General features: G+C 40.1%; 3 protein-coding genes and 1 pseudogene across 3 annotated transcripts in view; 3 read left to right on the forward strand and 1 right to left on the reverse strand.

The window, feature by feature from the left end:
- ercc2 (excision repair cross-complementation group 2) overlaps positions 1 to 9,526 on the forward strand; it is a 19,988-nt gene extending 10,462 nt beyond the window's left edge. Inside the window, exons 11-23 of the mRNA XM_030066479.1 lie at positions 1 to 121; positions 626 to 744; positions 1,172 to 1,241; positions 2,259 to 2,328; positions 2,540 to 2,641; positions 2,962 to 3,025; positions 3,304 to 3,425; positions 3,750 to 3,842; positions 4,716 to 4,788; positions 6,168 to 6,238; positions 6,736 to 6,879; positions 7,514 to 7,657; positions 8,078 to 9,526. The exon at positions 1 to 121 is cut by the window's left edge and continues 48 nt beyond it. Coding sequence (XP_029922339.1) covers positions 1 to 121; positions 626 to 744; positions 1,172 to 1,241; positions 2,259 to 2,328; positions 2,540 to 2,641; positions 2,962 to 3,025; positions 3,304 to 3,425; positions 3,750 to 3,842; positions 4,716 to 4,788; positions 6,168 to 6,238; positions 6,736 to 6,879; positions 7,514 to 7,657; positions 8,078 to 8,170 — 1,286 coding nt within the window. The 3' untranslated portion in view covers positions 8,171 to 9,526. The remainder of the gene's footprint in view (positions 122 to 625; positions 745 to 1,171; positions 1,242 to 2,258; positions 2,329 to 2,539; positions 2,642 to 2,961; positions 3,026 to 3,303; positions 3,426 to 3,749; positions 3,843 to 4,715; positions 4,789 to 6,167; positions 6,239 to 6,735; positions 6,880 to 7,513; positions 7,658 to 8,077) is intronic.
- A 4,804-nt stretch (positions 9,527 to 14,330) lies between these two features.
- On the reverse strand, positions 14,331 to 39,894 carry klc3 (kinesin light chain 3). The gene is made up of 14 exons (XM_030066898.1): positions 39,664 to 39,894; positions 26,997 to 27,242; positions 25,671 to 25,736; positions 24,920 to 25,084; positions 24,739 to 24,814; positions 23,787 to 23,932; positions 22,614 to 22,696; positions 21,940 to 22,027; positions 21,392 to 21,493; positions 16,959 to 17,132; positions 16,235 to 16,334; positions 15,926 to 16,106; positions 15,010 to 15,076; positions 14,331 to 14,879 (listed from the first exon to the last, which is right to left on the reverse strand). The coding sequence occupies exons 2-14, from the start codon at positions 27,204 to 27,206 to the stop codon at positions 14,793 to 14,795; spliced, it is 1,545 nt and encodes a 514-aa protein (XP_029922758.1). The 5' UTR covers positions 27,207 to 27,242; positions 39,664 to 39,894; the 3' UTR covers positions 14,331 to 14,792.
- LOC115370460 (uncharacterized) lies at positions 27,205 to 50,502 on the forward strand (annotated as a pseudogene).
- A 12,663-nt stretch (positions 50,503 to 63,165) lies between these two features.
- Positions 63,166 to 72,089, forward strand: part of ckmb (creatine kinase, muscle b) — a 9,133-nt gene continuing 209 nt past the window's right edge. The window contains exons 1-9 of the mRNA XM_030066307.1: positions 63,166 to 63,249; positions 64,959 to 65,071; positions 65,715 to 65,811; positions 66,435 to 66,589; positions 67,367 to 67,499; positions 67,859 to 68,030; positions 69,339 to 69,462; positions 70,507 to 70,696; positions 71,949 to 72,089. The exon at positions 71,949 to 72,089 is cut by the window's right edge and continues 209 nt beyond it. Of these exons, the coding sequence (XP_029922167.1) occupies positions 64,979 to 65,071; positions 65,715 to 65,811; positions 66,435 to 66,589; positions 67,367 to 67,499; positions 67,859 to 68,030; positions 69,339 to 69,462; positions 70,507 to 70,696; positions 71,949 to 72,089 (1,105 nt within the window). The 5' untranslated portion in view covers positions 63,166 to 63,249; positions 64,959 to 64,978. The remainder of the gene's footprint in view (positions 63,250 to 64,958; positions 65,072 to 65,714; positions 65,812 to 66,434; positions 66,590 to 67,366; positions 67,500 to 67,858; positions 68,031 to 69,338; positions 69,463 to 70,506; positions 70,697 to 71,948) is intronic.

The following is a 72,089-nucleotide window of genomic DNA, read 5'->3' on the forward strand; positions in this document are numbered from 1 at the left end:
TGAGGCGTTTCCTTGAATACCTGAAGGCCCGTCTGAGGGTCCACCATGTTGTGCAGGAGAGTGCCCCTCAGTTCCTCAAAGACGTCTTTGACAAGGTCTGCATCGACCGTAAGCCTCTGAGGTCAGTGTGGCCTCTGGCTGCTGATAAAACCACCACTGATTAGAAATGAGTCATGTCCATCACTGTAAGACGTACAGGAGGGCAGATAGAAGGTCATTGTTATCATACTGTCAGCTGTTTTAATGTTTAATTTTTATTGCCGTAGCTATATGTGTACATATCTTGTGTTATGTTGTGCTTTTCTACTGGTTTGTTTCAGTGTTTTTTTTTTTTTTCGTAGCACAGTTTAGAGAGCAAAAGTCTGTGGTTGAAATCTTAAGAGTCCCAATAAGATGTTAATTTTTTTTTTTTTTTTTTTTTTTTTGAGATGATGTGTGAGACTACTCGCTCAATCAGTTCTTTGCCCCCTCCCTCATTTGCTTATTTTTTTCTCACCTCCTCACTCGCACCCTTGCTCATCTCCTCATTCACTTCCACACTTACTTTATCACGTTCATGCTTTTTCATTCACTCCCATCCTCTCACCTTGACTTCTCCTCCTCCCCTCTGTTGGTGGATCTGCAGGTTTTGTGCAGAGCGTTTGCGCTCTTTGTTGCGGACTCTGGAGATTGCAGACATCACAGATTTCTCACCTGTTACTCTCATCTCCAATTTTGCCACCCTGGTCAGCACCTACAGCCAAGGTAGTGAACACACATCACGCATCTTTTACGCTTCTCTTTTTTCTGTAAGGGAGCAATTTTATCCATATTTAGTTGGCTAAGTTCAAATATTTCGATTTGGTTGAAGCACTTACAGTTGCTCCACATTTCCCTGTGACTCACTGATGTTCACTTCACATAAAATGCATATTCTTCATTCTGACTTCTGTATTCACACATATGTTATTAATTGTTCTCTATGCGCCTATAATTCGTTTTTTTCACAGTGCTACATCTTTAATTTCATCACATTTTTTGTCAAAGCTAAAACGTCCCCAGGGGACTTTTTTAAAGTTACACTTTTGGGGTTTGCTGTCAAATTAAATCCCAAGGTTATGCCAAAATTTGAGTTTTATTGTTTGATTTGACTGAGCTTTGTGTTTTGTTTCTCTTTCCCTGCCACATTAAGGTTTTACCATTATCATCGAGCCCTTTGAGGACCGAACTCCAACCATCGCTAACCCTGTGCTGCACTTCAGGTAGGCTCAAATGTATCATGGTTAAGTCCCAGATTTCATATGTTATGCTGTAAAAATTATTCTGTGTGCTTGTAGCCACGAGCAATCAACACGATTGACTTGAATGGAGGAGTCAGTGACTCAGAAAACACAGATCTTTCTTTTTTCAAAATATTTTCTTTGTTTTGTGCCTATAGTCAGTAGGAATGACTTTCGGTCCTGCTGATGATGTAACCGAGATTATGCAGTTGTTTGGTGGGCACTTTAATCTACAACACCACTCTGTACCATGAGGGCATGGACCTTTTCTTTATGTCGATCACAGGCTACCATAGCTCAGGAGGACCCACCAAATATGTGAAACCACATACAACTGAGCCAATTGTGACATTATATTACAGAGGTCGGGGGGGAGTGAATTCCAGAGTCGGGGGGCAGAGTGGCAGAAAGCTCTGCCTCCCACGGTAGTGAGGCAAGGAGAGGGAACAGTGAGGTTGATGGTGGAACCTGATCTAAGGGTGCGGGTGGGGAAGCTAATGGAGAGTAGATCAGAGAGGTATGGGGGGGCCAAGTTGTGGATGGTCTTGTATGTCAAAAGTAGGATCTTGTATTGGATGCGGTGAGTAATGGGGAGCCAATTTAGCTGTTGTAAGACAGGGGTGATGTGACAGGTAGATGGGGTCTGGGTAATGATGCGGGCGGCAGAGTTCTGAACCAGCTGAAGTTTATGGAGTGACTTATGAAGGAGACCAAACAGATGGGAGTTGCAGTAGTCAAGCCGGGAAGTGACTAGACTATGGACCAGAATTGCAGTGGTGTGTGGGGTGAGGGAGGCGCGGAGACGATTAATGTTGTGAAGGTGAAAGTAGGCAAATCGGGTGATGCTACTGATGTGGGCTTGGAAGGATAATGTGCTGTCGAGGATGATACCCAGACTCTTAACCTGGGGGGAGGGGGAAACAAATGATTGTCCATCCTGTAAATGAATATTGAAAAATTATTTGTCTGCTGCTCTGCCTCTTTTCTCTCCTGTCTCAGCTGTATGGATCCTTCCATCGCCATCAAGCCTGTATTTGAACGATTCCAGTCGGTCATTATTACCTCTGGGGTAATGTTAGTTAGTTCTTGTTTGTCTTGTTCATCTCATTCTTACCCTTTTAATACAGTGTTTTTCTCCAAATTAAAAAAAAAAATCCAGCTCCCTTCAATCTGAAACTCCACAACTCAAAAGTGTGATGTAATTTTTTTTTTTTTAACTTGTGGCACCTGTTTGAAGACCTGCCGTTGTTCTGACCCTCTGGTCTGGTTTCTCTCCTCAGACGCTCTCTCCACTCGACATCTATCCCAGAATACTGGACTTCCGCCCTGTTACCATGGCATCCTTCACCATGACGCTTGCACGGACTTGCCTCTGTCCCCTGGTGGGTAGCACTCACATACACGCATACACGCGCGCACACACACACACATTTGAATACATAGACCTAGCTCTGTTTGATAGTTGGGTATATTCTCAGGCGGGTTTAGATGGGGCAAGATGGATGAGTCATGCCCCTCCACCCCCGAAACAAAACAAAACAACAAAAAACATGGAAACCCCACATTTGACCAGCTGATCACTCTCAATCACATCTTACCCACACTTTGTTGCTGGATGTATTTGTTACTGAAGTCTGTTCAACTCATAAATGTATTACTTTCTTTTCTTCTCTTACTTCATCCATCCGTCCATGTCTTGTAGATTGTGGGTAGGGGAAATGACCAGGTGGCGCTGAGCTCAAAGTTTGAGACCAGAGAAGACTTTGGTCAGTAGGAATGTCTTCTACATCATTTATATTATATTATACATCATTTATTACTGTCACATTTGTGTTTGACATTCTGCTGATGCAAATGATTACAAAAATTAGAATCTATATGTTGAATGTTGCAACTCGACATAAGATGGTATTGCTATCAGTTATTTTTCAATACATAAAAATGATTGAAATGCAACTTAAAAGAAAATAACATTTAATTATAGAGATATTTCTTTCTTTTAAATACAACATATTACTTTCTGTCTTTTTCCTCTGATTTCCAGCTGTCATCCGCAACTATGGCAACCTGCTTCTTGAGATGTCTGCCATCGTTCCTGATGGCATTGTGGCATTTTTCACAAGCTATGTCTACATGGAGAACATAGTGGCATCCTGGTATGAACAGGTGAGAGTGATCATGAGGAAGAAGGTTGTTGATGACCTGGCAGTGATTGCCATGCACCAGCTCAGAATTTAAATATGGACAACAATTTATCAGATTTACCTGCTGCTTTCCTATATATTTTGGAGTGCACCATCAGCATTGTATAGTGTAATTGTCATGCACAGACTCTTTGCAACTCAGCAGATTTACACAAGCATATGCACATTAAAGGTTTTATGTCTGAATGCTATGTGACATGAAGGACAGAAGAAAAAAATCATTAATTTCAAATGCTCAATATCTCCTTCTCTGTGCTATTGTGTGCGCATGCTTGTTTGTGTGCAGGGCATCCTGGAGAACATCCAGAGGAACAAGCTGATCTTCATTGAGACTCCAGATGCTTCAGAGACCAGCATGGCCCTGGAGAAATACCAGGAGGTCAGAACGAAACCTTCATTTAAACAGCAGGCCAGGACAAAATAAGACATAAATAAATATCGCACAAAAAGAAAGCAAATTTGTGTTTGGTAGATTATTTCTTTGTTGTAACAATGCATTTTAGCAATAAATCTTACACCATTGGAAAGCTGTTGGAAACTGTTTATTTCCCTTTTAAATGGTGACACATTTGTAAGGAACATGCATTTGTGGGATGAGCAGCAGCAGAGCTGGTTGAAGAATGGGATGCCATCCCACAGCAGTGTGTGACCAGGCTGGTGACCAGCATGAGGAGGAGGTGCCAGGTTGTTGTGGCTGTGTATGGTTCCTCCACACGCTACTGAGGCTCCTGTTTGTTAAATGAATAAATTGTTAAATTGCCAATATGTCTGTTTTTTTCAAACTTCAATCATCCAATCCACCAAACACCAAACAAGAGTCAATTGCAGAATAAGCTTTTTGGCATTGGCAGAGAAGATTTGGCAAATTTTTCAGGGGCGCAACCCACATACTCAGCTTTGCTGCTCATCCCACAAATGCATGCTCCTTACAAATGTGTCACCATTTAAAAGGGAAATAAACAGGCTTTCCAACGGTATAAGATTTATTGCCGAGAAGCATTGTTACAACAAAGAAATAATCTACCAAACACAAATTTCCTTACTTTTTGTGTGATGTTTATAAAATAAAATAAATATCCCTTTAACTATAGGAACCCAGTGACTCCCAAGGTAGATGCTAATTATGGGTCATGTTGTAAACTTGATCTGGAAGACAGTGTGATTCCAACTCATTAACCATCAGGAGCTGGGCTGCTGTACGGAGTACATACTATGGGCTTGTGATGATATTTTGTCTGTCTGTTCTCCACAGGCTTGTGAGAATGGCAGAGGAGCCGTCCTTCTGTCTGTGGCCCGAGGAAAAGTGTCTGAAGGAATAGACTTTGGTAAATGATCATTGTATCAGTATCACTATCAGTCTGTTTATGATGGTGTGCTTCTCTGAATATTAACCCTCCCGCCCAGGCTCCATATCTTTCTTTCACCGTTGTCCTGTAGTTATGTGCCTGCTGCAGTGCAGAAATACACTGCTATTCTGCATACTTACTATTAAGTGCCTGCTGCTTAAGTGCCTTAATGTTAGTAATGTTAAAGCTCAGACAGAGCTTTTGACCTACGTCAAAAGGTGTGTCAATTTTCAAACCAATTGGACTTTGCGTTTTTTCGTAATTTACGTTTAAAATCGCGTTTTTGCCCTCATTGGAAAATAATGGGGAGCCAGCCGTCACCCAGGCATTTTCAAAGCCTCACAGCTCCCTCATTCTTTGGCCGACAAACTCAATTCAAAGCTTAAATTTTTCATGTCTGCTGTAGTTTGGTAGAAAACACATTTTAAGTTTGGAGCTTCTTTTGGCCCGACTGACTTTTGAATGAGTGTGTATTGTGTGAGCTAGAGTGAGTGACATGGCCACAATTTTCACTCCACATACATAACATTTTGGAAAGTAGTAGGAAAATTGGTTTTGTTTTGAAAAATCAAACTACAGAAGCACAGCAGCTTAAACTTTTTAAACGCTGACACTTAGGGCCTTCTCACATTGGCAAGTTTGTACTGTGCCCAAGCACGTTTGCCCCTAAAATCCAGATTCTTTGACCAGTGTGAGCGCTCCATTCTGTGCTTGAAAACAGTACACTTCCCCCGCTCTGGCACGGTTGAAGGGGGTGTGCTTCAGCACGGTATGGACGCATACACAAGCACATGCACGGTCACGCACGCAATGCGAACATGGATACGACGTAAATCATGCAACTTTCCTCCTGCCTCTGCAAAATTGTTTAATGCGCAGCGCGATTACTGGTGAATGGCCACATTGTGCAATCAATAATCAACCATGTTGTCTGTGTCATTGTCCGTTGTGCTGCTGCAACCGCATATAAACAAAAGTCAGTTTATAATGAAATCGACTGTGTGCACTGCGCATCTGTCAGGTCCGGCAGACCGGCCGCGGCACCTCAAAAGACCATGGCAACTGTCTAACAGCCACCCAGAACACCATAGTAGCCAGCTGCCAATGCTCTAGCAACAGTAACCATTTAGCAAAACAACTACAAATGAAATACAACCTACAAACAACATAGAGAAGGGAAAGGCGGTTTAGGACAAGGCCACGCGGTCGGCAACAGAAGGAAGCGCAGTTAAAGTTTCTTGAGAAATTTTAGCCAATTCAAGTTGTTTATTATTGGACAGTCTTCTCCAGATCTTTAAATTGCCGTTAAAGATGTGTAAACATAAAGATCATGAGCTTTCTTCCTCTTTCCCCCATAGTACACCACTTTGGTCGGGCAGTGATCATGTTTGGAGTGCCATATGTTTACACACAGAGCCGAATTCTCAAGGTCAGTGCTGCTGCTCTGTTGTTTGTGCTCATCACACCAGTTCACATCATACACAGGACTAGCAAAGGAATTTAAAATTTTACAGGTCCAGAAAAACTTGGGAATTGCATCAAAATGCTTGGTTTTAAGTTTCATGTTTAACTTTATTTAGAGCTAGAGGTCACAAGTTTACTAGAAACAAACCCCCTGACTTAATCATAGTGGACAAGAACACACACATAGACACACACACACACACACACAGATTTGTAATATTTCAAATTTTACAGTGTTATTGCCCAATCACTGTCAGCATACGTCAAACAAAATCTTCATATCCAGTTGAATGTTGATTTGTAAAAAGAACAGAATGTGTGAAACCTGTTGGCATTTTTAAATCTTGTCTCATGCCCCTCTGCTCAGTCTGGGCTGAGTCTTCCAATTCATTATAAATATTCTGACATATTTTCATATTTTTTTCTCTCTCTCTCTCTCTCTCTGACACACTCTTGCTGCAGGCCCGTCTGGAGTATCTTCGGGATCAATTCCAAATTAGAGAAAATGACTTCCTGACATTTGATGCCATGCGACATGCAGCCCAGTGTGTAGGCAGAGCCATCAGGGGCAAGACTGACTATGGGCTCATGATTTTCGCTGACAAGGTGTGTGCGTGTGTGTGCGTGTGTGTGTGTGTGTGTGAATCTTAATCACGTATGAATCTTAAGTTTGCATACACACCGTCATAGTAGTTTTGTATTTTCTGAGTTCACGCCATTAGAAACCTGCATGGTGTTAGTACAGTTGGACAAAATATCACTGTATCTTTGATCTCAACATCAATCTTGTGACACTGTTGTGCAGCCATTTGTAATGTGGATATGATGATGACAAATAGCAGAACAGCTACAGCAGTCTTAAAACGTTCAGGAAATTCCTTCCTTTTCCTGTGATGCAGCCTTTAAAACCACCAAAAGACAAGACTTACACTCTTTAACATTATACAAAGTCCAGCATTCAAGGCATTATCTTGTCATAATATCAATAAAATAGTGATACATTAGCAAACACTGGTGATTTTGGAGTGCATTGGTGTGAACTGGTTTAAAGCAAGAGATTGTTTTACAGACACAGCTACAACCCAGCGTTTCTCTTTACTTCCTCTTTAAAGTTTTGCTGAGTCTAGAGTACCACGTGTCAAAAAAAAAAAAAAAAAAAAAAAAAAAAAAGACTCCCATTCGCAGCACCAGCTCTACGTCGAGCAGCACAGGAGCTGTAATGACTCTGTCCTCCCCACAGCGTTATGCCAGGGCAGACAAGCGTGGCAAGCTGCCACGCTGGATTCAGGAACACATGAGCGACGGCAGCCTGAACCTCACTGTGGACGAGACTGTGCAGCTGGCCAAGCACTTCCTGCGGCAGATGGCTCAGCCTTTCAGACAGGTGGGAACAGTGTGCAACATCAAAAAGACCCAAGAGCTGGAAAACTTGGGCAGATCAGTCAGCTTACACTTAATGTTTGAACACATAGCAGGAGTGATACGATCTAAACCTGCCCTTGTCTCTGATGTTTCACCACACTACCTGATTCCTTACATGAAATACTATTGGAAATGGATAAGGCTTCTATTAGGGGTATAGCCGTTCAATAAACCCATGGTTCACTTTATATTTTAGGAGCTTTTTTTGCTATGGGAGTGAATGGAGAGATTAAAATACAGTATTATGGATTTGCAGGCCAGGGGAGCGCAGAGCAACTTATTTTCTACAGTTTACTCCTCAATCATAAATTATCTCCCTCCCTCTATCTCTCTCTGTCTCTCTCTCTATGTCCCTGTCTCTTTCTCTCTTGCCGCCCACAAGGAGGACCAGCTCGGTCTGTCTCTGCTGACCCTAGAGCAGCTGGAGTCTGAGGAGATCCTGCAGAAAATCACCCAGATTGCTCATCAGGCTTGAAGGTTACACACACAACATGATGCAGTCATCATGGCGCCATTTGAAGAGGCTGGTGGCCACTGCTGCTATGACATGACATGACATGACATGACATCATCATCACCGCTGAGGAGCTCAGTGACCAGAACCAGTCAGTCAGTGTTGTGTGGTGTCTGTTTTGACTTGCCTGGAGTCGAGGCTCAGAAAGAGTTTGGTGAACTGTCAGTCACAAAAACTACAATTAACTCTTCCACATACTCCTTAACTTTCTTACAGTCATTGTCCCATGTAAACTCCACCCATCTGGAACCAAAAGTAGGCTGACAGTGTTTCTGTGGCTAAAACAAACCATGACAAGTACTGATATTTAAAAAATATATTTTGGCCCAGATGTAGTAAGTTTCAGTTCTGATTTCTGACTGGATGATGACCAGCCAAGATTAAAATGTCTCTAAACCTGAGCCTCATTAAAGCTGTTCAACACTCATGTATTTCAAATAAGACATCCACACTGAGTTTACAGAATAATTAACACCACTGCTGCCTGCTCCTGTCTCTCTGTTCTTCAACATGTTATTTTTTCATTGACCAAACGTCGTTATTATGATTTGCTTTACATTATTTTCTTTATCATTCAGAGGGAAGTGAACATAATGTAAAGTACCATGAAAAATTATTTGTTGAATCATTGCTTTAAAAAAAAAAAAAGAGAAAGAGACTCCTCAAAATTCCATGACTTTCCAGATGTTACGTGACCTGTGGGAGCCCTGGTAGGTGTTGATGGAGATCAGTACAAAGTGTTTTTATACTAAAAAAAAAAAGGGGGGGGGGGGCATTCAGCTCAGTCATACAAAGATGGGCCTAATATTTTATATTCTCATTCTATTCAGTATTTCAAATCACTCAGACATTTACAAAGAGGGAATGTGACAGAAATATCAAGAAAAGGAATGACTGGATTCTGTTACTTTATGTTTTACTCCTCAGAAGGATTCACTGGTTTGGTTTGGGACAACTTAGATTAGTGTTATTTTTCAGTCCATTACATATGTCATTTTGTTAAAATGTTGCACTGAGAAGTAACGGAAACATTTTGTCCCAAAATGTCTTATTCTGAAAACATGCTTTGTTTTTTTGTTTGTTTTGTTTTTTTAAATAAAGAGAATCAGTTTGTCAGTTGCATTAAAACTGTCCTATCAGTGGTTGTTATTCAGTCCAAACCAGTCAATGTTGTGTCTGTCATACAGATATGTATCCATTGTTACTTGTTTGCTTTGCTACTGCAACTGTACATAGTCGCATTTTGTAATGAAATCTAATATTTGTATCTTTGTACCAACAAGGAGGCTGGGAAATAAATGCTTGTTTGTACTTTGACCTGTGTTGTTTTCTAATTTAAAATGTTTTCATTGTAATGGAATTTGCAAGAGTGGTCTGTGAAAGCAAAACAGAAAATATAATGATTGATAGGCTTAGACTAATATCAGTTTGCTCATGTATCAGGATGATAGTGTTTGAAAATCAGAGTGGCGTTAGGTGATTTTATTCAAAAGTTTCAGTCCATCTCTAAAACTTGAAATGAAATATGCCTCAGTTTGTCTTAAGGAGGTGCCAACCCTAAAATAAGTACAATAATTACAATAGTCTCAGTTACTAGTTTATCCCACTCTAGCAAGTCTAAATTTGTGGAAGAAATTCTAAATCTTTTTCTATTTGTAGAATTTGCTGGCATGAAAATGGTAAAAAATTATGTATACATAATACTGGCAGCTTCAATCCACTCTGAAAACAGTAAAACCCTAACAACAGCAAACAGCAATCAGTAATAAGAAACAGCATTCCCACATTCACAAAACAATTCAAAGCAGCACACTGATTTATAAAGAGTGGACTAATTTCCTTTCTCATGGTCCTTTTTATTTAAAATTTTAGCTCAAGTTTCCAGATATAAAATACAAACATTCATATTTTCCATAACAAACACAGCATCAGAAGAGATGACACTCAACATGTTTCTACATAAATAACAGGAACTTCTATGTGCTTTTCTGTTTCCAGCTGCTGGTGTATAACATCATCAGGAGGCTTTGCTATGCCAGTAACAGACTCTCATTTCAACAGTAGCTGCTATAGTGCCATACAACCCTTTCAACAAATTGCAGTAAATTATTCTACCACAGAAAATGTACAATCAGTAGTTGTCCATCATGTAAAAATATAAATCGTGATGAGTTTCACTTATTTACATTTACTGGGGAGCAGGGGTCCAGTGTCACACTTTGCCAAAAAATTCCTGGCAGTGCCACTGACAAGTTCTTTCATATTAATCAAAAGGTCCTGAGATTGAGAATCAAATTCATATAGAGAAATTAATAATATTTTTAGTGCTCAAATAGTGTCTGTGCATTGAAATAAAACTGAAGCAATGATGAGTTTTGTTCACTACACGATAGCTTAGTTTTCAGAATAGCTTAAAAAATAAAAAAGCTTATAAAATGCATAGATGCAACAGCTATGAATGGCTGGACTTGAAAAGTTTGCTGCATGTAGTGCATTGCGAATATTTCACAATATGAATGTACCATATCAGCAGGTTAGTATTTTTTTTTTCTTTAAGCATGAAGAGACATTTTTCCAGCCCAAAGCTGCTCCAAAAAAAATGGATTTCTGATATTAAATTTGTCAATTAATAAGAAAAAAACTCTGATCTCTGAGATTGAAGTGGTACATTTGTGAGACAAAACTCACTCAAAATTTGAGAAAAAAACATGAGAAAAAACTTGAAAATTATATATCACAAATTTGCAAGAAAAAAACCCAAAAGAATTCTGAGATTAAAGTGTTAAATTTGTAAACAAACAAACAAAAAAAACATTTATTTTATATGATTTATATGATTATAAAGTCACAAATTATGAAAAAAAAAAAAAAAAAAAACCTCACAGAAATCACAGAAATCCTGACTTTTAAGAGACATTGCTGTGAAGAAAACAATATTGTGACTGTGGGTTAAAATCACTAGGATTTCCTTGATACTAAATCCCATTGCAAAGTAGAATTTGATGTGGGACTGTGGTTTCATTGTGTCGAACAAGTCCAACTTTTTATTAAAAAGTACCATTGTTAAGTGCGTTTGTTTAGTAGAGTGTTATTATTTACCTTCACATGGTGAAATTTGGAGTCCGTGTTTAGACAGAGCAGCATTGAGCTTCTGTGATCTAGAAAGATGAAATCAGACTACGGTGCAAAACTGCTGAAGTAAACATGCTCGTCTCTTAAAGATGAAAAATAAAATAACGTACCACAGTGTAAAACCAAAATGCATGCATTCATCAGATTCATCAACATTTTTTGATTTTGACAACATTAACTAGACAGTTGACCTGTTTCCTCTTAAAACCAAATTTCACATACAGCCTATGTAAAATTTGATAAGGCAAGCACATTGGAGTAGAACAATTAAATGTTTTGCTTCCTGTGATGTCTCATAAATTCATAAAATTAGTGTAAAAATTACAATCTTCATTTTCAATGCGGCTGCAGTCATGCAATCTATAGAAAATAAATCACTTATTCAGGCATCTTTTCACCACCCAAGAAACGACTCAAAGCAGCCCAACGGTATAAGAAAAGGTAATAAAACTGGGAATCCACTGCATTAGGAATATTACTTTTAAACTGTTCATGTAATCCAATGACAGATCACTGCTAACTTGTAATCTGGCATTGCTAGCCCTAATGAAACATGTGAAGGTATATAACGTGATGTTGTCTGTTTATAATTAAGGTAATTCTCTTACTTGTAACCAGGGAAAGAAAGTGACTTATTTTTTTTTTTCCCTAAGTGAAGGTCCATCCTAAAATGCATCATCCAGTTTCACAGTTTTACAATCAAAATGCCATCTTCACACCAGAACTGGACCCTCAAACAGTGCCTGGTCACCTAAAGCAGGTAAAAACTCACCTGCCAGAGTCAAAATAGACAAGCGTTTGCTACTTTTTCAAAACCAGGAAGGAATGATATCAATTGTCGAGTGGATTAATAGTGCAAGAGAAGAGTTTAAACTACCCACATATTTCTGAACACTTTTTGTGGACATTTGTTATTACTGAAGACATATAGTGAGCTGAATAATGTAAGTGAATAAATCTGAACTCTACAGAGTTAGTAAAAGAAACACCATCTTTCTGTCCATCATTCTAGTGGCTAGCTACCCCGTTCACTAAAATACTTTGTAATATAATTTACTTTTATTATAAATCAGTGAAAACATACAGTTAGGTCCACAAGTATTTGGACCGTGACACAGTATTCATAATTTTGCCTCTGAAAATGGGGTGACAATGTATATAACTGGCTGTCCTAAAACAGTTAATGCCATATTTAGTTCAACCCCTTAAATTAAAGCTGAAAATCTGCACTTAAATCATGTCTTGATTACTCCACTGTGGTGGTATATGAGGGGAAAATTGTGAATATTAGGCGTTTCCACCAAAATGTTCCTGGTAGTATTTGGGGGGCAGGAGCTGCTACAGGAACGTCCTCTTGCTCGGCCCTCTCACCTGCCGTGTCTCCACTGAGAGGCCGAGTAGGAGGAAGGTTCCTGTAAAGTTACCGGGCGGTTACGCGACCATGACCGGGGCATCAAAATGTGCGTTGTTAAAAAAGCCTGTTGTTAGCGTTAGCTAACGTCGCTAAAGCTAACGTTAGCGCCCCTAAAAATGCCGGCTAAAAAGTGTGTTGTTAACGTTAGCTAACGTTAGCTAGCACGTTAGCTAGCACGTTAGCGTTAGCTTGGTGGTGTTGGCCGTGTTGCTAGGGACGCCTAACCTTAGCTAAAGCTAACGCTAGCGTCTAGCTATTTTGTTGCTTTCTGTTGACACCACATCGCGCCGTGAGTATATCCAATCAGCGCCAAGTAAACTCCAAGCCCCACCCAGGAGTTTTTCGGGGCCGCTCAGAGTCCCTACCCCGAGGCAGGGCCTTTTTTTTATCCCCTGTAAAAGTTCAGGAACTCTCTCCTTCGGGGTGGTTCCTGCGGTGGAGACGTGACAACGGCCCCAGCCCCGTGAAATTACCCCGAAGTTCCGGCGGTGGAAATGGTCCTATGGAGTCACTGTCTAAATACTTATGGACCTAACTGTATGTTGCAGGGCATATCACTGAGATTGAAAAAACAAACAAACAAACAAAAAAACAAAAAACAAAAAAAAAAACTAATTTTCATATTTATGAAAGGCAGAGGTAACACAACATATACTACTGTTGTTTGATTTTTTTTTCAGTGTTGATTATGAATTGACAAGTCAGAGCTGAGAATATCTCCAGATGTGACAGCTGTCGCTCCTTTTCTTGACAGAACACAAAGTGATCCACTTAGTGTGTATCAGAGCAGAAGGTTTGACACCTGCAACAGCAAATGTCTTGATTTCTGTCCATGTGTCTTTTAACAGATGTTCTGACCTCTGACCCCTCTGTGAAAAACATCTGGCTACATCATATGAGACAAATTCCTATTTACACTGGGCAGATTAGGAGTTTTGGTCATATAAACATTTTTCAGAGACCAAAAAAATCTCGCTGGATATTACACTGAATCCCAGAAAAAAGACAAGAAGCATGTTATTGTGCTCCTCTTTATCATTCAATCATTCTTTATCATTTATTAAGCTCCTCTTTATTGTTCAAGTTTACCAGTAAATGAAAACTCTGAAAAAGTTGTTTTTAGCTCCACCCACTGATGTTTAACTCAACCAGTAAGAAAAATGTTTGGATGACTCAAACTCCCATCTGCTTACACTGTGAGTAAAAAGGCGACTGAATTGCTTAAAAAATAATTATGATATGGCTGGATTTGGTAGAAGCGAAAGTAAGGGCTGGGCGATATATCCATATTATATCAACATCGTGATATGAGACTGCATCTGAGATTTTGCAGAGACTGCAATATTGTGATATGGCATAAATGATGGCTCGTCCTGGTTTGAAAGGCTGCATTACAGCAAAGGAATGCAATTTTTTCTCAACCCTTTCCTCAACCTGAGGTTTTTGGCTGTTGGGGGAGATTCTGGTCCATGGATTTCGCCAGTATGTGTAAGGTTTCTGTAAAGCGCCTTGAGATAACTTTTGTTATGATTTGACGCCATAAAAATAAAATTGAATTGAACTGAATTTTTAAAAAAAGTTACTGGACTTATTTTCCTCTATCTCCCCAGTCTTCATATCCACATTAGCTATGTTTTTTTTTTTTTAATCTAAAATCCCATTGTGAAACGTCTTATGAAAGCACCAATTGCCATTGCTACAATGTATTCTGTCAAAAATATTGTAATATTTGATTGTCCATATCGCCCAGCCTTAGGGAAAGCGGTGTTGCAGGATAACATCAATACAGCAGGACAGCTGATTGTCAATACACGGCTGGATTTATACAACAACAAATAATCTGGTTTTTACCTCTTTGTAGCACAAATCTGCTCTTCTCATGCCATGGCTCCAAAAAAATGTGACTTTGGCCTTTAGCAAGCCATGAGAACACAGCATCTGTGGCACAGAGGGCTTGAAAACCAGAATTTCCTGTGTACATAAGTGTGAAGAGTTGATGTGGGGTACTTCATGCAGAGTTGTGTGTCTGTGTGTGTGTTAGCTGGTCCCGCCAAGCGAGCCTCGTCTTGCCAGGCTCTGGGTGCTAGAGCTCAGGACTCGTGTTTCTGTCCAATGACTTGAAAGCTGGAAGAAAAAATTTAAAAAGTCATGATGGTCTTGGTGAGAAACATTTCACACAGCTGGATATGAAACTAAAGCAAAATGTTTTTGGCTGTGTGTTAGAGGTGATTTGATTTCGCAGACTCACTCTCACCTGGCCAGCTTGCTGACTCTCTCTGGCTCCCACGTTCAGCACGTTCAGAGAATTGGCTCTCTTCATTCTGGACAACAGGAGAAATGAACATCATTTTTCCTTAAATTCATTTGACTGTGCTTTGCAAGAAGAGAGAAAGGGGACACCAAGCCACAGGATAGGGGAAAATTATCCAAAATTATGAACCAGTTTGCTAGGTCAGCCATGGATTTGCAGGGGTGAAGGTTGAGTGTTTAGGTGCTAACAGGTATACATTTCACCCTCTAGTCCTTTGGGTATTTAAAGGTCTTTTAATTAATGAGGAATTTCATTTAAAAAAGCATCTGTCATTTTATCATTTAAATATGAAAGTCCCTACCAAATCATTTCAATAAAATTAAACTCATTACTGAATGTTATTTAATTTGCCCTTTTAATTTTCTGAGTTTTTAAAGCACTGCACAATGGTGTTAAGGGTAAGTTGGAAAAGAGGGTGAATATTTTAAGCATGCCCTTCCATCTTTCATTGTTTGACTCTTTGAAATCAATAAATTTATTCTAAAATACTAAATGATAAACATAAAATGGTGTTTGTTTCAAAATGGATATAAAGTGCACGGTTCCATATACAATGTTGCTAATTCAAAGCACTTCCATGACATAAAAATGTTATTCATTTGTTTGTTTTATTTGATGTTTTTTTCTGAAAAGATAAAGAGATTTCCACTCCACTTGGCCTGAAAACCACCAGCTAATGCACCAAGAGTGTGAAAGAAGCTGTAAAATAAAGTCTCATATTTTCTTGTACAGAGACACATTTGTAAAATTCACTGATATTCTGCGACTTCCCCAAAGAATTTTTTCTCTGACTTTCTCTGGTGCACATCTCTCAAGACTCCACGATGATCCAAGAATTACACGATCAACATAATATTACCCAGAATTCCTTGGGGCTTCTTCCTCCACTCCAACTCCTTTCAGCTTGCGGACGAGCTTCTCACTGCTTCGCCGTATCGACTCTCTGAGTTTGGTGAAGGAGCCGCTGCGCCTCAGGCTGCCGAGCCCGTCCTGCCTGGAGCTGCCGTCCTCTGCCCCGGACCAGCTGGGACGACCGTCACCTGGAGGACACACACATGCGGGTGCACACACACACAGATGATTGACAAACAGTGACAGATCTGTAGGTGAAACTCTCATCTCTTTACCTTTTCAAAACACTGAAAACAGATTTGTTCTTGTACTTTACCTTCTACAGATCCAAACTCCTTTTCATGAGCTCTAGTCAGGATCTCTTTGTAAAGAGCTTCGGCTTGTCTGTACTTCCCCTGTTTAAGGTAACACGATGCCTAAAGGAAGAGGAGGAGAGAAAACAAAAGTTTGAGGAAAAGGGAAATCCTTCCAGAGAAAAAATGTAAAATAGAAATACATAACTACTTCAAAGTGAGACACGAGAGAAAAACATGAACTTTAAAGGAATAACCCCAATGTTTTTGGCAAAATAGCCTTTTTCCGACTAACCCAGACTGAGACAACACCATTTTCATATCTGTATGTCAAGTTGTTTGGTTCCTATGTGTAGCATTTGTGTTAGCTTAGCATAAAAGACTTGAAGTCTATGGGAGTCACTGGCCTGGCTCCTGAAAAATATAAACCTTACAGCAACTTGGAAGCTGTCTTACACATGTCAGAGGTGAAAATGTTGTCCAAAACATTGGAGTATTCTTTTAAAATAAAAGCAATACTAATAATTGTTTTTCTTTTGCCACATCACTGTTGTTTGAAAAAATAAAATAATTTCAATGGCGAGTTTTTGATGTTATGCTGGGCGAGCTGTCTCTTTTGGGATGACAGCAGGTTACACTGTCGCTAAAATGGTGACTCATTTTTATACCCCATGATACATATCGCACTAGTTTTGCGTTGTGACACACTGAATTTCTCCCGGCCCAGTCACCCCGCTCTGAGCTCACCAGGTTGTTTTTGGTCTTGGCCACGTTGGCGTCATCGGGCCCCAGCCGGCTCTGGTAGATGTGCAGAGCTCGTTCGTAGTACTGCTCCACCTCCTGGTATTTCCCCTGGTTCTGACACAGCAGTGCCAGGTTGTTCAGCTGCTTGGCCACGTCTGGGTGGTCGGTGCCCAGGACCTGGAGGGGATACGTTAACAAAGAGACAAAATGATGGAGCTGAGCTAACAAAGCTGAAATGTCAGAGGGCAAGAAATTAATCTAAACACAGAGAGGCAGCTCTTAGTGTGTATGCACCAGATATCTGGAACAAACTCACAGAAAACTGCAGCTCTGCTGTTGCACCGCAACATTTTTTGTGGTGATTTTTTGATGCCCAATCTCTTTTTTTATTTACTTTATCTCTTCTGTCAGTGTCTATTGGACATAAAATATGTGGTGTTCAGGTCTGCTTTTATACAGATGGAAAGAGGAAAACTAATAAAACTATTGATTCCAAAACATGTTACACCGGCAGAAGTGATCAGTGACCCATGAGTGAAAAATGACAGTACATACTGTTGGGTATATTTTGAACATATTAAACATCAAGAGAGATTCAAGAGAGATTCAAGAGAGATTCAAGGTTTATTTGTCACATGCATGAATGTACAGGTACAGCAGCAGTGAAATGTAATTGCAACAACTCCGGCACTGTGCAAGTAAAAAATAAAATAAAATAAAAATAAAAATACAAATAATAATAATAACGGTAATAATAATAAAAAAATAAAAGAAAATAAGATAGAAATAAAGATAAAATAGAATATATGACATTCCTATATACAATGAACGACTATGTACAATCTGCAACAATATACAAAAGGTACAAAAAGTACAAAAAGTACAAATAAGTAGAGGGTAAGTACAAATGAGTAGAAGAACTGAGTTGCAAAACCCTGAAGAACAACACGTTCCACCGGAGGTTCAGGGTTAGTGTGAAACCGTGAGACCAAGTGACATAAACCTGATGCCCGGTACTGGGTTACAGGAGCTGTCAGACTTGATCCAGCCTTGTGGAGTCACCCCTTCCCCTCCAGTCTTTACGTGTTGCAATCTGCCAGTAATGTAGGGTGTAGTGTAGTTGTAGGTGGTGGTGGGAGGGGGGTGGGGGGTGTTGTGGACTGATATACAGAGTTTGTGTTATGTGTTCAGAATCCGAGTGGCCTGGGGAAAGAAGCTCCTTCTCAGCCTCTCAGTCCGGGCTTTGATGGAGCGAAGCCGCTTGCCTGAGGGCAGCCACTCGAACAGTCTGTGGTTGGGATGATGAGTGTCTTTTAAAATCCGACTTGCCCTGGACCTGCACCGCTGGGTGTAGATGTCCTGGAGGCAGGGCAGTGCTGTGCGGGTGATGCGCTCAGCACATCGGATCACTCTGTGCAGGGCCTTCCTGTCCTGGGAGCTGCAGCTGCCGTACCAGGCAGTGATGCTCACAGAAAGCACAGACCCTACTGTGGCGGCGTAGAAGGTTTTCAGCAGCGTGGTGGAGATCTTAAATTTCCTCAGCCGCCTGAGGTGGTACAACCGCTGCCGAGCCTTCTTCACCAGGGTGGTGGTGTGTGTAGTCCATGTCAGATCCTCAGAGATGTGAACCCCAAGGTACCTGTAATTGCTTACTCTCTCCACCGGGGTCCCATAGATCCTGAGCGGTGCATAGTGGATCCTCTGCTTCTCTCGCCTGAAGTCGACCACCACCTCCTTGGTCTTGTCAACATTCAGGTCAAGGTTGTTGTCCTTACACCAAGAAGACAGCAGCTCCACCTCCTCCAGATAGGCCGTCTCGTTGTTGTTGGAGATCAGGCCTACCACCACTGTGTCATCCGCGAATTTCACAATGATGTTGGATTGGTGTGTAGCTGTGCAGTCATAGGTGTACAGGGAGTATAGCAGAGGGCTCAGTACGCAGCCTTGGGGGGCACCAGTGTTGAGGGTACGGGAGCTGGAGGTGTGGGCTCCAACCTTCACCACCTGTGGTCTGCCAGTCAGGAAGCTCTGAACCCAGGAGCAGAGTGAGGGACTCAGCCCCAGGTCCCTGAGCTTGGTGACCAGTCTGTGGGGAACTATGGTGTTAAATGCTGAGCTGTAATCAATAAACAGCAGACGCACATAATTCCCCTTACCGGTGTCCAGGTGGGAGAGGGTGGAGTGGAGGACATGGGTGATGGCATCGTCAGTACTCCTATTGGGGCGATAGGCGAACTGAAGGGGGTCCAGGGAGTCCGGCAGTGATGAGCAGATGAAGTCTTTGATGAGTCTCTCAAAGCACTTCATCACCACGGAGGTCAGAGCTACAGGGCGGAAGTCATTTAGACCGGCTGGGTTGGTCTTTTTGGGCACAGGGATGATGGTGGACTTTTTTAGGCAGGTGGGGACGACAGAGTGGGCCAGGGACAGATTGAAGATGGTGGTGAACACCGGAGCTAGCTGGTTAGCGCAGGATTTTAGCAGCCGCCCGGGGATGCCGTCTGGGCCGGCAGCCTTCCTGCTGTTCACTCGCCTCAGAGCTCTCCTCACGTCGTGCTCCGAGAGCGAGAGTGGGCGGTCCTCCTCACCGGTCAGGCCGCCTGCCTCGATCGCGTTAGCCACAGCGCTAGCGCGAGCGCCGCCAGCCTCAAAGCGAGCGAAGAAGGTGTTTAACTCTTCCGCCAGTGAGGAGTCCACCACAGCCGAGGTGTTCACTCGTCCTGTATAGTCCGTAATCGTCCGCAGTCCTTGCCACATGCGTCTGCTGTCGCGGTCGCACAGTTGTTCCTCCACCGTATCCCTGTATCGCCTCTTAGCCGCTTTCACCGCTTTCCTGAGCGTGTAGGCTGCCGCTTTGTACGGTGACATGTCTCCGGTGACGAGTCCCTCGTTATAGGCAGCGGTACGTGCTTTCAGAGCCTCGCGGATAGACTTATCCACCCACGGTTTCTGATTAGGGAAAACCTTCACAGTCACCATAGGAATGGCATCATCTAACAGCTTGGATATAAAGCATGTAGCCACTTCCGTAAACTCATTAACGTCATCCGAGCTCGCCCGAAACATGTCCCAGTCTACGTCACTCAGCGCGTCCTGTAGTGTGGCCTCTGATTGGGCGGACCAGCGTCTGACCTCTCGCGATACCGGGGCTTCCTGTTTTAGCCTTTGTTTATATTTTGGTAAGAGGAAAATGGCGTCGTGGTCAGCCTTACCAAAAGCCGGCAGTGATATGGCTTTGTATCCGTTCTTGAATGGGGTATAACAGTGATCCAAAATGTTGTCACCTCTCGTGGGACATGTGACGTGTTGGAAAAAGTTGGGCATAACCTTTTTTAGGTTCGCCTTGTTGAAGTCACCGGTCACGATGAGGGCTGCGTCCGGGTGTTTAGCGTTGTGTTTGTTAATGGTGTCATGCAGAGTATTGAGAGCAGTGTCCGTGTCCGCCTGTGGTGGAATATAAACGGCAAAGACGATGACCGCAGAGAACTCCCGGGGCAGATAGAAAGGGCGACAGAGGATTGCCAGATGTTCGAGGTCCGGTGAGCAAGAGCGCGACAGAACAGAAACATTCCTTGGATCACACCAGTTGTTGTTGGTTAGGAAACACACTCCACCACCTTTAGATTTACCGGAGTCCTTCGTTCTGTCCATGCGAAACACTGTGAATGTTTCTGCTGGGCGAACAGCGTGGTCCGGCACCTCCGGCGTGAGCCATGTCTCCGTGAAACAAAGGATGTTGCAGTCCCTCATGTCCCGCTGGAACCGGACCCGGGCCCTGATGTCGTCCAGCTTATTATCCATGGATTGGACGTTAGCCAGCAGGATACTGGGAAGAGGAGGATGGTGTGCTCGTGCTCGCAGCCTGTTTCTGACCCCGGCACGTTTCCCTCGGTGTTTTTTCCTGCTTCTCCTCGGAGGCCTTTTCCCCTGGTTACACTCCGCGTCCCGCAGGATCTCCTTCGGCCAGGTGGAGCTCTCGTGTAAAACTTCAGAAAAAAGGTAATTAGACCTGGTAGCAATGTTCAATAGTGTGCTGTGGTCGTAGGTAATTAAGCCAGTAGAAAGAGAGGTCAAAGAACTAAAGAAAGCTAAGAAAGTAACAAACAAAAAGCACAGTCTACGCGGAGCAGTCACGACGGCGTCTGGACTCGTCCGCGCCATCTTGAAAAACGAGATATTTTAAAAACAAGATATTTTAAAAAGGCAAAGCCAGAAGGAGAGGTGTGTAAACTGACACAGAGACAGAAATATCACAACAAAGCCTACAGGCAATTTAAGTGCACAGTGTGTTCTTGTATTTCTGTGTTTATGTTCTCACAAGTATAGAAAGACGAGGAAATATCCAAAGGTTTAGCTTACTGTTAGCATTAAGTTTAGGCTTGTCGATGAAGGTCCTCACAGATGTAGAAATGTGTCTGTATGTGTGTGTTTATTACCTTCTCTCTGATCTCCAGCGCTCTCTTACACAAAGGCTCGGCTTCCTTGTATTTTCCTCTTTTCCCATAAAGCACTGCCAGGTTGTTCAGCGTTGCTGCCACCTGTAAACACACACACACAGCACAGTAAGAACAGTTGCATTATTTGACACTTTGTGAGAGTTTCATCACTAATTCCCTCAGCAGGGCAGACCGAAAACACAACAAGAAACCCTTAAAGTTGTCTGATACTCTACAGACATCTTTAGGGAAAGTTCACAGGCAGGAACAAGCAGGAAAAAGAGACACAAGATCAAATATCTGTGTTTCCTGGCAACAGGATCGACCATAGAGACTGGTTACAGTTAAAATGTTGCACACAAAAGTTGTAGAGATCTTGGATTTTGTTGATTTGCACACAGAGACAAGTGTTCCAATCAAAGACAAATACAATAATTAAAAATATAGACAAAATAGAAGTTTGAATAAAAAACATGTTCCAGTGGTTTGTATGAAAGCATGTGAGTAAGCGAGTTTCCCTGCAGTGTGACTGAAGCAGGAGAACGTACGGCTGGGTGGTCAACTCCCAAAGTTTTCTCTCTAATCGCCAGGGCGTCGTTCAGTAGGTTCGCTGCTTCTTTGTATTTGTTCTGGTCCCTGCAAGAAAAAAAAATAACAAAACCAATGAACTGATGCATCAGATCAGTATCCTCAGTTAAATCACTGTTATTGCCTAATTCAGATCATTGTCGTGAAATGAAGAGGGCAGCAGTTCTCTGGTGTTGGATTCTTTGCATCAGTAATGATTAGTGTGTTATTTTGTTACTTCTAGTTTCTGTTGTTTCATCCTGATCAGCGTTTTTAGCATGAGTTAATGTTTTTAGCATGTTGCTGCCATTTCACTGTTGCTCTTCAATTTTATTTATGTAAAGTGTTTTATAACAGCTTTAAAAAAAGATGCAATGCAAATAAAATGTTTCATCCTTCTGATTAATGAAGAACCTGATACATAAATACAGAGCCTGCAGAATAATGGTATACACAAAACCCTTACCAGAGCTGGAAACATTCTCAAAATTAACTTATCTAGGTTGTTAAGTGTCACTAACTGAGAAATCATCTCAGTCTCAGATTTTTTTTCCCTGTTACTTCTGCCTTTCTCAAAAAGGCGAAATTGAGAGGTGAGATTTACACTAAATTGTAAAGTGTTGCTGTTTTTTGTTGCCATGGTAACAAACCTCACCTGTACACCAGTGCCAGTATGTTCAGCATGGTAGCGACATCGGGGTGGGTGTGGCCTGAGGACTTTTCCAGGTCTTCCAGGGCCTGTCAGTCCAATCAGAAACAATCATCTAAAACAGTGTGTGCATGTGTATATATATGTGCATATGGCTTCAAATCAACTATTATGTTCAGCTTACCTTTGATGAATTGAAAAATGTAAGAGTACAAATATTTAAAACAGGGATGCAGGTTGCCCACATGTTAGATAACTAGGATGAGAAGTGCTGAGGATTAGGATGGAGAAAAATGAGGAACAAAGATGAATTTGGGTTCTATTTTAATTTTTAAAAATTAGAATCTTAATAAAATTTCAATAAAAACATAAAAAGTACTTTGAGGGCCATCCATACAATTAAAAAAAAAAAAAGTTTGAAAGGCCTCGTTTCAGTCTACTCAAACTGAAAAACTTTCAAACATTTTCAAGACCTGGATGAACTCCAGTTGGAGTACCTGGACCGGCTGGGACCATCTGGTGAATGAGAGGATGTGTGTGTGGGTGAGACTCACCACTTGTCTCTTACAGATTAGTTTAACTCATTATACCATATTATTTTCTGTGTTCATTTTGAGGAGGTAGTCTGGTAATCGGAGGGTTCCTTGTTCGATCCCCGGCTCCTCCAGTGTGTGTCGAAGTGTCCTTGAGCAAGATACTGATCCCCTCACCGCTCCTGCTATAAATTACCAGTGCTTGTGTAACTTTGCTTCACTCACTATCCCGGGCTTGTTTGTGTTAGCATTTTGGTTACAGTTTGCATCAAAGCATTGTAATAAGTTAAAGCAAGCACACAACCCTAAGTTAGTTTCAGTTACCTTTAACTGTTGGTCAACCTGCTTAAATTTGTATGTATGAGGAGAGCACTGTAAATAAATCTTCCCTTCTGGAAAGTAATGAAGTCTGCTGAGACTGCCTACCTACCACCTTCCTTCCTTCTTTGCCATTCGAGCCAGACTATTCTACAACGTGTGACTGAGAATGTGAAGCAGGATGATGAAAAAAATTCACGAGTGTTCAGCAGAAAACCTCCTTGGAAAAAATAAAAGGTCAAAAACAAGCCAAAGATCTGGGGAAAAAAAAAAAAAAAAAAAAAAAAAAACAGTGACAGCAGCAGGTGACAGGACTATCACGTCTCACCTGTTTGCAGAGTGGGACAGCCACCTCGTAGCGTCCCTGTGATGCGTACTGGATGACCAGGTTGTGGAGGGTTCTGAGGCGGGCTGGGATCTCGTAGCCGCCCTGCTGCGCTGCTGCTGCTGCACTGCTGTGGTGAGGCTGCGACACTGAAAACCAGAAAAATACAGGGAAAGTGTTTACATCACACCATAAATGTGCTGACAGGTTTCCCACTGAATTTCTAGAGGCTTCCCTGAGGAGTAGGGCAAGAAAAGTTCAATTTAATTAATTAAATTGATTACTGTTATATTCACTTTAGAGCCTGGGGACCCACTGGGGACCCTGGCCAGAATGATTTTTTAGCATGCAGCCTAAACCAAAAAAGTTATTCTGAAGAAATTTTACACAGAGGTTAAGACTGGTGCAGGAATCTCACTCACCAAAATTTACAGTCCACCAAGAGGTGGTGCTACATTAAATTAAATAATCATTATTAATGCATTATTAATAATCATAATAATGCATTGTTTATCATGCATTATTAATATAACAATGAGGTAATCATTCTAAAAAAAGAAAAGGGTACATTTCAGCTGGTTAAAGGTAGGCTTTTTTGTTGATATTTTTCTGAGGATTAGTACTAAAGAGCAAATGTTTGTTGTATGGGAGATTGTGTTCATTATGCAGTATAGCTACAATTTGCCATCCCTTTAGCTACTTGAGGGTTCCTAGTGACCCAGGTTAGAACCTAGATAATGAGTATATTAATGGTACATCCCATCATACAAGTAGCTTCTCCCATGCTTATCAGTAATATTTCTCTGTAAATTAAGTGAGCCAGGTGTTTGGGAGGGTTACAATAATTCCAGATCTGTGCCAAACAAGACAGGGATAATAACACACACACACACACACACACACACACACACACACACACAAACATACACACAAACACAAACACACAATGTCTTACTCGGTGACTGCTCTTCCTCATCGGCGGGGAAAAGGTCATCCAGAGACTCCTTGGTGGAAGTCATGTCTTTGTCATCCTGTTGGAGGACAAAACAAACACAAAAACAAACACATGAGCTCAGTATAGAACATGATGTCATCTGCAAACATTTGAACAAGGACATGCAGGGACACTTCCTCACCAGCGGCGTCTCCTCCTGGTCATATTTACGTATGGAGGACATGAACATCAGGTGTCTGTTGTGCTCCTCCAGCGTGACGAGCTCCTGCTCTTTGTCCTGCAGCCGCTGCTGAGCTCCAGCCAGCTCATCCCGCAGCCACTGGTTCTCCTGGCAGAGACGACGCACCTGAGGAGGAGCAAGGTTATTATCATTAACGACAACTAACAAAATAACCAAAAGTAGATGTGAAAAAACATTTAACATTAACTGGAAAATAAGCCTTACAAAAATTTATATTTACATAACTAAAATACAGTAAAATTATAGAGAAAATGCCTTTTTACTTTTTGCCTTTGTCAGTTAATTGGGTTGTTCATCTGTCCTAAGTGAAAACATTTTTTAAAATGGTATAATGTTTTATTGAGTTTTTATTTTACAATCCTTTTCTGACCATTTTGAATCTCTGACAAATACCCCATATACCCCATATACCCATATAGGTTTCATGCTCAGCGATTTTACACCGCTCTCTCAGTGAGAGCTGCTCATTAGTGAGAGCATTTACATTTTCTGGCTGTCAGATCACTTTTCAGCAAAAAGCAAAAAAGCCTATAGATTAATTTTCCAAGTACTGAATTTGTACATTATATAATTTGAATGGGCTCTGTGGGTCCAACAGGGTCTTGGTCACACAAACATTTTATTCAAGGAAAACAAAATTTTCCACATAGCATCAGCAACACAGGAGTGAACTGGAGTTATAAAGTCTCACTTGAGCTCTCAGCTTCTGTTTCTCTGCCTCTAGAGAGCCCAGGTGAGCCGACAGTGCCATCATCACCTGGAAGGAGGACACAAGACACAAACATGACACTGAGAATAAAAACATGGAGAAAATCATTAAATTGTTAACCAAATATCAATTTTAAAAAAAAATTATCTATTAAAACATGTACACATACAACATATATAACATTCTCTGTAGTTATTCTGTCGTAAGAGACAAGAACCTGAGGATGCAGCTTTTAATTTGACTCAGCCTTTATCCTACTCTATTCCAAACAGCATTTGTGGAAAGTACATCATAATTTACTGTACTTTGTACTGTTTGTAAATATCAGCTCAACTTTTTCTCCACTTCAGAAATATGCTGAATTAGCAAGGTTTCTTTCTATAGCCAAGCATGTTTTCAGTCATTGTTTTGAAACGCAGTCCAAGACTACTGGTCTCTTTTGACAGCAGCAGTCTGGTATCATTTACATTGAGCAGACTTTGATTATTTTTATTTTCAGCTGGCAGCATGTGAGCAGACTTTGATTATTTTTATTTTCAGCTGGCAGCATGTTGTCTGCATGAGGTTTTCACTTTTTTCTGCTTTTTTTTGCACTGACAAAAAAATGAAACAATATGAAAGAGAAAAGTGAAAGTAACAACATATGAAATTTGATTAAAAGGTAACTATTAACAGACTGCCGGCATTCCATAATGCTGTTACGTTACTAGTTTCTATTACAAAATTAATCTGAATTTCATGGATGTATTAGGAAAACCACTTCATTTTGACTTTACCCATATTATATATGAATAGCATATTCCTATGTTGGATATTGAAGCGCACTGCAACTACTAATGCTACTGAGAATAAACCCTTAAATCATTATTAAATATTAATAAAAATCATTATTAATGTTTACCTTTACATATTTTGGGACAGAGAAGTACCTTTATATATATATACAGTACAGGCCAAAAGTTTGGACACACCTTCTCATTCAATGTGTTTTGTTTATTTTCATGACTATTTACATTGTAGATTCTCACTGAAGGAATCAAAACTATGAATGAACACATGTGGAGTTATGTACTTAACAAAAAAAGGTGAAATAACTGAAAACATGTTTTATATTCTAGTTTCTTCAAAATAGCCACCCTTTGCTCTGATTACTGCTTTGCACACTCTTGGCACACTCTTGATATTTAGCCTATGTTTTAAAAGATAATTAAAACACTTGATGTGCATTGTGTTTAGAAAAAAGGCTTAATTTTGACTTTGTTCATATTCTGTTTTCTTCTATTCTGTTCTGTTGTGTTCTGCCGTCACCTGAGCCTCTCCCAGCCCCAACTCGATCCTCTCCAGTGACTGGCGGATGATGCCACTCTTCTCCTGCTCCACACTGCCGCTCTCTGAGGCTGGCCGGCTCTCCATCGCTTCCTGCAGGCTCTCCAGCAGACTGCAGTTCTCCCCCCTCAGTGCCTCCAGGCCTGCAATCACCTGCTGTGTGTTGCACAGAATCTCTTCCCCCGACAACATGGTTCCACCTCAGAGGTTCCTCCTCTCACAGCTCACCTGGGAGGGAAACAAGGAAGTACAAGTACAGTCAGATCACTTTACTGTCATTCCACAACATTTTAGGGAACATACAGGAGGGGCGAAACACTGAGCCAAAGTGCAACATGGAATAGCCATTATTTAAAAAGTAAACACAATAAAATATGCACATATTAATGAGAAAATATGTACATTTCATTTGAAAAGCAATACACACATTGAACACAGGATATTTACATTAAGCAGTGAAGACTAATATAACAAGAAGTTCTGAATAAGTGGCGATTAAAGCGCTGGTAACAGTAAATAATAAAGGCAGTAGCTGTACTTGTAGTGGCAAAACTAGAAGTAATATTGAACTAGTAGTAGAAGTAATGGTACTAGTAGTAGTAATTAGGGGTGGGACAAAGAATCAATTCTCATACGTATCCATTTTTAATTTATTGATTTTTTCTTTCAATTCCTGAACAGATATAATTCAAAAAAACAAAAATCTTGTAGAATTGCAATACTTAAGTGCTTAAATACATAACCACTTAATGTGCATTGTCTTTGGAAATATGACACAAGATATACATAAAATTTAATATCCAACATTGGAAGATTGATTTTGCAGCACATTGTTTACATACAACTAGACCTTAACCAAATATAACATCTGCATGTATCTTTTTCTTTCTTTGTTTCATCAATTAGGGGGATTTGCCACAGTGAGAGCCTGGAAGTCTAGACAACTGCAGCAAGTTTTCTAGCACTGTCAACTTTTCTCAGCTGCCCTGACAAAGACAACCCTGCCCATCTGTCCTTCCAAGCAGGTCATAACAAACTCTAAGAAGAATTATTATAACTGTTTGCACCAGTATGCATAAAGCATCACAAAATTAAGTAGTTAAGTTCTTTACAAGCACAGGAACACAAAATGAACATGCTACAGTGGCAAAACGGGGAAAAAGTAAAGGGAAAAAAGAGAAGAAGAGTTGGGAAGTGGGACACAGAAGCCGGAACAGACGTAGAGGAAGAAGAAAGAAAGAGGAAGACAAAGGGTAATTAATATTATATTTTGTTACACCCTCTAAAGATAACATGGTTATTCATCTAAATGCTTTAAGTCCCCATCAAATGACCTAAAATGACTTCTACTTTCTGTAAGTACAATACATTGACAAAAGTATTGGGACACACTTCTTAATAACTGAAATCAGGTATTTGATACAGTCCCATTGCCACAGGTGTATGAAATCAAGCACCTAGCCACGCAGACTGTCTTTAAAACATTTATGAAAGAATGGCATTTTGACAATTCTATCCTTCCACGTTTGTGGGAACAGTTTGGGGAAGGCCCTTTTCTGATCGAGCATGACTGAGCCCCAGTGCACAAAGCAAGCTCCGTAAAGGCATGGTTGGGTGAGTTTGGTGTGGAAGAACCTAACTGGACTGTACAGAGCCCTGAGATCAACCCCGTCCAACAAACTTTGGAATGAACTACAACGGAGACTGTGAGCCAGGCCCTCTGGTCCAACATCAGTGTCTGACCTCACAAATTCTCTTCTGGATGAATGGGCAAAAATCCCCACAGACACACTCCAAAATCTTGTAGAAAGCCTTCCCAGAAGAGTGGAAGCTGTTATGGCTGCAAAGGGGGACCAAAAACCTCAAGCAAAACCAGGCTCTGGGTGGGTAGTCATCTGCCTCAACCCAAAGGGTTGAGAGAGAGAGAGAGAGAGAGAAAGAGGGAGAGAGGGAGAGAGAGAGAGAGAGAGAGAGAGAGAGAGAGGAGGGAGGAGCACATTGCAGGACATAGAACAATGCAAGTTCGACATACGGACATACTAGTGGTGATAATAGCAGTTATGACAATACTAATAGTAGTTGCAACAACAGTAATAATCATAATAACACTAACAGCAATAATAATACTACTTCTGATAATAATAATACTAGAATAGCAGGAATAGCAGGAATAGTAATAAGGATAATTATAGGTCTGATTGTAGTGGGACTGAGTAATAGCAATAACTGGAATAGTAATAATATGACTAATGGCAACTAAAATACGTATTGTAGAAATACAGTAAGGTCCATAAGCAGACAATGACACAATATTTATAATTTTGTCCTTGTATATCACCACAGAGGATTTGAAACGGAGTAATCAAGACATGACTGAAAATGGGGTGAAAAGGTATAAGGTTAATTCCATATTTTTGTTCAAGCCTTTTAGCTTTAATTTAAGGGGTCAAACAAAAATATGGAACTAACCTTATACTTTTTCACCCCATTTTCAAAGGTAATTGTACAAACTGTATATAACATATATAACTAAAATTATGAGGATTAAATTTAATATTTGGGGTAAAATCCTTTGTAGTCTTTGGCTGCCTGAAGTCTGGAGCCCATGGATAACATCAAAAAATTCTTTGTTTCCTCTCTTAAGATGCTCTGCCAAGCCTTTACTGCTGCTGCCTTCAGTTAGTTTGTGGGTCTTTCAGCCTTCAGTTTGGTCAGCAGGTAAAAAGCAGCTCAGATGGGTTGAGGTCTGGGGACTGACTTGGCCTTTGAGGCCAGATCAGTTTTGTGGGCATTCGGTTGCAACTTCCATCAGCAGTCTCATCATCAACAAACACAAGTGACCCAGCTCCAATGGCAGCAGGTGGGTGGTGGGGTGGGGGGTGGGGTGCTTTGCCATCACGGATGCAGACTCTACAGCGAGAGAGAGCGCTCAGGGCATCATGGGATAGCCCCCGGCAGTCTAGGCCCATAGCAGCATAACTATGGAACTAATTATAAACCTTCTCAAAAAGGAAGGTTTTAAGCCTACTCTTAAATGACAAGAGGGTGTCTGCTTGTCGGACCCAAATTGGAAGACGGTTCTACAGAAGAGGGGCTGTATAGCTGAAGATTCTGCCTCGCATTGTACTTTTGGATACTCTAGGAACCACAAGTAACGCTGCATTTTGGGAGCGCAGTGCTCCAGTGGGGTGGTAAAGCACTATTAGCTCATTAAGATAAGATGGTGCCTGACCATTAAGAGCTTTGTAAGTGAGGAGGAGGATTTTAAATTCTATTCTGGATTTTACTGGGAGCCAATGCAGAGAAGCTAATACGGGAGTAATATGCTCTCTCTCTTCCAGTCAATACAGCAGCAGCATTCTGAATCAACTAAAGAATGGGATGTCATAAAAGCTCCTTCAGGTGTAATCCCAGAGAGCAGTACACTCTGGAACAGATCCGCCCTCAAGTCGCCAGTCACACCGTTACACGCCGATGCACCAGCTTTGCCCCAGACCTCCCATGTGGCAGATCCAAACCATATATCATATTACTGATCTGGGCCAAATCCAAATCATAGGCATGGATCGTGGATCTGGGCCAGATACAGACCACATGTCATGCTTTATCCACTGGGGGGGCCGTTTATTGGGCCGTTGTGAAGAAAGACACAGGCGCAGATACGTTTAGTGGATCTGCACCAAATCGTGACCTATGTCTGGCCCTGATCCAGCACAGATATATTTTGCTGTTAGGGATGTGTAGGTTTGTCAATATATTTTATCTTAAATCGTGCCATTATCCTGCACTAGTGGGGTGTAAATTAAAATTTCAGCTAAGAAAACCTTCACAAATCTTTAAACACCTTTCATCCAACTATCCCTTCAAATAAAATAGTGTTTCTTTCCTTGACTGATGTCCTATTGGTTTGCACTTGTGAACAATCCTTCCCTGCACTATGTCCCGCCCAGCCATCCTGTTTCAACAGGAAATACATCAAATCAAGAAAGTACGAGTCATTTCTTGGTTTGTTAATGATGAAGGGTGTCATGGAGCCTACTTTCTCCATTCCAAATATGTAATCCCCTTGAGGAAATGTTGATTTGTACTTAATTTTTCTACTCACACAGTTTTTTTGTGGGGGTCACTTTAATTCACTGAACCCACATGACCCTTTAAGAAGAAAGAGTACACTTCCCCTGTAAAATGTTTTCATGGGTCATTTTTTGTTGTAATATTAGTCGGCTCCAAAGAGAGGAGTGTTTACTTGTTTGTCAGCATCACTAACGATATGTATGTTTTGATTCTTCCTCTTGAGAGTGTAAAAAAAGATTAATATTCTGTCAAAGTACAACTGAGTAGCATTTAGCTCAAAACGAGGGGGACTGATGCCACCTGGGTTAAAGTGGTACTAATTTCAGAGACCATCCCTGAGTGACTGCAGACAGCAGGTGACAGGGTATAAATGGTTTTTGTTTGTTTGTTTGTTTGTTTGTTTTTTAATACAGCAAACCAAACATGTTGAGTTCATGTGATGGGCAACACTGTTGTTCTTGGATGTGAACTGGCCAGTGGGACAAAATGAAGATGGATAACATGCACTTAGTGGAAAAAACTAAAACATTTGAGCAGATGAAGCTAAGGCGTGGTGATACATTGGTATTTTACAAATATTGTGATGAGACTAGATTTAATCTGGGATTGCAGATGTTGTCTGACACCATATTGTGATATGGCATAAGTGTTGTCTTTTCCTGATTTTAAAGGCTGCATTACAGTAAACACATGTAATTTTCTGAACTTATTAAATTGTTCTAGCTATTTTATTATTTGGCTCTACCTGCTTGGTCATCATATCCACAATACTTTTGATTATTTAGAGTAAATATCATATGAAAGCACCAATAGTCATCCCTACAACATCAACATATTTGGTCAAAAATACCATGATATTTGATTTTGTCTATCATTCAGCCCTAGATGAAGCTGTGATCTCTTATTGATTTCAATGATTAAATCCACATCAGTTGTGAAGGAGAGAGGCATGAAAGTCAGGAGCTTGGATGGAGAAAGTTTTTAGCCCTCATGGAAATCAAGACATGGCTTGTGCAAAACGGGATTCATCATTAGGAAACAGTTCCTCATGTTTTGTATTAGTGTATGAAGCTATAAAGATCATAACATGGTTTAACGTGACTCCAAAATGCATTGTGGCTTCCAACTTCCTCTTTTCTTGTCTGAGCTGAACAGAGAAGAGGAAGACAAAGACGGATGAGGGAAAGTGAGAGATAAAGCACATTGAATAACTGAGCTTTAATGCCTACATAACACTTGATGGGACAATGTGATGTTATATAAAATTACTTATAAAGTTATTATTTATTACCAGGCATGAAATGATATGAAAATTTAATGTCACAATTATTCTGTCCAACATTATCCTGGCGGTTGGGTGGTGGGGGGGTTAGGATTAGTTAGGGTTAGGTTATAAATAAATACTGGTCTGTACATTGGTGAGCAAGACAGCTTTTTCAAGTCACTTGTGAGGATATTCACATTTATTCCCATTTATAATTATCCTGATAATGGAAATTTACCACAATTCACTTTTTTATGAATGTTTCTTTAATCATGATCCGCCATAAAATCGTCTATTGTCCCATCCCTATTAATTATACCAATAATTATTGCTATCTTGTATCTTTATTTAATGATCGTCACTGTCAAATGAAGACAACTTTATGTCAACTTTTTCGGATCTACAAAAAACAAAACAAACAAACATGATGATGATGCATTTCAGACATTATCCAGCTGGTTCAGAAAAAAAATAATTTGCTCAGACGTCAGAGGATTTTCTCAGTTCCATACAGGACCATAAAATCCTTGAACTGAAGTAAAAACATGAAAATCACCAAAACTGTAATTACCAACGACATGCAGTGGTAGAAAGAGTAATCCAAACTGCTCCTCAAGTAGAAGTACTGTTACTTTGCTGATATTTGACTGCAGTAGATGTAGACTACTGCAGTAGAAATAAAAAGTGTCTCATTTCAAATGTATTAGGAGTAAAAGCGACTGAGTCACTTCTACATAACTGTGTTAAGTGTGATCTTTTCCATGCACTACAAAAAAAACCCTCTTATTTCCACTTGTTTATCTTTAACTTAATGCACCATGATTTGTTCTGAATATCAATCTCAACTGTTTAAGTTTTCCAATTTTGAACTTAAAATCATTCATTGACTGTGTGAGAATTTTTAGTGTTCATTCAACTCAGTATTGGATGTTATTACATAAAATTAAAAAGTTATAGGGAAAAGGAAAATACAAAACTAATAACTATCTTCAGGTTTATTGCTGTTAAAAATAACAAGCTGAAATGAGCATTTATTTGACTCAAAGCATTAAGACTGTGTGGAGGCACAATTACATTATGCCTACACTCCCACTGATATTTACTTAGCCCAGTTCATTGTTGTTTGGCTCATGTTCCCTATTTAGTTATTTAGTTTGTGTGTCTATTGTTTATCATGTATTCTTGTTGTAATGTTATTAAGTTTTTATTTATTCAGTTTTGGGGAATCACGATGTCTAGAAAACATGATAAGCCCAAGTTGGGTGGCTGACAAGGACTAGTTAACGTCAGATCTCATGAATTTCCGCTGAAACGGAGAGAATACTAGCAAAAAAAACTTTGATATTTTGAGAGTGAAATGCCCACAGTATGAATACATTATGATAATACATTTTATTTTGTTGGTAATAGTTGTATAATCGCATTATTACACTCGAGGGTATGCTTGACCGTCATTATTGTTACGACAGTGATGCGGCCAGGAATGAGGTGCTTGCGCTGAGTTCCATTACCAACTCCGTTAGCAACTCTTGTGTAATAATGCTTAAATGTGGAATAAGCACATAATATGGTCTACCTGTTTCTGTTAATAATAATGCACGTGCCTTATTTGCTACTGTCGACAGGCTAACAAACCCTCCAGTGTCAGTAGCCCCTGAACTTCTATCCACCAAGGCCTGCAATGAATTTGCCTCCTTCTTTACTAACAAAATTCAGAAAATAAGACAAACAGTCAATGCCTCTATATCAGGTGCAGGATATGCGTTGTCCCCGTGTCCACTTAAAATCAATTTGAGTAGTATGACATAATTCCATCCAATCAACCATAAAAAACCTGGAGGCAAAGTTACAGTGCTAGTATTACTAGATCTCAGTGCTGCATTTGACACGGTTGACCACAACATATTAATAGACAGACTAGAAAAGTGGTTGGGGCTTTCTGGCACAGTGCTAAACTGGTTTGAATCCTACTTAAAGGACAGAGAGTACTTTGTGTCCATAGGTAATTACACATCTGAGTGGACAAAAATGACATGTGGAGTTCCCCAAGGCTCCATTCTGGGGCCTCTTCTGTTTAACATCTACATGCTCCCGCTAGCTCAGATTATGGAAAACAACAAAATATGCTACCACAGTTATGCAGACGACACACAAATCTACATAACCATATCACCAGGGGACTATGGTCCAGTACAAGCACTGAGTAAGTGCACTGAACAAATCAACAACTGGATGTGCCAGAATTTCCTTCAGTTAAACAAAGACAAAACTGAAGTAATTGTGGATCATATCACTCCAGTTCTCAGATCTTTACACTGGCTTCCTTTGTGTGAAAGAATTGATTTCAAGATATTGCTGTTGGTTTATAAAGCACTAAATGGTTTAGGGCCAAAATACATCTCTGATCTGCTGCTAAATTATGAACCATCCAGACCTCTTAGGTCGTCTGGGACAGGTCTGCTTTCTGTCCCCAGAGTAAAAACTAAACATGGAGAAGCAGTGTTTAGTGTTTATGCTCCACATATCTGGAACAAACTCCCAGAAAACTGTAGATCTGCTGCAACTCTCAGTTCTTTTAAATCACAGCTGAAGACTTTTCTGTTTGCCACTGCCTTCCGTTAAACCACATTAAGGTTTAATATTTTACACTGCACTGTAACTTTTAACTTCCTGTTCTATCTTATTCTCCTTTTAGCTTCTTTTTATTGTTTTTATGTATGTTTTCTTGTGTTGCTTTTATATTGTTTTAATGCCTTTATGCTCTATGTAAAGCACTTTGAATTGCCTTGTCGCTGAAATGTGCTATACAAATAAACTTGCCTTGCCTTGCCTTATTGATACTTTTCCCCTTTTTGCCACACTTATTCCACTTTTTTGCCAGTTGAGTCTAAATGGTCCGCACCACCATGGACCATCTGCTTTTATTCATTGTGCAGCTTTTATTGTGAAATTTGGAAAATGACAAAAAGTAGAACTAATGAAGTAGAATCAGGCTCCTCTTCTCATCTTTGCTGACTGGATAAAATGTAGTGAAGTACAAAACTGAAAAGCGATTCAATTACAGGCACATGAGTAAATGTAATTAGTTACTTCCACCTCTGGCAATATGTTATTATGCTGTAATTATTTGTTTTGTATCATCTTCACAAGTCACTTTGTACTATTTTTATCCATGTCCTGAAGTTTTGCTGAAGCTTATTTACAAAATAGTTTAAGTCAAAGTCGCAAAAACTATAAAATATGTACTGCAACATATTATAGTGCATTAAATCTACTGAAGTCAAGGTAAAAAATAGCTTATTTAAGATCTACAACTACAACATAATACCTCAAAAGAGTGTAAAATGGATGCTTTAAGCAGCAGACAGAGTTGGGAGTTCAATTCTCACAAGTCAAGACTGAGCTGAGCTGAAATGTTTCATTAAGTCAGAAGGCAGCAGAGGATGCGTTTCTTCAAATTTTTTTTTATTTTTCAAGTGACAAAAATGACCCTCTGAATCACATTTCCTCTCATACTGAATCATTCTCACTCAAAATGCCAACCTGCTTATTATACTGCACTGTAATTGTGCACTGTAATTGTGATGTGCTGTTGTCAGAAACCAAAAATAAAAAAGACTAAGACTGTGTTACTCTGCTTTTCCTTTTTCAGAGAACGGGGGAAGTGATAAAAATAAATCATACTAACAACACAACAGTAAGACGGCAGGCATGGTACCACTCGCCTGTAGTAGTATAGATACATTGATTGGAAGATAATCTGTAATATATGATTTATTATTACTTTTATTATTACTTCTTCAGTGACTTTTTGTCACTTTGAAGACTAAATGGTGCAGCATGACGAGATGTTCACTGACTCAACATGAGCAGCTCAGATGGCGCTGACAGGTATTTGTATGGCACTTCAGGCTGAAACTGGGCCAGACTTTCATTCAGGTTTTGGTTAAGAAAGATATTCAATATATTTAACCTCAGTAGGTTGCTGTGCATGACTTCATCCTTCATTCATTCAACCAGTTACATAATTTCACATCGCCTTGCCTCTCCCTCAGGGCCAGAATACATTTAGAAAACAAGCCTATGTTTCAGAATATTAAAAACTGTTCAAAAACCTCATTGTACATGTATTTGACATTCATTTAGGGTTAGGGTTAGGTTAGGGTTAGGGTTATATTTCAGGTGGCAAAGGTACATTTTGGAAATAACTGCAGATAAACTTAGTATTGTCAACAATGCAGAAAGACAAGATACATTTCCTGTGTTCAAAATTAATTTCAAATGAAAGTCTTCTGTGTTTCACCCAAATCTAAGTGGATTATGAACACATTTTTTAAACATACACTGAAGATTAAAAAAAAAAATAATAATAATAATCCCAGTCACCAGGCCTCAATGAACATATTAGCAAACACTGGAAAATCTAAAACATATTTTAACACTGCATAACACTCCATGGGATCTTTGGAAATTATTCCTGAATAATACACTCTAATAATACACTCTGCAAGTCTAAAAAAATAACACAATTTGGGTTATTTAGCAACATGGGCTGTTATAAACCAGCAGGGTTGGGTTAGGGGTTTAATGTTTTCTACCCATAAAAGGATAAAAATGACTACATGATTTGAAGCTACCAAAAAGTGGTTTGAAAAATACAGCCAAAATTCTGGGCTATCAGTATCACTTGGTTTAAATGACTTTTTTTGTTTGATTGACTTCTGCATTAAAAATGAATTAATTAAATTAAATTGTTAAGAAATGATGAAATGATGAAACCAGCACATAATTTCCCAGCCAATTGCTACAAACAAAAAACATATATTTTCACACTGCACACACTGGAAGCTGTGATTATGCCAAAAGGTTTTCAAAACAAATATCGATAAAGCCTCACTTTAAGTTAACACTAACAAACTTTTTTGACTTACATTACTGAACACATATGTAATAATGTTTGAGAAATACCATTAGACCAAAAATTTGCATTCATTTAATCATTCATTTTCCAAACCACTTATCCTCGTAAGGGACAAAGGGGGAAAAAATGCATTTGTTTTTTGTAAAAGATGAAAATAAAAGAGTTCTCTGCTCAAGTAGGGCTGGGTGATTCATTGATTTTATATCAACATCATGATAAGAGACTAGATATCATCATTTTTGGGTTTCAAAACATCATGACATGACCTTTAATGCATTACAAGAAAGGGAAGCAATTATCTGTGCTTACTATTCTGTTGTAAATGTTCTGTTTTTTGCCTGTACCTGCTTGATCATCATATCCACATTACTAATGACTGATTATCAAACATATTTTGTGTGTAACTATCTTATGAAAGCATCAACAGTCATCTCTACAATAGTGATATTTAGGTATCTGGTCAAAGATATTGTAATTTTGATTTTGTTCATATTAAATTGACAGATATTGCAATTGTGATATGATTATATTTATAGTTTCCTGAGGCCGTGATTATCCTAAAGGTCACAATGGGTCATTTCATACAGTGATGTCAAGTTTCAAAAAATGGTCTCACTACAATGAAATTGCTATTTGGGAGTTAACATCATCATACATGAATCAAATGTGGCTCATTAAATCCACAAGAGTCTCAGATTGTTATAGTTCTGCTCCTCTGCTCACCTCATGCAGTATTTTTCCACTCACCCCACCTCTGCTCCACTCTGACTGCCAGCCACACCCATCTCATCAAGGCAACTCCGCTCACCTGCTCCACCCAGCCTGCCACCTCGTCAGCCCAACTCCACTCACCTGCTTTCAATCACTGACTGGCTCAGTATAAAGACCCCTGCTCTCCACACACTCACTGCCAGATTGTTCTTCGCTCTTTCGATGCAAGACTCTCCAGCACTTTATCCCGGACTGATTATCTGTTGCCGACCTTGCCTGCCTTTGACCAGCCTACCCTGCCTGAACCCTGGAAATTGCCTCAGCCTTCCGTCCCTGACCACGAGTTCTGCCTGCACCCTCCTGGTCTCTGTCTGCCTGTCCCGGTGGCTGTTTGGCAAGTTTCTGCCTCATTACAGCAGTGTGAGTTTTCTGTTTGACTTGCCTGTTAGCTGGACTGTGACTTTGATTGTGTTGCCACACTCATCTTGGAGTGTGCATCGTGTGGACCTTTTACCAGCTGGTTTTGTGATCCCTCACCTGGCTCTGGACCCACTGCCGCATCAGAGACATTTGTGTGCTGAACTGTTTACATTGCCTCTGCATTTGCATTTATCTGTTGGAACTACAACTCTCATTAAAAGTAACTTGCAACGATACCTGTGGTCTGCTGTGCTGCTATTGGGTCCTAACCACACCCGTAACACAGATTTCCAGTCAAACCCAATTTCTGCAACTCTACGATGGTTTAGGCCCCAGTCTGCACAAATACTCCATTTTGCAATAAGCCAAAAAAAAAACAAAAAAAAAAAACACCTTTGTACTGCATGGTTTGTGGCCAAAATTGCATGGGATTAGCATAAGGTGGGCATGTCTGCAAAAGGGAGACCCATGGGTGCCCATAGAACCAATTTTCATTCAGATATCTGGAGGTCAGAGGTCAAGCGACATCTTTATTAAGAGATACTTGGTACCAACTGAGTCCTTAGGTCATCTAGTTTCATATAATATCAATATCTTTACTAACCATCCAGTGATTAAAAAAAAAAAAGAGTCACGATACTACCCCTAATGAGTATCCATATTTAGACTAAGAGGGAAACAGTCACATTTCCTAGAGACAACACATGCTGTGTTACCTAACCTGCAATAATAAATGGCTGCTTTTTCTGCTGCAACCATTCATCACAGGACATAATAAAGAAAACTAAGGGCTGCGGTTAGATCCTGACGTCTTTCCCCAGCATTATAGTGAAGAAAATGGAGTTGAATCATATAATATGTAGAGCTGAGACTGTGACACTGTTGACCGGTAACGTGATAATAACACAGGGCTGTCAATAGTCTCCATGCGCTTTGTTTATTGTGGGCGGCGCAACAGGCCTGGGAGTCCAGGCGACTTGACAGTAATGGCTTTCAATTTAAATGCTAAATGAAACTCACAACTATTAGAATGAGGGGTGTGCCATATAACTAGATATTTTGTATATTCTTATCCACCGAAACGACAGAGTAAAAACGTCAAACGCCTACTACTCTATAGGACTATACAAGCTGTTGTCCTGTTGGTGATTTTCATACACAAACGCTGTTAACAAGCAGATGAAAAACGGCGTCAAGTTCACACACAAATACGTCTGATGCCAAGAGCTACATAAACAACAAAGTTATTTATAGCCTACCTGCTAATTCCAGGCTCCCGGCGTGGTTTCGACCTCTTTTATCCACTTTTGTTCTATATTTTATTGTATTATTATTTGTATTGATTTATTTTGGACAAGGGATCCCGTTACAAGCAACGGGACATTTCGACGCACAGTATTCGCTATTTGTGTCTGATAACCAAGCTGCGAAGGTAAACTAAAAGCAGTAAATCATTCACCTGCTGCACTTACTGGCATCCGAGCTTCAAGCGCGTCAAGTCTGCCAGAAGCATTACAACATCCGATTATCGACTTCAAAATAAAATTTTAAAAACAAACATGCTTTTTGTTTTTGTTTGTTTTATTGTGGATAGATAAATAAACAAATATGTCATATAAACATGCCTTTCAACACTAGGAGAGAGAAATAACCTATAGATATCTTTTAAAAAACACAAGTAACAAAACAAAGTGTATAATGATATGAAATGCTAGCATACCCAACAAATATAATACATATAACAAATAAACAATATCATATAGGATAGCATACTATATGCTAATAGAAGATAGAAAATATAAAGGTGTATATTATTGTGTTTAAATGAATGTATTATTTTTACACATCTTTTAAGTAATCCACATTTAAATTAATTGTTATGATACCATGATGGCATTATTTGAATTCGACATAAGACCTTTATAGGATCAAGATTTTAGCTCTCAGCTGAGTTTATGGTTTTAATATTTTCTACTGATAGCATGAAAAACACAAAGTCTCAAAAGCACACTTTGTTTCCAAAACAACTTCACACACTTTAGTAAAATTAGCAGTGGCTAGCAGGAGGCAAAATGGACATGGTGTTGGTTAAATACACTAACATGTTGAATAAATACAAATTCTTTAACTGACTTTAACATTTAAAGAAATAGAACACAGTTGGATCAGTTTGAAAAAAAGTGATTCATAATATGAAAAGACCCAAATGAAATATATATATATATATATATGTATGTATGTATGTATGTAATGATTCAACAGAATATAGGGTTGATTCACTCCAAAAAGTAATTATTGCTCTTTCAAGATTCAAGGTTCAAAGTTGAATTTTATTTGACCCAAATGGGAAATTTTCTCTTGCAGCAACAGTACAACACAGCATAAATCAGAACTCTACTGAAGCACAAAAATAAATAAAAATACTTACAACATTTTTACTTATTTCGAATGAATCCAAGGTAAGTCTACATCAGGTGCAGCTTATAAGAAATAAGAGTACACTACTGAAGTGACAAGGATTCCAGCGAACGAACATGCTGTGCTTTTATTTTGAAGGGAATCGCCGAGCTTCCGGTATCATTCTTTTCGATTCCTGTCTGAACTGACGCCGCTGAGGAGCTTACCTGATCCCTTCACTCCCACCATGCACCGCGGCACCGGGCCTGGCCGGGACAAGGCCATCTATCTGCTGCTGGGATGAACTGACAACACAGGCGGATTAAAACAGAGCCACTCTTTTCTGTACTATTCTGTTCTATTCTACTTAACTCTATTCCAGATACAATGCACTGGAAAATGAATTTGTTAGGGGAGGTTGGCAATTATTATTTATGTATGAATAAAGCATACCTACGTAGATGACAGTGTGTGTGTGTGTGTGTGTGTGTGTGTGTGTGTGTGTGTGTGTGTGTGTGTGTGTGTGTGTGTGTCTGTGTGTGTGTGTGTGTGTGTGTGTGTGTGTGTGTGTGTGTGTGTGTTGTTTTTTTCTTAAATTTATTTTATTTATTTATTCAGCACCTTTCATGCAAACTTGTAGCACAAAGTGCTTCACACTGCTAGATTTAAAGAGTACAAACAAAAAATAAAACAATATACAACAATAAAAATTATGCTAGACTAAAAATTACAACAATTAAAACTATAAAATGTTTAAAACAAGTAAATAAAAGTCAATTGAATAAAAATAAATAAACACAAGGATAAAAATAGATATGAAAACCAATGATTAAACTGAAAAAATTAGGCTGTCACATTACTCCAAAATAAAAGCTAGATTGAAAAGATAGGTACTTTAGCTCCCTTTTAAAAATACCAAGCGAGCTTGCTGTTCTTATATGCAAGGGCAGTGTGTGTGTTCCACAGTTTAGAGGTATGAAAACAGAGAACAGCCTTTATGTGATACCTAAGTAACATTTAAAAGATAAGCTGTGGAGGAGCTTAATGATCTGGCTGGAGGATCAAATGAAAGAAAATCTCTAATGTATGGAGGAGCGAAGTCATTTATAAACAAGGAAAAGATCTTTAAAATCAGTTCTAAAAGATTACGAGTGTAATGCTCATGCAATGTCCCTCTACGTGTTATTACAGTGTGTAAATGTGTGTGTGCATGAGTGTCTTAATTAGCCAAGCAGTCAGATTAATGTGTGTGTGTGTGTGTGTGTGTCTGTGTGTGTGTGACAGCACACATTACTGGCGCATTAGCTGAGCCAGTGGAAGTGCAGGGCTTTAGGAAACAATCAGCTGGAGTCACATTAAGACTTCATTACTACATGCAGTGGGTCAGCAGATTATAACACCGGGATGACCTGCAAGCAAACAGGATCTTAAAAAGTCCCAGGGGTGGGGGATGGAGTTCAAAAGGAGAAAGGGAAACTGTTTTGTTGAATTACAGTGAATGAATGAATGAATGAATGAATGAGGGAATGAATACTGTTTATCTAGTTTCAACTTGTGGCACACTGTTTGAAATAAGAGTTCACTTCTGAATAGGTTTAGTACACAAATGTGCCTCGATTACTGGACCTCAAGGTAATTATATATTCAATAAAATGAAAACATCATCAGGCCACTGGCCCAGAAGGTGGTGCTGTTTCACACATTAACCAGCAATAATTTTGATGCACTGTCTGTCACTGATGAGAAACAGTTTTTTGATTTTCTCGGTGTATGCAGGTACTCAGTGGAAATGACAATAAATAAATCTTGAATCCTGAATCTTGAATAACCTGTCAAGCATATTTTCAAACACTTTTGAACTGCCAGCCTTTATATTATTGGCTTGGCAGGGGAAACATTTACTTTGATGACAGTTCACATTATATACTACAAGACGTTGTTATTCACACTTCACACTTCACTTCACTTTATTGTCAGACTAGTCTGAAATTTGCCTTGCACTTTGATAGCTCCATTTACAAACATTTAATATGACATTATACAAACAGAGCATCACGTAATTACATAATTATAATTACATGACATTATATAAAAAGAACATCACATAATAACCAAAGACAATATTCATAGCCCTTTAGGATTGACTGATGCACAAAAGAGTGCTTCAGTCTATTATTCCAAAATGGAAGCAAAGAAACACACACACACACACACACACACACACACACACATATTTATATATGTGTTTTTGTTTTTTTTGTTTTTCCTTTGGTGAAGCACTGCTGCTTCACCTGCTGTCTCAGAGAAACCTCCTCTGGTGTGTGTGTGTGTGTGTGTGTGAGTGTGTATGTGTGTGTGTGTGGGTGTGTGTGTGAGAGAGAGAGAGAGAGAGAGAGAGAGAGAGAGAGAGAGAGAGAGAGAGAGAGAGAGTGTATGTGTGGCAGTTATACAAGCAGGTTGATGGATGGCTCAGCTGTTGGGTTGGCAGGGCAGCAGCAGGCAGGGCCTGGCCTAATAAGGTGATGGGTCCTTGGGGAAACAGGCCCAGGCCTCGGTGGCCTGTACATGTCCCTTCTGAGCCTGAACACCACATCCTACTCCAGGGGTCAGAGGTGTAGGCAGGCATTGGGGTCACCAGGTCAAATGATCAGGTTGGGTTGGTGTGTGTGTATGCAGCTCAGCACATTGAAAGGGGCAAGAGTCTCCAAGGGAATGATGAAGCCTCTTGGATAAGGGGCGAAACGTCTTCTAGACATATAACTAAGTCCAACTTACCTGATTGAATTTCTGTGACATGCCTGGACGAATGAGGATATGCGCAGACATCCTTGCACAATGCCTGCTGTTAAAAATGTTTTTTTTTTTTTTTTTTTTTTTTTTTTTTTTAATGTTGGTGTAGAACCATTAGTGCTTGCTTTGAATTAAAAAAAATGCACCAGGTGTGTTTTTATTTAACAAGTTCACTCATATCATCAGCCTAAAATATAAAGTGGGGCTGCAATACCTGATCTCATGAAATATTATCTACAGTATCAGTATATTTTAGTTCAGTGGTTTCAACAGAGTCTGGTTGAGATCCCACAGATTCACCCTATTTTCCCAATGAAATTGATCAATCAGTGGAGGAATGAATGAATGAATGAATCAGGCAATCAATCAGTCAACCAGCCAGTCAACCAGTCAGTCAGTCATGACAATATGTTGTCTAACTTTGATGTTTCCAATCTCTTCCAATAATTTTAAAGTAAAATTTTAAAATTAAAGTCTGTTATTTATTATCTTTTCCTGTCTATGCTCTGCCCACCAGATGATTCAGCACTGAATCTCTTGAGTACAGTGAGACAGATGGCTGTCATGATTGTATGAATTCCTCTTCAGAACTGTGTCACTGCCCATCAATTTAACGTCAGGCATCATGACTTGGCAACTAATTATTTATCCTCTTGAGCTATCGCTTGATTGATACATAATACACTGAAGATCAATCTGTGTTACTGGAGGAGGCTTGGCTTTAGGCCTTGACATGCCTTTGGTCCTCTAGGTGTTTAAAAACCAGACCACTGGTGTGTGTGTGTTTGTGTGTGTGTGTGTGTGTGTGTGTGTGTGTGAGAGAGAGAGAGAGAGAGAGAGAGAGAGAGAGAGAGAGAGAGAGAGAGAGAGAGAGAGGTGGGAAGCTACTAAGCAGAGAGAATGAGATCAACATAGCGCAAAAGAGAGATGGTGGCAACATTAGACTGACACTGAAGCAACAAACAGCTGTCAGCGGCAAATTGTGTAATTGGATGTGTGTGTGTGTGTGTGTGTGTGTGTGTGTGTGTGTGTGTGTGTGTGTGTGCGTGTGTGTGTGTGTAGGCTTCTTTAGCTGCGCAGATGTGTTAAGTAGACATAACCGCATTAACATACAGTAAGATTTGATGCAGACACTTGTGTGCCTACATGCACATGCACACACACATACACACAAACACAGACATACACAGAGAAGGGGAACTCAGCAGGTTTAAAACATTACATATCCATAAAAGGCAGTTTGAATTGTATTCAGTGTATTATATATCAGTGTATTTTTTAATACACTGATGGACCTCTTTATATAGGATTTATAAAGGATTTTTATTCTACCAAAATGTTTTCTTTTGCACTGGTCACCTAATAAATATACAAACAATAACACATAAACACACTTGCACTGGAGTTGTGTTGTCTGAAGGATGGTATTACACGACCAAAGAATAAATAAATAAATCCAAATAGTTAAATACAGCCACCTCTGGACAGTCTCTACTTGATTCCAACCTTGTTACAACCTCGGTCTCCAAGGGTGTTCATCTGAATTTGAACAGGAAAAGCTCAATTTCTTAATGGTCCCAATGATTTGTATAAGTTTTAATACTGTAATGGAATACCTCTGAGATGTTCATATTTAGTTGACCACTCATTTTTCAACTGAGGAAACCTTTATCATTTGCTGCACAGAACAGAATACATGACGCTCAGTGGATCTAAATGCTAGAAAATGATCACCACACTATAGTTCGAAAAATATGTCTATTTTTCACATAAGAGTTATTGTTCCTCTTTTGTCTGAAAAGAGAAACAGTAACTCTCAAATGATCACCACAGTTGATATCAAATAGCACTTAGATAATTGGTGTCATTGTGGCACAGCCGGATGTTTACAATGAAGACATAATTATAAGGCAACATTCAAACGATGGTTATAAAATTTTAACATTTCCAAAAGATTTTTTCCCCTAAATAGTTCAAGATTTCATAACTGCCATCTGGTCATTTTTGCCAGTGCACAATAAGAATTTAAAAAAAAAAAAAAAAAAACTTGCACAAAGTTGATTTTCCATAAAAGTCCCCATAGACATCCACTAATTTTACTCTGTTTAGCCCAGTTTTAGCACTCAAAGTCAGCCCCTAAAGGTGGCTTCAGATATAGTGTAGGTGGAATATCTCCTCTCGCTTTCTGTACTGTCTCAGTAAAGAAAATGTGTGATTTTTCTTTTCACTATTATTGTTAATTGTTGCTGTCCTCCATTGACCCAATCCCATCTAGTTTCAGGTCAAGTGAATGTGGACAAACAGTTGGATGGAGGAACTGACAGCTGAATCGATGCAATTCAATCGGCAGAGCTGGCACTGGAGATCGGAGGACCTGGCATTGCAGCACTAAATATAGCAACAAACTGGTCACCCGTGCATACCCCCTCCCCTCTCACACACACACACATACACACATATGAGTTACTTAACTGGCTCAAGTTTCAATGGAGGAACACCATCTTCACCCAGAGCTCTTGTCACAGAAAACACAGCTGGAGACTCCAAAACATATCAACATCCACAAAATTAAAAAAAATAAAAATAAAAATAAAAATCTGCAAAAGTAAAATGTAAGACGAATCATCCAACAATACAATCTATATATGTTCATCTGCAATAGAATGGCAAATGCTTTTTTTGGTAGCGTAATCAATAGTCCGGCCACTGCAAATCTGCATTCATATCCTTAAGAGTGTTATTTGTTTAAATTACCAGCATGAGACTCAAACACTTAAAAGCTTGATGGAGCTGAATGGGCTTTTGTCTTTTGCATAGTTATGATATTGTCATACAGATTACAGTGACTATGGAAGGTTACAAATGACAAATGACAAATGTCATTGTAAAAAAACAAAGGAGTTATTAAATGCTGGGTTACCCTAAAACTTTGGCTAAGGTTAAGCAAATAGATACAAAATAACTTGATTACAGTTAGGTTAAGTAAAAAACACTTCACTCACAGTGGAAAACCTCACATGAATTGGGTATCAAATGCATTTGTTGTAGTTGAAAGTTAAGCTTATATCTCCCTATTTGCTCCACTAACATCCACACCTTACTTTTCACTGCCCTATTTCAGTATTGAACTGCTGTCTTTTTCTTCTGTGTAATTGCTTCATTGTGGGGAAACAGACTTTTCTCAGACTTTGGGCACTGAGCACGCTATTTGTACTTCTCAAAATACAAATAGTGTCTAAATGCAACTAAATCAGCCAAAGAGTTGGATAACATAGACATGGAAATCTGGGACGTTAATAGCACTATACCATATCACAACATCAGTGATTTATACACTGCAGTGTACAACCAAACATAAACCTCACTTCCCATTGGCAAACGATCACTGACTCCATCTCTTCATTCAGGCCAGGCCTTTCCACTCCACCCCTTTTCACTGTGTGACAAACTTAACATATAGTCACACACACCAACAGAGTCGCCTTACAAATGCCTGCAGCTATTTGTGGGTTCCACAGACAACCATGTTTCTTCCCCACTCTGGCTGAGGCCCGCAGCTGGTCCTGGGGTCCAGGAAAAGTGTGAGGATTCCAAAGAGGGTGTGAGCATGCTGGATCTCAGATTTAAAAGAGGTGCTTACATTTGCCCTTGAGTTTTGGAGTTGAGGAGTTGTATGTGCAGGCTGCAGTTTGTCTCTCTGAAAGATGCCATCCATTTTCTGAACTGTAGTCACTTCAAAACATTGTGTCACTTTTCAGCACATTCCATGTGTTACATCTATGTATTCATTTTCAATCCACCACATCCATTTTCTAAAGACAAATCTTTCACTGGGATAAAGTAACACAAGATACATGATCCCTAACTTGTGCAGGAAACTGGATATGTTGAAAATGACATTTAATTTTCCACAGGGGCCTGCTCACCTCAACACCACCCATGAATCTGGATTCAAACTTCTTCACAGCCCATAGACTCACTTCATAGACTCACCTCTTTGTCTCCTCTTATTTTCTGCCTGTGGTTTTTGCATATATAATCTGATTGAAATGTAAATTTAAGCATCACAAATGTATACTATGGAAAACAGTCAGTGGCCAAGACTAAGGCTGGTCCTGGCAGCTTCTATGTGTGAATGCGTGAATCCATGTAACCCTCAAGCTCTCCCTCAGGCCTCAGCAATAAACATGCAGGGTCTGAAATTAACAATTGAGTAACAAGTACCGTTAAAATGTATCTTTATATTTGGCCAGCAATTTTTGCAACAACATGTGAATGTCTTGGTAACAAATAATCTTCTGTCTTTGTGGTTCTCAAAGTCTGAAGTGTTTCAAAATGCTTTCTTGAAATTGAAGATCTTTATGTGAGCAGGTTAGGCTGATAGATTTCTGTGATACATATGTGTGCGTGCATGCATACACACACACATATACACACACACAGGCCTACTGTGCAAACTGTGCAGGCAGTGAAGGCACTGGTGTGACAGCTGCATCTCCTTTCCGTCCCTCTCTCCTCCTCTCTGTCTACCACAAGGAGCCGAAACTTCCTCACTTCCTCCAACAGGACACCCAGGCCTAAAACCAACACAATGCACAATCAGTAGAGAGCATTCCCCCTTCATACACTGTGTAATTCTCCACGTTGGGTGTCAGTCCCCTTTGGTGAATCAATTTGAGAAGTGAATCAGTTCTTCTGACAAGAGCTGAGATCCCTCAAAGCGCAGCACAAAGAAGCCAGTGAAGAGCAGTGTCCCCCTTTGGCAGAGCTGCAGGCTATCTTGAGGAAGAGGCTGATGACTCTGCAGAGGGCAGAATGGCACCGAAGGTGCAGGAAGGAGAGAGCCAGGAAGTGTGCTTTGTTCTTAGCCAATCCCTTTGGCTTCACCAAATCGCTGCTGGGGCAGAAGCGAGATGGCGACTTGGTCTGCTTGAAGGAGGAATTAGCTCTGCACATGCAGGACACCTACAGCGATCCCAACAGGCAGATTGAGCTGGGTCATTGTGACATCCTTGTAGACCCTCCACCTCCCACTAAGGACTTTGACATCAGAGAGCCACTTCTGAAGGAAGTCCAGGAGATTGTGAGGAAGGCAAGATCGGGAAGGTGGTGCAGCGGTGGAGATTTGCTGAAGGGGTCTGGATCCCTAAAGAAGAAGATTCATAGAAGATTGACCAATTCAGGATGATCTCACTGCTGTACGCGGAAGGCAAGATCGTCTTCAGCTTACTTGCAAGGCAGCTGTTTGACTTCCTCTCCAGCAACAACTACATAGACACATCGGTGCAAAAGGAAGGGATCTCTGGAGTGCCAGGGTGCCTTGAACACACTGGAGTGGTGACTCAGCTCATCAGAGAAGCACACGAGAACAAGGGGGACCTCACAGTACTGTGGTCACACATTCAGGGATCCGCCAGCCACCAATCAGGGCCTTCATGGATGACTTGACAGTCACCACAGAGTCTGTGCCAGGCTGCAGGTGGATCCTCCAAGGGATGGAAAAGCTCATCTGGTGAGCTCGGATGAGTTTCAAACCGGGTGGAAGTGGAATTCCCAGGTTGCCGTGCTGAATACTGAGTCCCGATTGCACCACAAAGACCTAGTCGTTCAGTCATTTTATGAAAAAACCTAGGACAAATTGCAAGAGAGGCAAACTCAACTGATTTTGTATCCTCAGTATGTCCTGAGTGAGGGAAAAAAAACTATATATATTATAACCTTTTAATTCACTGTTATGTAGTAACCTTTTAATTCAAGGTTACTATATATATATATAGTAACCTTTTAATTCACTGTTTAAATATCTGTTCTGGCATTTATTCCTTATATTCCTTATTAGTGCATATCAGATCAGATAATGTGTGATATGCATGTGTAAACAGAATAATTCAAAGAACTTGTAATTGACTTTTTTTCTTGTCTTTGTGTGTGTGTAATCAACTTGTGAATTTTTATAGTGATATCTGAAAGTAAAATTTTGAACCCCTTTCAATTGTGTGTTAAAAAGGGCGTTTTTTGGTATTATATGGTCATATATAGGTGATTTTCAAAACTTTCCACCACTGGGATTTCTTGGCACTTTTTTTCCCCTCACTTACTGAGGATACAAAATCAGTTGAGTTTACTTCTCTTGCATTCTGTCCTAGGTTGACCCCAATTTTGGCCTAAAGTTACTGGACTATAGTGGGCATCGTGGCCCATGGTTGAGAGGGCATGGGATTGTCCCCACCACCTGGTAAAAGGAGTGCAAGGGGAAAGAGAAGCGGAGGCAGATTCAGCAGATTCAGGGACATTAGAGCACATCTTGAGGTCCTGCCCAACAGCACTTGGTCAGGGCCGTTACACCATAATCAGGTGCTGAAGCCAATTGCAGAAGCCATCAGCAAAGGAATCAGCAGCTGCAGTCGAGTGTGCAACACCAACCGCACAAAGGCAGGAGAGCAGCCAAGGGCAGGGCACAAGAAGGTGGCAGCAGGGATCCTGGCAATGGCCCAAGATTGGCAGTTCTCAGTGGACCTGGGGAACCAGTTGAAATTCCCGCAGCACATCGTCAACACCACCATGAGGCCAGATATCCTTCTGGTCTCAGAGAGAACCAAGAACATCATTATTATAGAGCTGACAGTGCCATGGGATGACCGCTTGGGGGAGGCGCATGAAAGGAAGAGGACCAAATACAAACATCTGGTGACCAACTGTTGAGTGCAGGGCTGAAGGAGTGATGCATGCCCATCGAAGTAGGCTGTAGATGATTTGTAGGACACTCACTCCACAAAGCTCTCAGTGCTCTGGACATCATAAGAGGAGCAAGGAGCATAGCCATCAAGAACATCACTGAAGCAGCTGAGAAAGCCTCGAGATGTCTCTGGATCCTGAGGGAAGATCCATGGGGACAAGTGAATGCCACCTGAACACACGCCACGGCCTGATAAACCATGGCAGGGTTGCCTGGGAGAGGGTGTCTGATGTTGAAAGACCCGAAACACCCAATGATCCCAGGTCACATCACTGATGATGTGTTCAGGCTAGTATCAGAAGATGTATTACAGAACTTCTGTGGTTCATGGCAAACCTTCACACAAAGTTTCATGATGGTTTGTAAATCTGCTTGGAGGTTGTTTTTTTTTCTGACAATTCCTGCCTATTGCTACACTTCATGAATCTGTTCTTTCTTGCCCCATTGACCAACCTATGACCAACCTTTCCACCAAGTTTCATACATATTTGTTCATAATTTTTACAAATATCCTGCCAACAAACAAGAGTTTGCAGAGTTGAGTACTAAAGTAGTAGAGCAGAGAAGAATAGAGTGGAAAAGTTTTGTATGATACGGAAGGGTGGAGTAGAGCTGAGTTACAGAAATGGAGATCTCCTGCACAGCTGTGTAATTTCTTTGGGTGCTGCTGGTCAAGCACAGAGGAACAAAGTTCTAGTATATAATCTCTTCTATATAAACTATCTAACTATAAATGGAGGAATCTCTGTGTGCATGTATTTGATTTTCTCCACAGCTGTTCATTGAATTGACTTCAAACTTGACAAGTGTATTGATGAGGATGCAAGGGAGGGCACTATTGAGCATCAAGTTCTTTGGATGAGCAGTTCTCCAGAATTGAACCAAAATCTCTCTGCTGTTGCTGTAGCTGGAAGTAACTGTACCGCTTTTTTAACCTGAGTCAAGCCAGCCAGCGATAGTAAGAGCAAACCAGAAACTCTGTCCAGAAAGTCCTGGACAGGTGTATTGCTGAGGAGCCCAGGAAATGCAGTGTCAACAGTAAAGTTGTTTGAATGTGCAGTTCTGCAAAAGGCTGCAAGTAGTAGGTATTCAGCAGGTTCAGCAGGTATTTCTGCCACTGTATGTGTAAATCAGATATCCTGAGATAACGTTTGTGAATTGAATTGCCCTTTGTGGGATAAATAAAATTTTCTGACCTGACCTGACCTGAATAGTAATACAGAAGACCAAGCAATTACCTGATTCCAAATAGGCATGTTTTGAACGGGCACTGAAAACCATTCAGCCAATCAACTTTATACTTATTGCTGAGGACCCAAGGAAATGCAGTTTCAAGTGTGAAGTTGTTGGATTTGCAGGAAACTGCAAGCAGTAATACTGGGGGTCAAACAGTTGTCTTTTTCCGAACAGGCACATATTTTACTTTAAAATGTTAAAAGACAAAATGACAAGCAAAGTGTCATATATTGCTTAATCGGGCTTGCTTGAGTTGAGTTGAGTTGAGCTGAGTTGAGTTGAATTGAGCTGAAACTGAGTTGAACACACCATCACGTAAATATTACGTATCAATTATCATTGTATACAGTTGTCCATAAAGAATTCAACCCCTTATTTTTGTATATTGAGTGAAGACACAATCTCCAAGGCACTCCTTTTAGAATTAAGTTGAGAAGCCTTTAATTGAGTCATTGAGCACGTTTACATGCAGACCTTATTCCTGTATTAACCGGAATATTCGCAATATTCCGGTTGCGCACGTGTCATGTAAACACGCACCGAACCCGATTAAGGTCATATTCCGGTTGGAGAGAATTCCGAATAAGCCCCCTGGAATATTCCTGTTCCAACCGGAATATTGGGGCATGTAACCACCTTAGTCGGAAAACTCCCCGAACCGGAATATTCAGTCACGACTGCGCATGCTCGACTCACAAGGCGTCTGTGGCGTCTTTGTTGCTATGGTTACCTGCAAGCGGGGAAAACGGCATGGCGAACAGCAGCAAGAGCCAGGAGACTGCAGTCCACCCTCAGCTAATGAAAGACTTAAATATCACAGAGGATATCGATGGGAGAAAACATAGAAATAGCGACAGAAGAAGAAGAAAAAGTAGAAGAAGACGAGGAAGAAGACTTCTTCGTCTGTTTTTCCGGCAGACCAGACGCCTATACGCGTGCTGCTGCCCCCCGCGGCTGAGTGTCGCATTACGTCAGAGAGTGGAATACGCCGAAACACGGGGGCATGCCAAGTAACATGTAAACGGAATATTCCAGTTGCCGCGGCGCAGTTACCTTAACCGGAATATTGAGCCGAACCGGAATATGGTGTGCATGTAAACGTACTCATTAGTGCATAGCATTACAGATTAAAAATTGTCATGTTGCATGCTAGCCTTCCTCAAGGTTCTTAACTTTCTCTCTAAGAGATGAGTGCTTTGAATGTATTTCTCTTTCACTGCTCCTTTGAATCCAAACAGCAAAGCTCTGACTGAGCACACTAAAGGTCGGATTATGGTTCTGCATACGTGAAGCTTACGGGGGTTGTGCAAAGTTTACGGGGGTTGTGCGACTGCTGCAGAGACTTGTAACTACGCGGACCCTACGTAGCCCCCACGCAGGCCCCCCATACACAACAAGAGCTATGATTGGTCCGCCGAACTACATCATTTCCGGCATTTCGCCCCTCCGGTGTCACATTGTGTTGTTGTGCCGGCAGCATCATTTTTAAAAGAACTGCTGTTGTGATTGCATCCCGACTCGTCGGCTGATTTCAAATTGTTTGGAAAGTTTGGATCATGCTGGATCTGGATCTACTGCTGCTCCTTTTAAAAATGGCGCTGCTGGCACAACAACAGGAAGAGTAGCAACCATACGCCACAGGGTCTAAGTAGGTCTGCAGAAAAAAAAAAAACGCGGCCCATAGCGTTTTTTGGCGGAGAATTGCTTAGCGTTTAACGCAGAGGTATATTGGGCACACACCATCTGCGTGGCAACTGCGTGTGCGTTGCGTCGAATGTCTGCAGAACCATAATCCGGCCTTAAGGCAAAGGCAGGGCTCCCTCTCCAGGCCAATTTCAAGTGTTTATCAGGCGGAACAGGATTGTACTTCACACTGTGTCCGCCATCCATGCTCTCTCACCCCCTTTCCGCCATCCCCAGTTCACACCCTGTTCTCGGTTACATAACTGTCCTTACTGCCTGCCCCTCCCCCACCCCTACCCCCACACTGGGGCAGCTGCAGGGTCTGGGGCTGTTCAGCTCTGGGGGTAGGGATACAGGGGGATATGATGACAGGCTAAATTGGGAGCCTGGATCTCTGCCAAAGCAGTATACGAGCTGAGGAAATAACTGGTCTGAATGGGAAGAGGACATAGTTGTTTTCACTGTGCAATAACACTTCTGTGAATTTTGCGCCATTATAAATTGGTGTGATTGCAGTTTTAAGTATTCATTAAAAAAGTTAGTTTCAGACATAACAAAGAACATAAAAACACAGTTTACTCACATGCAGATTTGCCATTACATCACTGTTTTATTTAATTTAAAGTTTATTTGACAGGGACAGATACATGCATGCACATATGGGAGATAAAAGGTCCATAATACATCCCTGTTCAAGTTTAATGTATTTATGATGGGAGGGAATCAGCCCCATCTAGACCTAGTGGATCTGGAATGGGTTGGATTTAATTACTTAGTTTTATATGGGTTTGGGTTCAAAACTGTCATTTGAAAATACTTTATTTTAAACTTATTCAAAGCAAACAGCAATACTGAGCTTTAGATATCTTGGGTTGACAAATATCTGCACTTCCTGAGCTTTCTTCAGCTTTGGGTGAAAATTTTATGAGCTCAGGTCCAACAGGCCAGGCATTTTCTGCTCAAATCAGGCATTTTCATTCCCCTTCCTCTTAAGGTCAATTTATTCTTTTATGTCAAAAGGTTTTTTGTGAGCCGGCAGTGGCTGCTGGTTTAGCTTAAGTGCTACTTCTGTGTTTTGCAAGTGGATTTTCTCTAAGAGAAAAGATAGCATCATGCTGGTTTTTGTGTCTCTTCAATCACCTGGAACTGAGAAGGTTTGGCAATATTTGGTGATGATGCCAATTAATTCCCAAATTATTCAGACTGCATGTCACTAATTTCACACAAAATATCCCAAAACATTACTTTGGACACTGCCAGTGTTTCCAAGAGTGAACTCTCTGTTTCAGAGAATGTAAACAATATTGTTTCATGTTTCATGATGCCGAAAAGGTAGTTGCCTCCCAGCACAATCTGCCTACTGAGGAAGAGGTTAGGCGTCCTTCAGGGTCCTCTTATTCAACTAGAGAAAGTCTGTACAGATGTGGAGATTGCCATTTTTTTCCACACAAGCACCAATGGTGAAGTGTATTCACTGGTTGATTTTCTGATGATTTCCTTTTCTTCCATTTCACTCAGCACCTGATGCAGCTTTTGATACTGACTAAGGGCACTTTCCTGTAAGGGAGAGATGGTGGTGGTCAAGATGGTGGTGCGACAAAAGACGTCCTCATACCAAAACAAGGGCAGCCAACCTCTTCTTACAGTCCTCTGACATGTCACATGACTCAATGTCAACAGCACTGAGCCCAGCCAACCTGAGCTTGTCTTCAGAACATCTCACATCTTTAGCAACATCCATGTCCTTAAGTGCCACACAGGAGAAGACATCAGCCAGCTTGGCATTGTGCCTCAACAGCACAGGCCTGTTAGGGTTAGGGTTAGGGTTAGCTCAAGGTAGGTTGCTGAGATACATCTGACTGTACCAACCTTGTCAGGAATCAGTGTTGTGCAAGTTCATAGTTCTCATGAACTAGTTCAAAGTTCAGTTCACACAGTATAAAAATGAATAGTTCACGTTCATAGTTCACCATTTCAATTTTGAACTAGTTCAAAGTTCAGTTCATTTCAGTTTTTTTAGGTGAAAAGTGAGAATGAAAGACTGACCTTGTTTTTCAAAGAAAACTATGACATCCATCACCACCTAAAACTGTTCGCTGTTTACAATTATATATTGTCCTAGTGGAATTGTAGAAATCTGTAAATCTCAAACAATGTAGTCCATTATTAATTTGTCTACCTGTTGCTGGGAAATCATACCCCTGAAGGCTGCAGGCAGTGTGACTTGGGTCGTTTGGGGCTGGCAGGGGGTGTTCTTGCCCATTCCTGATGACTTTTTGGGATTATCAAGGACTTGTAGATATTTTCTCACACTGGATGGATGCTTCAACTCCGAATGCCTTTTCAAATTTGAAGTTGACATGTCCACCTGCGCTGAAAGTGTTTTTCAGCGCAGGTGGACATGATTTGCACAGAAAGGTTAGATTTTTGCTGTCGGAATCAATGTAGGGCCCTATAAAATCCGGGTAAAAGTTTTTTACCCTTTACTCTTATTTTACTTTACTACCAAAAAAGAGTGTTTTTAATGTTTATGACTAAAATGCACACAAATGAAATAGAAATTACCTTAAATTAATTGAGGTAACAAATAAACAACACTTTTTATTTATTTATTTATTTAACAATTACATTGTTATAGCAGTAAAAGGTGAAAATGATATGTTATTAATAATTGAACAATGTTAAATTATTTGTTTTAAAAATGTAAATTACTTATCAAACAGACCTAACAATTCAGCTACCAGCGAATGAGCAGTAGTATGCATGTGATAACATAGATTGAAAAATAAGCCGAAGTGATACCTCTTCTCTGAATAGACAAGCTAAGCCAGTGTGCTGCTGTTAGCCAGTGGAAATGGCGCAGAGTGGTAGCTCTTCGCGTTGTTACACAAGCTATGTCAGTGCGCCGATGTAGCCCCCTCTCAAATTCCGCAATATTCCGTGTTAAAAAGGAGAAGGGAAATTCCGCAATAATTGGACCTAAACATTGGCGCTGACTCTCACATAATCTGAACGAGTTCACGTTCAAGTTCTTTATTTACAAATACGTTGCGTTCAGTTCAACGTTCTTAAAAAAATGAACGTGTTCAATGAACGCGTTCTTTTGAACTCGTTCATGCACAACACTGTCAGGAATATCATCACCTTTCCAGGGGCTCAGACCTGAGAGCATAGAGAGGAAATGTTCAGTTTCAGGGTCCCTGGTCGGGCAGGGGCTAGACACTGTCTTCCAATAAGACTCACACATCTTAGACTGATGCAGGATGTCTTTGACAATGTTGGTCCCTAATATCAACTCATCATTCTGTCCTGGAACAACAAGTGTAGGGACTAACATTTCACAGCCATACACTTTATTCTCCACATAAAAAGCACACTTTGGCTTAACACGAAGTCTGCCACATCCAAAAAGAACCATATTCACATTCATCTGGTTTTGGTCAGGTATCACCGCAGCTTCTCTCAGTGGCATTTCAGCTTTTTCATGAATGCTGCAGGCCATCAAGCCACTGTCCAACATTTCACCCATTTCCACTGTCCCACCCATTTCCACACTTGTGAAGAACAGGCTGTCACTGCTGCCAACTCTGTGAATATTTTGATAAACAAGTTCAGAGTCATTACATGAATCTCTCACAGATGTGTAAACCGACTCAGCATCAGACATGTCATCAGTGTGGGAGTTTGCGGTTTGCCCTGTGCTGCCTAACTCCAAATTCAGGTCGGCTAGTTTCCCCCAAACTGAGTGTGAAGGGAGTTATTGACAGGGCAGTTCACTCTGGTGTGGCCAGGGGTGAGGCAGGCAAAACACAGTCTTTCTGACGTGCAGTGTGAAATGGTGGTGTGGCTGGAGTTATTACAAACTTTACAAACAACTTCTCTGGGACGCCTGGCATGAGAGGCATGCTGGAACCTCCCACCTTGAGACAGATGAGAGGCATTGTGCTACTGTATTTTCTCCATCATCTCCTGAAATATGCTGACCATACACCTGACAAATCTCTCTTTCAACTGTTGGAGATTTTGTGCCACAGCTGGTACAAAGGCACGGCTAGGGACACAGGGTTTACCTTCATCAGGGACTGATGCTAGACAGGGACTAGGAGGTTGATATGCTGGGCTAAGAGAGAGAGAGAGGTGTGGGATCTGGAACATAGCATTTCTCAGACACCATCAGGCTGGAAGATGGTGGGCCAGATTGCTCAGATGACAGTGGCGATGTGGCTGTTTAGCTGTGCAGCCCTGGAGGTTCTGTCACTAGCCCTCAACTCTTTCTGAGAATCATCAGTCCTGAGCTGGACATCACGTGAAGTCTACTCATGAACTGGTTTACACTTTAAGATGATGATAGTTCAGGGTCAGGCAACTAGATTTTCCTTGTTCTTTGGCAGAGTAGCATAAAGGAAACAGGAAACAATTTATCCTCAGTAAAATATGTCTGCTGAAGGGCTACAGCAAGTCAGCTAGGACAAACAGCGCGCAGTGGAACAAAATCCTTTTAACATTTTTACTCCATTGCAGTTGCATGTATCATTTTGAATATAGAAAAATGAGAGTTCAATTGAGATCAACTGGACTTAACTGGACATAACTGGACACATAAGGCCAGTTGATCTTGATTCAACTCTATATGGATAACCATCACCTGGATGACAGAGAACCTACACAGACATTATTGCAAATTACATACAGTAGCATATATGTGTTAGCATATACAGTAGTATATATCTGTATGTATGAGAATATTTGCTGTGTGTGCATGCAGCATTGGTGAGGGACATGGAAAGAGAGACTAATTTTGGTAAGTTGTGTTTGTGGATGGGCAGGCCACAGCTGTGAAACCAGACCCTGGGTTTCAATTTAGAGCGAAGGAACTGTGACTCTGAGCAGCTCTCCTCTTGTTGCACTCCTGGAAACCAATAGTCTGCAAATTTTTACTCACAAAAGCAAACAACCAGAGATGCACGCTGAGACGTGTTCTACACGTACCATGTGTCAGGATGCACTATTACTATGTAAGTATTATATTTCTGCAAAATCATCTCTACCATTGAAAATACACAATACACTAAGTATGACTGGTAAATTAAGTTTCTATATATTGAGGCAGCGACCCGTCCAATAAACTCTTCACATATCTTATATAAGTTATTGGAGTTTACATGGCAATGCATCTGGTGCCATGAGATCTCATTAGTGCTAACCCATGTAAACATCTGGAGCCATGGCAGATCTAATCCTAAAGATTTACATGGGATGCACCCTTGTCAACGAATCACCAGAATGCCATATCTAATATTTTATATGTTAGCAGAGACACCTTTAAGACACATCTGCCAAGAATTGGGACCCATTGTAGAAAGGAAACAATATGTGTTGTGTTAATCTGACAATTTCTAGTGGTGTCCTCTTGTATTACTTAAATAACCAATATCCCTGCTTTGTTGGTGTTGAACTGCAGTAAGTTTAAAGAACTTAGGTTTAGAACTTAGTTTCACAAGTATATAGAATTAAGTGTCATCAACATAGCAAGAAAATGTAATTGCAGATACTGGGATGATTTTAAAAAATGCTAGCATGTTGATAGAGTATAGCAATGAGCCTAGAACAAAGCTTTGTGGAACACCAAAAGCCACATTATTACATTGTTTACCATATAACTGAACATAGGGTAGGCCTATGCTACAGTGCTTTATTTATATTTCCATTTATCACAAGCTTGTGTCAAAGGGTCAACTCACCATATTAAATAAGCTCACCATATTATATAAAGGAACATATTCAAGCTCATATTCATTGGAGTGAATGATCTCTCAAGGACATACAGATAAGTTTATGTTGTCAACAGTTAACGGATAAGTTGATCAAGGGGCCGATCTTCCACAGATTTGTGTATTGCTTTAGGAGAGTGGCTTATTTGTTATTTTAGTGTCTCATTGTAACCTGTTTACAAGCTCTGCTTGCTTTCAAATGCATTCAATAAATGTCCATTTAACTGTATTATTTTTAAAACATTGTGAAAAACATTATTCTTGCTCTGAGTGCTGGTATATTAGAAATAAAACTGTGATACCTGAATAACCTTTAGCTGAAATTTCATGAGCAGCCAGCTGTGTTTTGGGGAAGCCTGGATTTAATGTAACAGGAGCACTGTTTGCTGTTTCTGTTTGCGTCACAGTCTCTGTCAACTCCACCCCAGGATTTCGACTTTGTCACATGATGTGTGTGTGATTTAATATCTGTCTGTTGGAACATTACTCAATTCTATCACATTACCAGTGGGGAGTTGTGATGTTGGCACCTGTACAGTATGGAGTCAGGGGTCTTACAACTGGAGCCCTGTCTGACCCTGGGAGCATTGACTTTCTGAGCCCAAATCTGGCTACAGCCCAACATTTCCTCAAAGAACTGTCAAAATAGTTGTCAGGGTCTGTGTTTTATGTTTGTTCTCGTTCATTTCCTGTTTTATTTCTCGTCTCCCCTTGTGTTGTCTCTGCATTTACTTCCCCTCTTTGTTCCTCTCATATTTATCCCAATGTGTTCCACCTGTGTCTCATTGTCCCCTCCCACCTGTGTATATAACCCGTGCTCCCCAGTGTCTCAGTGCCAGATTGTCTTGTCTCATAGTAGCAGCATTCCAGCGTTTATTGATTAAGATTCCCTGTGTTTGACCTGTTTGTTCCGAGTTTTTAGTTTCGTCTTTGACCCTTGTACCTTCGTCTGAGAGATTGTCTGCCTGGTTTTTGATCCCTTCTGCCTGTCATTTTGGTACATCTGTTTGCCTTTCTGGATTCTGACCTGGGGCCTGTACCATTTAGCTGGATTTCGGCTTAGCAAGGTAACTTCAGGGTTAACCCTGGGTTTTCTGTACCACGAAGGTGGTTTACTTTTTATAGGGGTACGTTGCCATGGTAACATACGCTGAACACCTAACCTGCTCCGGAGCAGGTTAAGTTCAGGATAAGAGCTCAGCAGGTATAAAAGCCCCACCTACTGACCAATCAAATCTCTTGGAAAATGGCCTGTCCATTTTATGAGTGTGAAGAAGTAAAGCCTTGTACTTGTTGTAGGCAATATAGCCTACAACATGTACATATACATATGCTACATATATAAGATATAGTAAGCGTACTGACCACTTTGAAGTATGTTTTTATATTTATTTTTATTTGCTCCCACGTTCTTTTTGCTCCACTGGGGTTGCATCTGAAATAATAAGGCTAAAATCACATGCCATAACGACAAATTTCATAAACACATAAATTTATGGAACACACAAATGTTACTATAGTCAGATCTACTTGTGCCGTCATGGTGGGGAAGTGATATTATAATCCCATTAATTTACGCATTGACACAGTCGGCGATTTTTTTGCCAGCATTCCTTGCGGCTTTTGGAAGCTGCAACTGTGTTGCTTTTTGCCTGGATGATGGATTTATATTCCTTGTATTTATTTAAGATTATTGTCTGCTCCTCCATCGTAAAGTATGCGGTTCGGGTGGATTTTTCCATGTCTGCGACTGGTCGTATGCAGCAAACACCGCCCTTTTTATGTGAGCGCGCACAAATCTAGATTGGAAAACCCTGGGTTCAATTAGCAAGTTGATAACTGGCTTCGTGGTACCGAAAATCAGGATTGCAGATGTCTGGTTTAGTGAAGCCAGATAACTAAGAGAAACCCCGGGTATGTTAATCCAGCTTTATGGTACAGGCCCCTGGACTGTAATAAATGACATTGAGAACTGTGATTGCCTGCCTGCCTGCCTGCATTTGTGTCCGCCAGTGTGTTTATTTGTGACAATAGTATGTTTTAAACTACCATGAATGCCTTTTTAAATACAACTTATATCAAACAATCTTCATTTAGTTGTGATTTTGATAACTTTTGGTTTCTGACCTTTTTTTGATATGAGATGTTTTTAGAAGACACTTAGATTTTTATATCTCACCACTAATTTGTCAATTTTGGGGGCATATAATCACACCATTACATTTTATCATAAAGCTTCTTTTTGATTTTTTGATTTTTTTTTTTTTTTAAATCATTGTGCAAATCTAACTAAACTGTTAATGTCTGTGCTAAGGGTGTGAGTACTACTGTGTGCAACATATTGTCTGTCATGACATAACTGGTTCTTTAGAAGCCCTGCTAGAAATAGACAAGACTATGTTTTAAACTACCATGGATGCCTTTTTAAATACAACTTATATCAAACAATCTTCATTTAGTTGCGATTTTGATCACTTTTGTTTTTAGAAGACACTTAGATTTTTATATCTCACCACTAATTTGTCAGTTTGGGGGGCATATAATCACACCATTACATTTTATCATAAAGCTTCTTTTTCATTTTTTTTTTTTTTTTTTTTTTAAATTTTTAATCATTGTGCAAATCTAACTAAACTGTTAATGTCTGTGCTAAGGGTGTGAGTACTACTGTGTGCAACATACTGTCTGTCATGATGTAACTGGTTCTTTAGAAGCCCTGCTAGAAATAGACACAAAGCCACATTAACCTGAAATAAGTCAGCCAGGAGGCTGGTTTTGTTGACAGACTGGCTGGAACAAAACCTGTGAGGACAAGACATTTCATAAAACCACATATGTACATACTTATATATACATACACACATGCACAATTACTTGGATATGTGCACATATTTATGTGCCCATAATAACTACTTGCAATAACTAGTCATAATTTTATTCTGTGTGAATTTGATTTTGCCTTTATGGATGTTATATATATATATATATATATATATATATATAAAAAAATTTGAGATCTGTTTGACACACACTCCTGACTCAATCTCTCTCCATGAGAATGGAATGATGTGAATGTATGTGAATTGTTTTACACCTTCTCACCTCTCTGCACACATTTATATAAAGTGGCAATGGCATTCATTTTTGCCCCCTTCTGACATCCTGTGCTTCATGGGGCTGTCTATCACTACGCAGCATCAAATGACATTTTATACAAGGGGCAGGAACACATATCTGAAATCAGTGTGTATGCACTTGTGCAGACACATACACTTGCACACAGACAAACACACACAAGCAGACACATCCAGTTGGCAAACTGGTTGATGAGAGAGCATCTCCTCTAATGAAATTTGGCCTGTGTTATCATGATGTAATCCAAGACAAACTGGATAATTTAACCTCTGAAGACTGATGGTAGACTAGTGGTTATTTTCAAGCTGCACCATCAACTGCATGAGGACGCTTGCGAAACTCCCCAGGCTGTATGCATGAGAGAGTGTACAAAATATTAGCACTGCCTTCTTTTACCTGATTACCATGTGAAAAGTCATCTCTCATTTAGGGTTCCAGCTCTATGTCAAATGTTAAATTTTTATTTTCCATGACCTTCCATTAATAAAGATTGTTATTTTTGCATTCTGAAGAGAAGTGAACATAACCTCAGCACAATGCATTACATTTGGTGAACAACTATTTACTAAACTTTTAATGTGAGACTGACAAAACTCCATTATTTTCCATGACTCAATATTCAATTTATTAGATTAATAGATTTTTCCTGTCTGGAATAGACTTTTAAAAATTACAATTACAAAAATTACTATCCAAAAATTCCATGACCAAAAAAAAAAAAAAAAAAAAAAAAAAAATCCCATGCAACCAAGTTGAGAAAATGAGAAAACAGTGAATCTTTTTACCCTCCTGCATGCCGAGCCCTGTGAAGCAGCTGAGAGCAGGCAAGAGGTGAGGGGTTGGGCCAAGGAGGCCACAGCCTCATCTCCCATCTCGAGTGTTGTGATGCACGTTCTTGCCTTTTAGAAACTAAAGCGGCCACCAAAGAGACCCCATGACCAATCGGATGAAGGGATCCCAAGCACAGCCAGCCAATAGGGTTGGAGGTCGGAGTATAAATACTCAAGTCCATCACCTGGCAGAGTTGGGCAACCCCTACATTTTGTGGACAGGATCTGATCCCAGGATCTGTTACCTCTTTCTTTTCTCCTGAGCAGGTAAAAAAGAGAAAATCAAATATTACTTTAGTGGCAATAATTGAGATTTTGCCATAGAAATGTGGACCAAACCCTCTGAAAAAGCAAGAGCACAAAGGCAAATTCTTAGACAATTCTTTCTACTGGTGTACTCTGGCATACTGAAATCTTTTTATCTCAGTTTTCCTCTTGGACTCCTCTGCAGCTTTGCACTTTATTCCTGGTTTGGAGGCTACATAAATCTGCTTTGATCGTTCTCCTGTGAACACACAGCATAGTCTGAAACTTCGGAGTAGGAGTGTTTAGGACTGTTTGAATTAGTCTTGGAATGTGTGGAGCCATCAATGAAGCATGCATGCACTGACCTTTCAGTGTTCCAGGTGTCATTGATCAATTTCACCTCAAGTATCTGAAGGAGTTGTGACCTCTGTCTGCAGGAGAGAGAGACGAGAGGCTTGTTATATATATATGATGGCAAACAGTTCTTACTCTGTTCCTGATTCCATGCATCTACTCTGATTGCTTTTGCAGCTGCAGCTCTGTTGAATCCAGTTCTACTTTTAGAAACTTGCAGTAAAGTTTTGTGCTTGCCAAGTGATATCCAAATGTCCCTACTACTGGCAGTGTTAATATATTACACAATAATACGTTGGCATTTCCTCCAGGGGCTTTTTTTTTAATATAAATTTATTTGTTCATTTTTATTTAGTCTGCTTACTTTGTACACTATTGCAGTTTCTTTCCTTTTTTGAATGATTACTCTTGTGTTAATTAATAAAACCTAAAATCCAAGCAATGCAAAACTGATTACCAGATTAAGAGTGGGCAGAGGTCAGCAGTCATATGCTTATAGCTAATTTCAAATAGTTTACAATTAGCTAGTGTTGAAAAGCTCACCATTCCTATTTTACTTTTGCACTGCTTCTTGTACAAAGATGTTTTTACTATGATTTTTCATGTTTCACTGTTAAAGTGTTGCAGACTGTGCTTCCCTGCAGTGTCAGGGGGGCTTGCAGGGTAAAATGAGCATATAGCTGCACTATTAATAGTCTCAGCTGTGAGGGGGAGACAGGTGGACAGACAGATAGAAAGACAGGCATGCAACACAGCAGAGACAGAAGGAGCACCTGTTGATCAGATGTGAGGAAGACAGCTGAGAGAGAGAGAGAGAGAGAGAGAGAGAGAGAGAGAGAGAGAGAGAGAGAAGCAGGGGAAGAAACAGAGACAGCAAAAGACAGAGAGAGAGAGAGAGAGACAGGATTAGAAAGTATCTGCTCTTCATGAGGAGACTCATAGACAAGGCGCTTGAAGCACTGACAAGAAATATGGTATTTTCCAGATGACGATATTGCATCTCAAATTCTATCATTACATCACTTGAAATAGTCAATGAATGTTTCATGATTTTAAAACAAACATGTATCATATGGCCAATAACATTCTTAAAAAACAACAACTCTCTAATGTTTAGAGCACTGGCCCCATACTATTCTTCAGTTTTAACACAAGAATAGCTTGTATTTGTATGTAAATTATATTGACTGATTATGCATGAGCCTATTAAGTTGCACTACAACATGACATTCGAAAAAAAACTATAGCTCTCCTCTACTGCAGTTCTACCAAATTACTCTTGAAATGTATTGAACTTCGCAATTAAACCGATCATGATTTTGAGTGCATTAATCAATGACTCTCCTGTTTTCTCCTTTCCTTTCCTTTCCTTTCAGACGGAGTAAGAATTGCAACCATGGCGAAGAACTGCCACAACGACTACAAGATGAAATTCACTATGGATGAGGAGTACCCTGATCTGTCCCTGCACAACAACCACATGGCCAAGGTACCAATCCCACACTGACAGTAAAGCTGGCTGTAAAGCCATTTCACAAGGTATTAGCTATCTGTACTAATGTATCAAAAAAATGGCCCAGGTTCAAAACATACAAAGACATCTTTCAGTCTTTTAGCAAGGCAATACTGTTTTCATTACATCTACCACAAAAGCCTGTGAATAAATACTGTAGTGACAATGCATCACATTGCACTCACCACTTGACAAAGCATGAAATCAATGTAGTCTTTCTGTGGTCAGATATTTCTGATATTTATAGGTAATTGGCTGTTGCTATGGTCACTTAAAGCAGCTTTAATAAAATATATCATTATGCACAGAATCTCAACCAATTTACTACCATTACTCAGACTAGCTAATGACACCTGCTGGGGCCAGAAAGTCATTACAACATGGATATTTTAATTTATATTTAGAGATGTTAAACATTTCAACCAAGTAGCCATGTAATAAATTCCTTAATACAGCCAGCCGGTCATTATTACAGAAAAAAAAAATCTGACAGGGTGATCGGGAGTTATTTTGTAATGATCACCAGCTTGCTATACATTATCCCTTGCCTAATGAAATTCCACCGGATGATGTTATGTCACTGTGTCATCGCTGACCATGTGTATATCATGTGTTGTAGGTGCTGACCAAAGACATTTACAACAAGCTGAGGAGCAAGTCCACCCCCAGTGGCTTCACCTTGGATGATGTCATCCAGACTGGTGTTGACAACCCTGGTAAGAAGCAGCAAGTCATCAGCATATAGAAACACTTAGCAGAGACTGGAGATGCAACAGTATAGATACTGGTATCAAGGGTGGTGCTGATACCTGATATAAACGGAGTATTAGTATCCAAGATTTTACCCAAGACTAATACCTGATACCAAAAGCCTTGAATAACATGTCAGAAATAAAAGCAAACTGTATTTGGCAATGACATTGAAGAAAGTGGTAGTAGTTAGGTGGTGTTCCTAACTAGAAACAAGAAGTTTCACCAGTTTGTTGAGGTAAATCAACTGAAGGTAGCCACATCAGGATGTAAATTGCTGTTACTGGCAATGTTAGTATCAATTTTCTACTTAATTTTGTATTAGAGTGTTATGTAATGACCAGTTATTTGTCTTGGGAGTGATGGTAAAGCGACTTATTGATGACATGCAAAAGTAATATATGTTGCCACTGCAGTAACAAACAAGCCTTAAATCCACTACAAGGAGAGACAACCACATGCAGACTCTGCTGATCGCTCCACAAATATATATAACAGCCTTCAAAGTTTATCAGTTGCAGCACAGTGCTTTGACAGAGGAAAGTTGAATCACTTACTTATTATCTTTTCCGTCCTCTGTGTCCATCAGGGCACCCCTTCATCATGACCGTGGGCTGTGTTGCTGGTGATGAGGAGTCCTATGAGGTCTTCAAGGATCTGTTCGACCCCATCATCTCCGACCGTCACGGCGGATACAAGCCCACCGACAAGCACAAGACTGACCTGAACTTCGAGAACCTGAAGGTGAGAAACGAAAACTTGCAGTATTTTATGAATTTAACAAAGATTTAAAGGAAAACACATAGTCTGCGGCAGACTGGCTTCTTGGTCAACTTATCTGTTACATAATGAGTATACCAGACACTGAACTCATGTATCCATGGCAGAATATTTGCTTTCCATGCTAACAATTTAGCCTACTTTATGTTGAGCAATACTATACAACTAGCATTATCTCAAAACTGAGAAAATGTCATCTTGTTGCAGTTCTTAAGCTAAATGGTACTGTTAGATAATATATCGCCGAGTCTGTCAGTTTTGTGTAGGAGAATAGTACAGTTGACACAGTTGACAAAACATATTACCATTACCAGAGACTACTTACCCTGTTCCTACAGGAAGTGAATGGTACAGCTAAAAATGACTGCACAGCAAGTAAATCCATCTTTGCTCACCTAAAATAGTCCCAATATCCTAATATTTGATATAAAAAAACAAAACAAACAAAAAAAAAACTGTGTTTTGAAACTAAATGGCCAGTGCTCTTACTTATGCTGTAATTTCATGAATGCCGTATAGCTAAATTGATGATACTGAATGATCTACTGGTGACACATTGGTGATTTTAGGTCCTTGTTCTAATCATTAAACATTACACCAACAGACAACGCTCCCAAAAATGTAGTGCATTTTTCCAGTGAATCTCTAGCACAAACTACAGTACATTCATAACTAATCATCATTTCCTAAACTTGAACCATCTGATGGCTCCTCATCCTCCCTGTCCCTCTGTGTCCTCAGGGTGGTGATGACCTGGACCCCAACTATGTGCTGTCCAGCCGTGTTCGTACTGGACGCAGCATCAAGGGATACACCCTGCCCCCCCACAACAGCCGTGGCGAGCGCAGAGCTGTGGAGAAGCTGTCCATTGAGGGTGAATGTCAAACTGACGTCACACTGACATCATCCAGATCAGTGTTGTCTCAGTAATTACAAATAAACAGTATATATACATACATCCACATACATACATCTGTGTGTACATGGCAACATGTTAATCCCAAACACTCTACTTACTGTGCTTAAATAACAGTGGACAGTTTGGAACATTTAAAAAAAATGTATCTATTGCCAGATATATTTCAATTTTCATGAGGTCTATTACCTGCATAATTTTTCAAACAGGTTTTTATAGACTCTTTACCAATATTTTATACTTTTGATGAGTCCTGGATGAGTATGCATTTAAACTTTCTTTCTTTCTTTCTTTCTTTCTTTCTTTCTTTCTCTCAGCCCTGGCCAGCCTGGAGGGTGAGTTCAAGGGCAAGTACTACCCCCTGGATGGCATGACTGATGCCGAGCAGGAGCAGCTGATCGCTGATCACTTCCTGTTCGACAAGCCCGTGTCCCCCCTGCTGACCTGTGCCGGTATGGCCCGTGACTGGCCCGACGCCAGAGGCATCTGGTGAGAGACAGACACAGACACAAAAACACAAACACAGGCAATAGCCGCACTTCCACAAGCACAGAAAATCTGATTCAAGCCAGACTGCATGTGAATTTCTCCCTGAGAAGATTGGATCTGTGTTACTTCAGTCAATACTATGAAGCGTCACCATGGTAAGTGATGCTGCAAACATTACCTGCTCTGAACTCTGAACATAACCTGCAGGTTATGTTCAGAGTTTAGGTTTTTGATCAGATTTTTCCTGTTTGCTTTGGAGAATACATCTATTAACCCTTTAAATTTTATTCTGAATAACATCCACAAAACACAAGAATAATAAGTCATAGCAGCTACATCCCACTCTGAATGATACATTATTCTTGGTCCTTATTTGCTGCCAAGTTCATTTGACGCTGCAGCTATCGCATCTAATAACACACCAGTTAAAAATCAAAGTCTATCACACATATGCCTAATATTATATCAATTACATTTATTTCACTTGATACTGACAAAATCTACAGTGATTTACATTTACCTCTCCTTGTAGGATAGGGTGAATCCTAAATGCCGTTCTTGAGTGTAATGTTTAATTGATAGAAATAAACTGGAAGATAATTTATCTTATTTATCTTATTATTATTGTGGCCAGCTCACACAAAGAAAGTCTGGCATTGTTGATCTTGCTTCGTAGTACAGTCCTCTGATCAGATCTTTTGTGGCCATGGAAACGTACACACATTAACGAGAGCTGTCTCTTGTTACTGTTAACAAGAGACAGCTCTTGTTAACAGTAACTTTGACTAAACACTCCGATCTGCTCTTCCCTTAAAACTTTCACCATCTGTCTCTTACCCCATAGCACTAACATAAAAACCCTGATTATTCCTGTTTGAAAGCATCTGTTTAAGTGTACCATGAACATGAGCACAGCATGTTCAGCTACAGCCCATACTGCCCATTAAGTATGGCTAAAGCATAAATTATATAACATATAGCGCACTTGGAAAGCCATTCCCTCCAGGGCCAACCATACCACAAACATATACACTCTTACTGATGCTATAAGGCCATTTGGATAAAAATGTCTTCCAAGTGGCATACTGTTAAAAGTTAAGTCTGAGCACCGGAGAAGTTTGGTTGTTCTGGTACATCCCAAAAAACAATTACATTCATTTAATTGTGTAAATATTGCGCTATACATTTCACCAGTTTCTGACTCTGAAAATGTGCCTGTATACTGGATGATAGATATTCAGATGATACAGATTTGTTGGTCCTGTGTGTATAAATCAAGTGACACTGAGCTGGACTCTTCTCCTCCAGGCACAATGACAACAAGACTTTCCTGGTCTGGGTGAATGAGGAGGATCACCTGCGTGTCATCTCCATGCAGAAGGGAGGCAACATGAAGGAGGTCTTCAGGCGCTTTTGCGTCGGCCTGCAGAAGGTACAAGAATATTCTTGCACACACATACACAATCACACAGACAGCCAGAGATGCTGGCAAGGACTTTGGGATTATGTTGGTGAAGTAGCACCAATGAAGGATGGGATGATGTATGCATCTAATAATATGAGGTTCATGATTTGATACACCCAGTGAGCAAGCTGCCTCATTTGTGATTACTACAGCAGAATTTTTTTTTAGCTAATATCACAATTCAGTTTTCAGCCTCACAATACATACTGTTATATTTTTGTATTGCGAAACATTGAATTTTGATATATAGGGTGTCCACAAAGTCTCTTTACAATTTAAAAAATCTATTACAAAAGCAATTGATGAGATATGTTAATCAGATTTGTTCTATGTACTCAGTGGTTATCAAAGTTTTTAATCACATTGGACATCAACGACCTGAAGTAAAAGATCACTGATGCCATTGCCAACACTGATGAGGCTCTGCTACAGTGAACATGACAAGAGCCTTTCTCTGTGAAAAGTGCTATATAAATATAAATAAATAAATAAAAATAAATCGAGTATCATATTGATTTACTTAGTGCAACTAATGGTGCCCATATAGAGGTGTATTAAATGAGACAAAAAAACATTAATATCTACTCCTCATTTTGTAATAATTTGCACAGATTTGTCTATTCATTTGCTTTTTTTAATAAATTTGTTAAATTGTAAAGAGACTTTTTTGGACACCCTGTATTGTGATATCCTTGGGACACAGTTGCCCAACACTGAAACCCAAAGAATGCAGATGTTGTGGTCTAATTGGCCAAATCTGAATACAGCATGGTACTTCTGTAATGGAAACAGTGAAACATGATCACAAACACAGATGCATGCATGAAACAAGTTATGTAAACCATTTTGATTTTTCATCTTTTAATCCCACATTCAACCGTTTCCCAAAATGTCTTTTAAACTGAGACATTTTCATATCTCATTCTGAGATATTTTTTTAACATGTGCACCTAAATGAACCTGAACTAAACCCTGCTTCATCCCCCCCTCCACCCCCCTCCACCCTTACAGATTGAGGAGATCTTCAAGAAGCACAACCATGGCTTCATGTGGAATGAACATCTCGGCTACGTGCTGACCTGCCCCTCAAACCTGGGCACTGGCCTGCGTGGTGGTGTACACGTCAAGCTGCCCAAGCTCAGCACACACGCCAAGTTCGAGGAGATCCTGACCAGGCTGCGTCTGCAGAAGCGTGGCACAGGTATGCAAAACAGAACACTGACATGGATTAGCATCCAATTTGATGAGAATTGAGATGAGGAGGGAGGTAACACTGTGCTCTGACTTAGACACATCATGATGCCACCTACCTGGGTAGGTATGTGGTGCTGACAGTATAGCTGCAACAAGGTACTAGAGATACACTGGGAGTAAGAAATATTAGGAGCAAATTTTGAGTTGTGTCCCATTTACACTCCAGTTTTGAGGAATCAGTGCAATAATGTCAAACGGGAACTACATAAAAAACAGCACTGAGAAGACCTTTAGAGTCAACTGAACAAAAAATATGAAATAAACACAGATTTAATGGTTGAATCTACATGGGACGAGGACCCTCTAGACTCGCAGAGAGAGCATAAGCATGAAAACTGATGGGTGAGTCTACATGGTTCTCATTGTTGGCCTGACTCACTGACAAATGATGTGCTTATAATGTGTTTTTGTCAGCTGTGTGTAAATAGTCCTTACTTCAGTCAAACTTTTGGGTAGCGTGTCTTGTGGGTAGCATGTCTTCAAGAAAGCAGAATTTCAGTTAAAAGAGTGAGTCAGCTACTTGAACAGCAAAAAAGTAACTCAAAATGTAAATAAGAAATACAAATACAACAACTTCTTTCCAGTTCATTCATCACCATATTGTTCAAAATTGGTGAAGGTCAACAGGCTAGCCAACTAACTTACCTGGCTAACTAGACTACAAAGGCTACTTTGAACAGCTAGGTCTGTGTATGGACAGGTTCCTCCCAAATGGCTCTGCCCACTGAGTATTTTATTTGACCTAATTCTCGGTATTATACTTGAAGCTATTTAAGAATAAAAAACAGAAAAATTCAAAAAAATAGTTTATTTTTTTCTTTTCTTTTCTTTTTCTTTTTCTGTCTTTTTATTACAGAAACAACATTACTTTTATGCTCTGGAAAATGGTACATTTATATATTAGTAATGACATCAAGCTGCACCATTAGGCATAAACACAAACTAATAAAACCATCACATATTTCAGAACAGTATTTCTCTTCCTGCTTGATATTCTCTTGGTTTACACTTTGGAAGGATCCCTCCCTATGGTAAAGGCACCATGTTTCAAAGGGAATTATACCAAAATACAGAAGAAAAATGGTGTCAAAATGTTGTTTCACTGCCTGACAAATGGTTGGGAATACTGGAGGGTTGTACAGGATCCTTTAGCTGCTGTTGACAGAAGATGTAAACTTCTTCCTATTCTGTCCATCCAGGTGGTGTGGACACAGCCTCCGTGGGCGGTGTTTTCGACATCTCCAACGCTGACCGTCTCGGCTCCTCCGAGGTGGCGCAGGTCCAGCTGGTGGTTGATGGTGTCAAGCTGATGGTGGAGATGGAGAAGAAGCTGGAGAAGG

This window comes from Myripristis murdjan, chromosome 13 (assembly GCF_902150065.1).
Source record: "Myripristis murdjan chromosome 13, fMyrMur1.1, whole genome shotgun sequence".
NCBI lineage: Eukaryota > Metazoa > Chordata > Actinopteri > Holocentriformes > Holocentridae > Myripristis > Myripristis murdjan.

Excerpts from the sequence above, each read along its gene's own strand:
- klc3 (XM_030066898.1), bottom strand. The coding sequence starts at position 27,206 with ATGTTGTCGGGGGAAGAGATTCTGTGCAACACACAGCAGGTGATTGCA. Across the intron at positions 24,815-24,919 it reads ACCAGGAGGAGACGCCGCTG|GATGACAAAGACATGACTTC; the intron begins GTGAGGAAGTGT and ends GTCCTCCAACAG. Across the intron at positions 16,107-16,234 it reads GGAGTTTGGATCTGTAGAAG|GTGACGGTCGTCCCAGCTGG; the intron begins GTAAAGTACAAG and ends TGTGTCCTCCAG.